The sequence below is a fragment of the Balearica regulorum genome, chromosome 1 (genome assembly GCF_011004875.1).
Source record: "Balearica regulorum gibbericeps isolate bBalReg1 chromosome 1, bBalReg1.pri, whole genome shotgun sequence".
NCBI classification, from domain to species: domain Eukaryota; kingdom Metazoa; phylum Chordata; class Aves; order Gruiformes; family Gruidae; genus Balearica; species Balearica regulorum.
The window spans coordinates 21,309,553-21,381,641 of record NC_046184.1 but is presented as its reverse complement, the minus strand read 5'-3'; the positions used below and the strand labels follow the sequence as shown (position 1 = coordinate 21,381,641).

The window sequence follows — 72,089 nt, the reverse complement described above, 5'->3', positions numbered from 1 at the left end:
ACCAGTCAGTTTTGGGCAACAGAAAGTCCTGATTTTCTCAGTTGCTGTCTTTTATAGTAAATCAGCTGCAAATAGATCAGCTTTTTAATACAAATATATATTCTCTGATACTATTTGAAATTATTAATACTCTGGGAGTATACATATCTTTTTTTGTAACAGATCTGCATCCAGTGTCAAAGTATTGATAGCCTTTGAATGGTCTTCTAGACTGCGATTACGAAAAGCAGTGCTATCTTGCCACTGTCACTTCCATTCAGTATATTAAAAAAAGAAATTAAAAAAAAAAAAAAAAAGGCAGAACAGTAAGAGTGCCTTTGTATTAAACCAGCTATCTATGTAGCTTGGACTTTTGATTCTCCCTGTCTTGTAAATGCTGCCATATTCCTAAATTCCTCAGTCAGGACAAAATTCCAATTATCTTCAATGAGGAATTCAAGATTGAGGTGCTAAGGGCAGATGATTGAGGAACAGTGCCTTTATTGTATCATTTATATATCTTGTATTTACTAATTGATTCTTCAATGACTGTTTTTAATTTATGATAGTACAATTATTTTTTCATAATTTTATTATATTTCCAGAGGAGAAAATAAACTTTAGAGAGGAAACATATTATTATTCTTCTGGTTTTAGAAAAAAACCTAATAGATAAATAGTCTGAGTTATGCAACACCAGCGAGAAAGAAGTTATTTTATCACTACTTGGAATAAATGGCCACTCAAAAGGGCACAGTCTGGAATGTTTTCTCGCAATTCTAGCTTGAGCGAGTAGGACAATGTTTGGCAGAGCTCAGCGGTCTTCATAACAAAATGTCTCTGCACAAATATTGCTCATTACAAATTAAAAACAGTAATGGAAAAGGCTACAAATATAAAGAAAGAAGACAAAGAAAATTGACTTTGAACAAAGTATTAGAGAAGAAAAATTGGTTTTTAAGCTTTTTAAAAAATGAATTCTAAACAGATGCTCTTATCACAAATTAATATGTAAAAATAAAATTCTATTTATTAATTTAGTAGAAGAAAATGCAACATAGTTAGACACAGGAAGAATAAAGATACCGATGCTATACTATAATCTCACAAATAATAAAAATCCTTATTATATTATCATCTCATATCAATATAAATAAGCAAAGACTATATCAGCAACAGTTGTCTATGGAAACATATTTCCATTTGGTTTCCAAAATAATTGCTAAATTTATTTCTACTAAGTATTTCTTTATATTAAAAAGTCACATGACAAAAAGTTCAGTGTTTCATTGCTTGTTTGTATGATTATATAATTAATAAAAATATATATTTGGGGTTCCTGTGGTTTTTCTTTCTAGTTGTAGACAAGATATTTTTCAAAATATATTGCTATTTAAAATGAGTTAAAAAATCCAAATGATCCAATTTTGATTTCTGATCTGATTTTGTGAATTTTGGCTCAGTATTTGCTACTCGCAAGGATTTAGAAAAATGATAGGGGTGAGATTTCTTATAAATGCATCACAGATCTTAGCACAAATCATGAGTTATTTTACTCAAAGTTCATTTTTCTTTATCTCTTAATCTCCTCCTTTAAAAGCATACAATGATCAATTAAGAAGCAAAGTAGTAAAAACTCCTCTCTTTTACCTCGCATCTCCCACGTCCCAACCTGGAGACCATGACCTCATTCCCTTCAGCGCTATCCGTCAGATCTGAATCGCAGGACAGGCCTCACAGTTCTGCTGCAAATAGAACCTCTGCATTAGTATCCATGACCTTCCTCTGCTGCCTATGAGGTCTTAGCCAGAGTCCACTGAAGTCTATAGCAAGCTCTCTACTAATTTTGACGGCCAGCAGACTGAGATTTCAGTTTCCTTTCCTCATGTATCTCTCAAAAGACTCTTCCCATGCACCTCTGGAAGTACCACTCTTGACTCAGCTGCTAACTACTCTCCAACTAAAACCTCTTTCCCCATCAATGCAACCATCCTGCCACTCTGAAGGATAAACCTGTGTTCTTGCTGCCCAAATCCATTAACAGCTTCAGAGCAAGACCCTTGATTTGTCAGACTTTCTGTACTACGAATTCGTTTTCCTGCTTCAGTTCTGGCAACGCAGCCTGTTTCTCCAGCCCCAGCTGCGACGTACTTACAAGGGAAGCTGTTAATTTAATAACTGAAAACTTGCTGACAACGCTCCACTCTTTCCAGCACTACTCGAGATCAGACTCACTCACACAAGCACCATAAAGAGGAATAAAACCAAGGCAGGAAGATGAGAATCCAAGTCTCTACAGCAGACAAGCCACCTTATCTCAGGAAGGTCTACTGCAATGTCATAGGCAATTACTGTAAAAAATGAGCAGCACACCTACTAACAAGGATTGCCTAGACATTTTAATGTGAGGAAAAGTTTCCATCTCCTTTTTCATGCCAGATGGGATCAAAATCACTGAACAATGGAGAAGTGCACTATCTTATGGCAGGTGTTGTCATAGCTCTGCAAGAGATGACAGATTTGGACAGGAAATCACAGAGAAATGTGTTTCTGACATTTGCAGGCACCACATATAAGACTCTGAATATGACCAGAAAATATGCCTTATTTTCAAGAGTTTTACCTGCCATGATTTTTTTTTATTATTATTTATTTAGAAAAATTGGAAATATTAGCTTGGGAAAGTACCTTAACTGACTGATTAAATCAGTAGCATGGTCTCTAAGCAAACAGGGCAGTCACATCTCCTGTGGCATACATGAGCTATAAGGAGTCCTCAAGGCACTGAGGAATTCCCACCACAGGAGCATGGTGCTGGGTTTCCACACCACCGCCTTCTCTCCCATGAGCTCTCCCCCAAGGCAGAGAGGAAGCCCGCTGGGGTTCCCTGCCTTCAGCACGGCCACGGAGCACTCGTGTTGTACAGCCTCATGTGTCAGTTTTGGCTCTGTGACATCTCAGATGTTTCTCACCCCTAGCAGTAGTCCAAAACTGGAAGTAACGTAATGACACCTTTCCCCACACGCACACGTTCTGTGATATGCCACTTTGACTTGCACTAAGATATATAACCCACAGCATCTGGATTTTACTCTTACGTCTTCTCAGCTTTTAGATATGCGTCTGTTACAGTAAACCATTTGCTTATCTAAAAGCTCTTCATCAGAAGCTCCCAGTCGGGAAAGACTTTGTTAGCTGTAACCCTGCACTATAAAACAACAATTAACCTATCTTCAGAGGAAATTATTTTTAGAATTTATTCCAGACATGTTTAGTCTGCTCGAAATATGTTTGCACTGTCTCTGTCTTCAAAAAACATGATGTAAATATTTATTGCAGATTCCTGATTGTAGGGTTTTCACTCTGATTGCAAGTGTGACATTTTAAATCATATCTTTACATCTTCTCATATTTAGGAAAGGGAATTAGTATCATTTCTTGGCATATTTATCTCTTTCAGACTGAACTAGTTAGAGGTGCACTTATAAATTGTAGAAATTTGCCATTAACATAATTTATTACAATAATCATGTGTGATATTACTCATATAAATCAAAAAGGAAACCAACATTGACTGTTTCCATTTCTAAGAATACTGTTCCTTTATTAATTAGTTTCATATAGCCATTGACTCTTTAATGAAGGTCAATGTGTATTTTTGCAAAAAATTGGTAATGTACAGATCATGTTAATAACAAACAATCAGCAAAAAATATCTTCCTGGATCAGCCTACCAATGTGGAGTAGTATGGGGACTGATCGCATTCTAATCACCTCACTCTTCAAGCCCTGTTGGGGCTGTAGAAGCCTTACATTGTCTTTGTAAACATGACATATCGAAATGGTGTATACCTATCCTCTGTGCGATGTGTACACACACATACGCATACTCCCTGGCCTCTGGGCATGGAATGCTATAAAAATGGAACCCAAAGTTCTTTGCATTAGTATAGGGAATCATAACCAAACTGATAAAAAATGTTCCTATCAAAACATTCCTCAGATTTCTTGCCCAGTTTCTGCTCACCCACCTACCTTCTTACTAGTAACTTGGAAGGTTCTCAAAAAGTAAAATTCAGCTGGCAAACCAAAGTGACTTGAAAAACTGCAAGCTCTCAACAATCTGGGCTTTGTTCCCAAGGTTTTTGTATAAGGTGCTCAGAAATTTATAAAGAAAGGATTCCGGTCTTCATGAGTTCCCAAGGACCCCGTATCTTGGGGAAGTAGGTGTTTTCCTGCCAAAGAAAGGATGCTGGGAACGTCACAATTGTTCCACACACCAAAAAAAAAAAAAAAAAAAAAAAAAAAAAAAAAAAAAAAAAAAAAAATTTTCTACTAAGGAATGATAAATTTTATTTATTGCTCTTAATTAAAAAATCCTATTTCCTTTCATCTGTTAAATGGCATGCAGAGTCATAGTGCCTGTCCCTTTTAGTTTATTAGAAGCTCCATCCAAAGTTTTTTGGGCTACACTCATATTGGTGGGCTCTGTGTATAACCTGTAACCTGTTAACACTGTCGTTCTGTGTCCACTAACCATGGCACATATGGAATATGATAAGACTATTAATTGATAAAGAAAGAATACGCAGAGCATTAACAGATACCATTGTGGGAAGTGCACGAAAATCCCGTAATCTAATGGATATGAGACTAAAGTAGTAGTCAGCAGGCTCATGCTTTCTTCTCAACCCTCTAATGAATACTCTGGGTGATCTTCAGCAAATCACTTCACTTCCTAGTGCCCTGTTTGCCCCCCACCATCTTTTGCCTGTCTTGCACATCAGGGGAAGGACTGTCTCCTGCTCCATGCGTGTGCTGTGCTGGCACAGGGGTTTCTGGGGCTCTGTCAGTAAAAGGTGTTAAATGGAATTTTCTTTTTTTCTTTACAGAACTTTGCTGTATTATTCACAAGTGAGAATGCCACAATACCTCCCAGCTGACTTTGCAGTAGTTAAACCTTTTAATAAGAACGCGCTTAGCCTCTAGTATAGCACCAGCACTGTAATAGCTGTGACCAGTGCACTGTTAAAAAATAAATAGGTTACTTCAGATTTCTTGAAAGGGACCAGAAAGATAACTTCAGTGGTAGAAGTCTTCTGTATGAAATCTTTATGTGAGCTAAAGCCCAGTCAGCTCCAGCAGACACCACCCCACAAACATTTCCCAGGCCCGACCTCTGTGGAGCCAGGGTAATTATCTCCACGTTCGTTCCCTTCTTGCGCCCTGCTGCCGCTGCCAACAAGGGGGTCAGTTACTGCGAGATGTTATGGTGGTTTCTGCAAGCGCAGACACTTGTCTGCGAGAAACAAGCGGTACACTATTGACACGGAGGGAAATGCCAAATTGCCTCAAATTGCTGTATACAGCCACACCCTTGTGTAAGCGTGGATTCATATTCAGAGCCTCTTAGATACAGTAGTGCTGGCTGCATGAAATACATTCTGTATTTAGTTCCTTCATGCTCAATGATGGCTTATTATGGATCAAATATTTCTCTTGCTTAGTAAGAATTAAACGTTAAGAAATCTGCTGCTGCTACTGAAAAAAAAAGGGATTTAATGTAATGTAAAAGTAGTATTTTTCACAAGCATATATAATTGTTGGTTAGAGAGCAGCTTCTGATTAGTATTCCAATCCCGCTTTAGCTTTTCACCCAAGTTTTTGGGAGTGTCATTAACCTACTATATAATTTGCTGCTTTGTTCATTCAGCTCAATCATTCAGTTTACTGTCTTATGGAATTTAGTCATTTTAGTATAACATTTTCCTGAGAAATGTAATTTTTTTAAAAAAAAAAAAAAGAAAAAAATACCAAACTGACAAGGCACGTGAAAATTTAGAAATGCATCAGGAGTAAATAAAAGACAAGCCTTATCCCTATTGTCAACTAATCAATTCTACACAGTAATCCACTGTTCTTACTACACTTCCAAATGGGGTCGGAACAGATGAGATAAATGAAACAATGAAACACTGAAACAATGGCAGAAACAGATTCTTCCAAAGGTATGAATATAGATGGAGAACAATGTAACTGAATTGATTCATTTATAATGAGTTTAGTTCTGCCTTTCTGATTCCACTAGAAACTAATACTTAAATTTTGGAACTACCATTGTTAAATAATGCATCGTTATCTTTCAGTTTTGTTAAGTGCATTTAAAGGAGAAAACTATGGAGGAGAAGACTATGAACTCACACTTCTCTATTTCCGCAGTGAAACTGCAGTGTAAGCATGAGTATAATCACTCCCATGTTTTCAGAATCACAGAACCACAGAAGGGAAGGGACCTCTGGAGGTCATCTGGTCCACCCCCCCGGATAAATAAGGCCACTTAGAACCCATTGCCCAGGACCATGTCCAGACAGCTTTTGAACTTCCCCAAGGACAGAGACTCCACAGCCTCTCTGGGTAACTTGTTCCAGTGCTCGGTCACTCTCACAGTAAAAAAGGATTTCCTGATGTTCAGATGGAGCCCCCCGTGTTTTCATTTGTGCCCATTGCCTCTTGTTCTGTCACCCAGGCCACCACTTTACACTCTCCCTTCGGGTATTTACATACTTGGATAGGATTCCCCAGAGAGCCTTCTCCAGGCTAAACAGTCCCAGGTTTCACAGCCTTTCCTCATACAAGAGATGTTCCAGTCCCACAATCATCCTTGTGGCCCTTCGTTGGACTATCTCCAGTATGTCCAGTATGTATTTAAAATTGCTATTTATTAATAAATAAGTGTACCAGTTATTACAAACCTTTAAATATTTTTGTCAAAATTTGATTAATAATTCACAATTTGTCCAAGCACTGTTCCAAACCTTCTCCTGAGTTCAGAGTTGTGAATTGTTCAGATGAGGTACAGTCAAAGTACAACCAATTATGTGCATCAAAGGTGTACAAGTCCTGAGAGTCCTGACCCTTCATTACCCCCATGAAGTATATTTAAGGTCAATGTTTTTCATTTAATATAAATTCACTAAAGGGTATGGAAATTCTTCGGCCATCATCCCCCCACAGCAACACCTGATATGACGTGAACTTCCTTTTCACATAGGAAAAAGAAAGTTCTGATCTCTGCCATCCCTCATGCCTCGGTTCTCTTTACATCATGACTGAATTTGCCCTTTTGTTTCCATTTGTTAGGCACTGGAACCTGCATGAGCAGATTCTCTAATAACATTGTTAGATATAGAACAATACAAAATCTGGCCTGGTCATACAGCAGAGGGAATAAAACAGTCAGATTTGACTTAATGATTTCAGGGAACTGTTTTCAAATGCACTGACAACAAATAATATCTTTCCCTTAAATTCAGTAGGCTCTGGATTAGGCATTGGGTGTTTAAGATTACTCATGGCACTTCAGTGTGGTCTTTATGTTGTTTAAATAGATTGAGAAACTCTTGAGACCCTGCTAGTCTTTAGCTTTGTTTATTCCTAGCTTAAATACTGTGCACACTAAAAGACAGCTTGATCCCTTCTCATGGCAGATGAGTCTGAATACTAGTCTTCTCTGAGTTAGACCAGGTGTTTCATGTAAAGTGAATCATTATCAGCATGCACTGTCAAACTTGCTTCCCATCTTCCTTTTAAATAGAGTGCAAGTCCACATAGTGAAAGACTACAAAACAGTATCAAATTTATCCATAAGGTCACGTACCCGTCATGTTACAGCCTTCCCATAATAAATAAACTTGTGCCTAAGAGTAGGCATTCATTTTTATAGTTGTCTGTATGTAATATTTCAGACTGCTGATATGGTGCTGCCTGCAGGTATTCCTACTGCAGACACGGAGTCAGCACAAAGCCTAATGGCATCAGGAGTCCATGATATCTGTAGGTATGCGTAAAATGGAGTGGGAGAAAAACATCGTGGTTGGGTTTGTGTTTTGGGGTGTTTTTAACCAAATAGTTGCTGTCAGGTCTTTTACCATTTCTGGCATATTTAAGGCACTTTCTTTACCTCTTTTTCCATTAGAATTTATATTGACAAAGTATCAAATGTTTGTGCTACTACTGATCAGTCATACAATGTGAATACTAAGTGAATAGACAAAGAGGCAATCCCTTTACGTACAGAGATTTTCTTCCCTGGTTTTTAAAGGATTTAAGTTATTTTCATTTGGGAAAAAGTTTTGAGTGGTTTGTTTGTTTGTTTGTTTTATATTGAGCTTTGTTTGCTCATCTCCAGAATCATACTTACTTGAGAATTTTAGTACCACTGTTTTCCACGTGTAGCATAGTTCCTTGTGCATGATCCAACTCCATTATGCAAGGGATGAGTTTAATTCCATGTGAAGGGCACTGAGATTCCTCAGCATATATGCTCAGTTCTTAGAGATATACAGAATAAATGTGCAGTGTTAGTTTAATAGCCGTTTTTTTAAAAAATCTAAAATTTTCATCAATTTCAATAAATATTTCATAGGTGCAATATTTGATCTTCTCTAAATGATTACAGGAATGTTGAAAATATAAATATAAATACTTCTAAAATTGGGTATTACACTAAAATAAAGAGAAATTTATAACAAGGAAAATAAAATATTTCCTTTTATCAATATGAATCATATTGATAATATATTTAAAAATATATAAGAAGACTTTCTGTTAATCATCATAGGGGAAAAAAACCATATTTTTTTATATAACCTTAAACAAAACAGCAATTGTATTCATTACTGCAAAACCAAAGAGGACAAAACATGTAATCCACTTAGTTTATGGCTGGTAGCAAACATTGGCTCAACGGCTCCATTCTCTTAATGGACGGGAGCAAACCACCCCCTCTGAAATTAAAAAATGCTGAGAATATCGGACCACACCAACATGAGAAGAATAAATTAAACATAAGTGATCCTCACACTCACCAAGTATGTGAATGATAACCATAAAGGAGAGGTAGAATTTTTCAGAACATTAAGAGACAGAGGAAACCATCCTTCAAAATCCATGCCTGAGAGGAAGCAGGAGAAAGGGGAGAAGAAAATTGTGGAATGCAGTAAACTACCACTAAACCAGGAAAAAGTCATAAGTACCAAAATGGCACGAGGGTGAAACTCTAAATGATACCTATGTACAGCAGGGATGTGATCAGTGGGTTTGTTGGGGTTTTTTTTTTGTACCAGTGTCTGGCGTTACGCTTTGCTGTTCCTTGCCTTCTCTCACAGCAGCCTGTTATGTTCCCCTCATCTCATTTGCTCATTAAAAAAAACAGGTAGTACTTAGTTTAATACTACATGTCAGTCACTGTTACTATAGATGTCACAAGTTGCCCAGAGAGGTTGTGGAGCTTGCAGATATTCAGAAGCTGTCTGGACATGGGCCTGGGCAACTGACTCTAAGTGACCCACCTTCAGCAGGGGGGTTGGACAAGATGACCTCCAAAGGTCCCTGTCAACCTCAACCTTTCTGTGATATCATGTTAGCACAGCAGTTTGCATGGTAAAAACGAAACTCTGTAACACCACAATTAAAGGAAATTAAGCTTTCCTACATGCTATGAAATGTACAGATTCAGGTTTCAGACTTCAGATGTTTTCACTAATTGTTTTAATCTTTCATTGCCCTATCTATGACAGAACATATCTACAGTCTCATAGTATTTCTTGTCATATTCTTTAAGTTAATATAATGCTTAAGATGATGCAGCAGTGACAGTTCAAGGACATGAAACCCTCTTTCTTTATATAAGGGTACACTGGAAACAGCAATGTGAGCTATTTAAACAAGACAGGATCATTAATTTTCACAGCCAGTTTGACTCAGATTCTAAAAAGCAGAGCTTCTCCTGGGAGCATGGAAGAAATCATGCTAAAAATCTTATTCCTGCTGAGGACAAGATTTGGGGCTAAAAAAGATGATATTTAGGCAAGATTCTTTTTCTGGGGAGAGGGTTAGTTTTATTTTAACACATCTCACTTGTCAAGTGTAGTTATGATAAGATTCTGGTCGCATATAAGCTCATTTCTGAAAGAAATCACCTGAAATCACCAACTCATATCAGAGTTGAAGGACTCTTCAGTGGCAGCACCTTGAATACTTCTTTCACAGTCTAGAAATAAAAGTCACTGTGGTCCTTTACTGACATAATGACCCATCTGGTATCTCTGTCTTGTAGGGTCACAGTTTGAACTGCACAGTCTGAATGTAAACAGGCAGCAAAATTAATCCAATATTTTCTTTACATTGCTGCATTTCACAGTGATATCTGAACAATGTGTTTGTTAGTCAACATGTTCTTCTGCCATCAAAATCAGCATAAGCTGTAATTAATTTCAATTGTGTAGTTCATTTCTTAGTGACACTATTTGCCACGGTGGATTTTGAATGATCTCTCTGCCTGTTTTATTCCTTTTTAACCCACCTAAATCTGATTTTTCTGGCCAGCTTGATAAAAATCTCAGTACCAACGGTATTTCTGGGCACCACAGTTAACTTTGAATGCTAAGATTTCCCCCTTCATTTTTAGGAATTATGACACAAAGCATAATGGCAAAAATCATAACAAATCACACAAGCTGCAAGTGAGGAAGGTGGCATTTGCTGTCTGCATAAGGGCTGTCCATTGAAATCCATGCACACAGGTCAGGAGAGATCTGAGCAGTTTGTTAGATACACCAAATAATACAGAACAGCTCAGATATGACGATAATAGAACAGGGAAAAAAATGAATAATGTTTTGAAACTTTTTGTCTAGCACTTCTGCAATTCTTCTTCCGAAGAATTTTCTGAGAAAGTATTGCTCAAAACAGTGACTGTTGTGATGCAGGCAGTACTATAAATTTCCTTTCCACCTTGCAATAAACTGCTGTCCTACGGGTGATAAATCTGCCTTTCAGTGATCCCACTCCTCTGAGAAAAGAGTGACCAAAGTAGCCAAAGTTCTTTGGCATCCCTGAAGCATGGAAAGAAGTACTAAAGGCAAATACGAAATGAACAGATGCATCTAATCAAAACCAGTAACTATTCCAGAGGTGAAGCATAATCACCAGCTGTGGGGTATGAGATACATACTTATAGGCCAAGTTTTAGAGAGACCTGGTAAAGAGACTTTCTGGATATACAACATGTCACAGGGATGCATGATCCATACTTGATTTTGTACCATCATCCTTCCTGAATGAAAAACAATGGAAGGAGAGTCAAAGAAAGACTCTGTCATAAGAATTCTCTTGTTGACCTCCTTATTTTTTTTGTTCCCACAACAATTTTGGTGGGAATAGGGCTTATTTCTTTGTGGGAATAGACTCTTTTTCCTCGAACTGCAGCTCTGGGTCCATGCAAACATTTCACAATACCAGTACCTCAAGACTTCCCCAATGCCAAACTGTCCAGAAAGATGAAATGAACAAAACCCAACAGCTTTGCTGAGAAGTATATTAACTTTTCTGCCCCAACCCTGGAAGGCAAGATGAGAAATTATATATACCTCCCATAAGAAATTCTATATTCCTCAATTATATGCCTGCATAACACGGATCATCAGCCTACAGAAGAGAGTCAGACTGCTCTCAAGGAGACATCTGCAGAGACTAAGAATGGGAAGAAAGAGGTTTTCTAGAGGCTGTTGAATTCAGTTTTGCACATGAAAGGAGGGAAGATTCACATGCAGATCTGGGAGATTTATGCCATCTGAGTGGCATTAAATTTCCTATTTAAGAAAATCTTTTCAGAATTAGCTTTTAAAAGCACTTCTCAAGCCAGTCTGAGTCAAAAGAAACACCCAAGATGGTATAGGAAACACTCCCACCAATTCAGCAATACCAACAGAGTGATCACATGGAAACTTATGTGGCCTGAGTTTTGTATTGTATTGCATTGTATTGTATTGTATTGTATTGTATTGCATTGTATTGCATTGCATTGTGTTGCATTGCATTGTATCGTACCATATCGTATTGCATTCAGATGTATTCTATTGTATTTATTTTTGCTTATAAAGAACAACCAACCCTGAAAGCTGTGGGAACTTTTTTTCAGAACTCTCCGTGGGTTTCTGTGAGATTCTGGACGTACATAATATGAACAGATCTCTCAATAATGACTAACTGTCACATTAAACCCATTGCCCTTGCCTCACATCTATTGCCCCTCTTGTCTATAATTAATAAGCAATTGAAGAATGAAAACCATGTAGTATTATTATTGTTGTTGTTTTTCACTTAAGGTCTGATCCTTCAAGCACCAAAATCCATGGCAAAACTTCCTGATTACAGTTGGTGCAGGATTTACACTAGCACTGCATTAGCAGAAAGGGCTTTGATTCATTTCAGTAATTAGTTCCACTTAGACAGAAGATTTATAATTCCTGCAATCATCTTTTACAAAGACAAGATGCCTTCATATTATTATGGCAGAGCAAATATCACCACAGGGTGACCAAAAAATCCCATAACCCAAGAAAATATCCCAGCAGTCATTCTACAAACCAATAATTATGTAAAGTTCAGGGAGCTGGTGATGTACAGTGTCTAAATCATTGCCAGAGTACAGAAAAATATATTTATATTCAGGTTGTATTTTAAATACAGAAGGATCTGTTTATAATCACGTCATAGACACTCTCGCATTCAAGCCTGTTCATTAGTTCCAGCCATGCATATGGACAGCCAGCTTGGAAAAAATAATTGTTATCTACAGATTATTTCAGACGTGTGTTTAAGTGAAGACTGTTTATACCAAATATACAAGGTCTGAGTGCAAACTACAACTCTAGGCCCACAAGCAGCTTCCCCATGAACATGTGCAGGCTGATGACTGTGTGCATTTAGAGACAATGAAAACCGGTAAGTTACTGTGCTGCTCCTGAACAGAGCTTCTGATAGCAGCTCTCACAGATGATAGTCTATTATAAATGTCAACCAATTATCCTCTTGCTTATCTAAGGTTCAATTTTTTTTTCTTTTTTTGTCCTCTGCAATTTGGTAAATAAGGCTAACTAATCTAACTTAGCTATCTACACAAGCAAAGCAAATATACAGAAACCTGTCTCTGGCTCTGGTGGCAGCCGGCAGAGCACGGCCAAGAGACCGGCAACCTCTCCCAGCCCCCCCAAGAAGATGGCTGCATGCAAACTGCCTGCTGCGAACAGTCTGGCTGGCCCATGCAAATTTCTGCCCTGCGCCCAGGAACGGCTTAGGAAAATGCTATTTAGCTCAAGCCAAAACCATGCTGGGGACTGTACTGGCAATTTAATGATGTAGAAAATTTGAGTTCTAGGGCCTGGGAAAATTCCCTGGGACTGTGTGTGGCTGTAGCCTCAGGCTTAGGGGCTTCCTTTTAGCCTTTTGCCCCAGTGGAAGAGCCAGGTAAAATCCTGGACACTGCGTGCTTTAAGAAAACATTGAGCTGTACGGCACTTAAGTTAGATTTAAATATCTGCTACAGCATGTAATGTCAAGAAATGAAGGAATGAAATTATCTTTACCGAACTGCCAAAACATAGCTGTTTATAAAGTTAGTTTAAAGTGATTGGCATTTTTCTCAGGGCTTCTGTATCACTTTTCAGAGGCGCTTCTTACCTCCATTACCTCTACAGGGAGAGAGTTTGGCATCCCTGCACCGCACGTCACCTGAACTGCTTGTTGCTGTCTTAAATAGGAACACCGCAGCAACAAGGCACTTTTTGCCTCAGGACTGCAAACGTTGATCAGAGTTGGCGATGCTACATAAACTGTGGCTTAGAAGACTCGTAGTCCAGCACACCACTCCCCAGCACTTGGCAAAACGTGCTAGCCTGCCAGTACCGGGCACTCTGCCCTTCCAGCAGGTACGGCAGGGATCCTTCCCAGGGCTGCCTCGGGACTGGACTCTTCAGGGTCTTTTTCTGAGAGTCCATCACGCTACAGATCCTTCCTACAACCTGTTACTCAGAGGAAGAGTTTAGCTTTCAGTTACACACCTACGACGGTGTAAACACAATGAGTCACGCACAGAGACAAAATAAATGTCACTCGTAGTCCTTGCTCAGAGTTACATTCCCTGCAAACCATCTCATGCTGTCAAATGACAAACCCACGTTAAATGTGTTGCACCTGATAATGCAAGCTTTCAAACAGTTTTCTAACTAATTTTGACTGTAAATGACTACAGAAAATAAACTTTGAAATAATTACATTTTTTGCAGTCCAGAGTAGTGCCTAATTATATTCCAAGGAAGTAGTAAACTCTTGTATCACTGATGAATGGCTGGCAACATCGTTTATTTTAATGGATATATATTACTTTGAACTAAGTCTTTGCCATCTGTTCTGCTCCATAATTAGGAATGTAAACCACACATATTTCACAATTACATCACTAAAACGTGTCATGTAAGTGACTTAAATGCATATGTATGTTCTCAGAACAATGTAACATGCATCTGTGATGTTTTTCTCATATTTCAGAAATAAATCGGGATGGACGGAAGCTACTTAGTCATTACACAGTAATTTTCTTGACTGTCAACATTGTTCAGAAATTTCAGGACAATATAGCAGGAAGGTTCTCCTGTATAGGCACTTTAAGTAAAGTAAAAATATATGTGTATAAAATGGGAATGCATCCAATAGAATCATTTTAATTTCAGTGTCTTTAAAAAATAAACTTATCAAAATGTAACTACATTTCTGTAACCATATGTTTCCTGCTGGTTAATGGACAGCTCTGAGATTTTACTCTGATCTCTTGGGATTTATCTGAATGGAGAAACTGAACTAATGACTTATGTAGCATTAGTAATATGTTATACCTTAATGCATGTAACAAATCCTGAGAAAAATAACATGTTTGACTTACTAGCACACTTATATTTCTAATAGTATTTACATACTCCTCTGCCCAGAAAAAAAAAAAAAAAAAAAAAAAAAAAAGAAAAAAAAAATAAAAGGTAATTTTCAATTTTTAAAATTTTTATTATGTTTTTATGTATTATGGCCTGATTCTGGTTTTGCTCATGTGGTATTTATGTTGTGATGTCATCAGTGGCGTTATCTTCATCCCCAGCAGAGGGTAATCGAACGTGGATTCTGCATTCAGCAAAAGTGTCATCAATTGGACAGTATCAGGGAAATCCTTATCCTCAGTTGAAGTTCATTTGGTAGGAGTTTGGAAACTCTTTCACAGTTAATTTGTTATGAGTTTTCAGTAAAAAGGCATAAAAAAAGTGGCAATTAGGTTGAAGAATAATTAGGTTGAAGCCCTACAGAGATGTATGGGGGTTTCTGTGAAAGTTATGGAAATAATTGTTTAATTATATTCCAACTTTCTAGTGCCATCTTGTCCTGAGTCTTGCGAAGCCAAGCTAAAAGCCCTTCTTCCTCCCATAAATCCTAAATGAGGGAAATGCTGTCATATGTGAAGTACCTTCCCAGTCCTGCTATACTCATGCTTCCATAAGTACTTCCATGGAAGCATACCATGTGCTCCAATATTGAGGATTATTTCAGGTATCGAGTTCCTACCTAACGCCGACGGAACGGTATTTGGGACATGTGGCAAAGTACACCACACAAGAACTACTGCACCATGGCCATTCCATGAGGGAAAACAGTGGGATAAGTCACACTTTCCACTTTTGCACACTGTGTGTTATCTGTATATTGGAAAGTACCTAGTTCAGATTGTACCAGAGACTTTGGATAATTCCAAGAGGAATTCTGTCTTATCGTCTCAGCTTGCATGCCATTAGTGGAAAGATTTGTACTGCAAAAGAGACTCCATGTGAGCATAGTCCCAGGTCAGGGAATCACAAGGCTCGAGATTGTATCACAGAGTAAAGAGGATGGTTTACTACATCTTCCCTCTGCTCTGCCTCTGGATCAACCAAGATCCCTGTGTGGGGAAACAATAACCCTGTAATAATGTATTGTAAAGAGTTGTTCTAAGGTAGTCAAATCAACTCAAATACAAAGCAATAAATATCTGAGGAAAAAAAAACCAAAAACAAACCCAAAGTTAATCTCCACTAGAGAACAGGAAAAAAGGGGACAACCAAAAAACAACCCACAATCCAGGTTTTCTAGTCAGTAATTTCCTTACCATTTGAAAGCCAGAAACATCTGCTGCTGCTCAAAGTGGCATATTGGATATGTTGATCATTTCTGACTTCAGCAATCATCCTCAGTGCACCCAAGAGTATTATCACCAAGCTCAGGGACATATGGGATAGTTTGGCTATTTAAAATGGGATTCGGGGGGCAGAAGAATTTTCACAAGTGGTACATTATTACTCTGAAGGCCTCAGATAAATCTCTGGCAGGTCATTTTTTATCTTTTTTAGATAGTGCATCTGCAACGCATACTATCTCTCCAGGTGTTGTGCTCTGACATTTTATAAACAGACCAACTGCTGATACAAAAGCAAGTATCTATTAGCAACCTGTTACATTGCAAAGCTAAGAGAGTGATCTTTGAAAACAAACAAAATAAAGGGATGATGTCAGGCAGCATCATGTATAGGATAGCCATCAGGAGGTCAAGAGATTCAGGTTCCTGGTTAGTCTGCGTCATTGGCTTGAAACAGTTGAAATCACTCAGACTTTACCTTTTGGTTCTATTTCTTTTTTCAGACGAGGGAGTGAAATTCATCTCATTTGGCAAAAGGCACAGCTGGAAAGTGGAAGGGCCCTTTCTTCATGTCATGTGTTAAGACTCATTCTGCTATTAGAGACGAAGACCCATAAGGTGGCCCCACGGGGTAAAGGCTATTATGCGTACCAGCACAGCTACGTTTTCAGGGTCACTTGGTGTGTGATTTCCTATATCCCAGAGTCTCCTAGGATTAAGTTCCTCCTTTTCTCTGTTGTGAAGACTAAACCATAAATTCCTGTGTTTAGCGACATTACGACCCAGGATGATTTTCCCTTTGGGAGCTTGTACAAGTATTTGCCAGCAACTTTAAATTACTAGCTGTGGGTTCCCCAAAAGCTAAAACCTGCTATTTGCATCTTTATGAAAGTCTCGATGACAAACTAACAGTATCTTTGGCAGAGAAAGCAGCTCATCTTGCTCACACCACCTGTATATTAGGGATGCATTTGAGCAGGGGGGACTGTCAGCCTTTAAATGACACTCAGTTGTCTCTGTGAAATCACCCAACCTCTACTTCCATTTCTCTAGAACTTTTGAGGGTTTAGGCCTGCTGAACAATTACAGTTGGCCATAGGAAGAGTAATCTAATTCTTCATGGAGCCAGATGAGACCATCTTTTGTTCCAGTCATTTTTCTTGACACCACCAAAGACGTAGAACAGAGGCTCTATTATTTGCATCACTCTGGCCCATTTTTAATACCTTTTGGTGTTCTAGCTACAAGAGCTGTACACCAGGTAGGCCCTACTGACTGCTGTGGTGTGTTATACACACACAGCAATAACAGTAATTGGGTGTTGCAATGGTTAACATGTGCTACTCACAAAGGGTTTAATACCTACTACAGCTTACCTCTTTAGTGTCGAGATTGAAAAAATTGCTCTGCTTTGGTTTGAAACTATATTCCATTTTTCAAGACTGTGTTTCTGCTTCTTGCTGAGACATTTCCTACAGAGCACTGTCAAAGGACATAATTTTTAAGCAGAATAAATATGCAGTAATTTATCAATTCATAGAAATGTTGTTGCTAAGAGATTATTGTAAATCACATGCACCTCATGCACATCTCAGCAGGGGACCCTGACAAGGTTCCAGGGCTGTTGCTGAAATACAGCACTCTAATTAAGAAAATGCTCAAGCTCTGAATATACCAGAGGTGATTTTGTTTGCTTTAAGCCATCTTCTTACATTACAAGAAAAATGTTGATTAAATGGGAAACACTTAACTTCAGGGTTAAGAAGAAAATTCTACCTCACTTGTTCAGAATGCTGGTCACAGTGACTCTGGAGAAAAGCCTCTTGGAGGTGATGGTAACATCAGTGAGCTGCAGATCACGCTTTCTCTTGTCAGTCAATGTTTAATCTTGGAGACTGGTTACAGAATACGGTAGTGAAAACCCTTATGTGCAAGTGGCTAGACTTGTCAATGCAGCCTTTTAAAACTTCCTTCCCAGTCTAACGATACTCTTTTCTAACACCAAAAGTCGTATTAAAACTCTGCTGGGAAACACAGGTACAGAGCACAAATTATCAAGTAGCATTCTTTGGTATCTGTTTCAAAGAGGACACCTAAACAAATCATTACACAGGTTCTTTCTGACCCATTAAATCCACACATTTTTATTTTTACACCCTCTCCCCCCATCCCATCTATGTGTTGCAGAATCACACATTAGTGCTTTAATTCACACCATCCTTTTTGAGTCCACCTCTCTAATACCAGCTCCCCACCTGTTCTGCTGTGCCTGAAACTGAATTGTCACAGTGGAGAACAGATGAACAGGAGCAGCTGTAATATAGCATGGATCATGATAAAAAGTAAGAAAAATGACAAGTGAGGCTGCAATCACATGTTCTGTGGTTCCAGTTGAACACATTAGGTCAAGAGCTAAAAGAAATTGCTTCCATACCTCTTTAGTGAATTCCATGGGTAAATTCTGGTAAATCCGCTCAGACCCCAGTGAAGGCTGTGGCAACCATAAATGCACCAGAATTGAAGTTCTTTCTCCACATGACTTCCTGCCTGCCTGATACCCATGAAAGAAGAGTGCCACTCAACACCCAGTACCAGGGATTTCTGGCAGAAGGATCTGATTTGTGCAACCTTGCAATATCACTTTATCCCTCACCCAGTGAGCTGTACATCCCACAGGTGCTACCATGGAACTATACTGTAGGGGTTGGAAAAATTCACATACATTTTATACGTAATACTCACTGCAGGTGACAAAGCTTTGACGAAACGATTGGTACCAACAGACAGCCTAGGACAGATGTCATTAATTATTCCATATTTCCACTTTCCAATCTGATCAACCATAATTTTGTGCAGACTTTAAGCTCAAATTGCTAATTAAAACACTGATTGTTCAACTGATTTACTGTATCTGTTACCAAAGCTGGTTAGGATTCCCCAGTCATTCATGAGAAAGTAACTAGGACATGTATTGATGGATGTGCAATTAATTTGCTATTTCTCTGTATCTTGACCTATGTGAAACCTCTGTAATTTTTAGACATGTATGTGGAAGCATCATTTAGGCCAGCCTGCTTGATTGTATCTACGCTACTGTGTGTCAATAGGCTATTTTCCTGTTGTGTCCTCTCCTCTGAGTTCCTACCAAATGTGTCGCCCGAATTGCTGAGTATACATGCGATCACAATAACATAAACTGATTTTCAGAGGGCTAGTGCTCAGGGGTTCCACAAATCTTATTTCAGCATGATAGAAGCTGGCCTTTGTACCAAATTATGGTACTCAGAATCATTGGTACCCAGAATTACCTGGAAACTTAAGTCTCATAACTGCAAGCAGAGAAAATGCTAATTTGTTCATATAGCTGCACATCAACTGTACAGGGGACAACAAAAATCTCATACATCATCAATCCTGCACTGGTCTTGTATTATCCTTCTTAACCTATTATTTACGTGGCAGAAAAGTCCAAAAACAGATGAATGTTATTTTTTTAAGCTTATTCTAGGATCATAACACATGAATATAAATGAAATCCAACATCTTGTATAAAATTTCAGCTTTTTATTGTATTCACACAAAAATGGAAGCTAAAAGACAGTTAGATTGATAAGCACTTAGTAGATGATTATCATGCTATACCTAGTTCTGCTGTGCCCAGTCACTATAGTTTGCAAGGGCTTTCAAATGGGAGAATTAATCCTGGGAAAAATGAAGAAGCAGGCGGCACTGGAGAGCACTCTTGTCAAGCTTGCAGATGACACCAAGTTGAGGGGAACAGTTGACATGCTTGACGGAAAGGCTGCCGTCCAGAGGGACCTAGACCTGCTGAAGGAACAAGCTGAGAGAAACTTTATGAATTCAACAAGGACAAATACAAATTCCAACGTATCAGAAGGAGGAGCCCTTTGCAGTGATGCAGGCTGAGGACCAACTGGCTGGGGAGCAGCTCTGTGGAAAGGGATCTTATTAGTAGACAGCAAGCTGAGCATGAGCCAGCAGTGTGACCTAGCAGGGGCAGGGGAGGGAAGGCAAAAAAAAAGGGAAAAAAAAAAAAAAAGCATAGCAGCAGTGTTCTGGGTTGTATTAACAGGAATGTAGCCAGTAAATTGAGGAAAGGGATTCTCCCACTCTACTCAGCACTCTTCACACCACGGTGAGAGTACTGTGCTCTGTTTTGGTCTCTCCAGTACAAGACAGACATTGATAAACTGCAGTGAGTTCAGTTGCATGACGTGAAGATGTTTGGGAGCTGAAGCACTTGCCCTGTGAGGAAAGGCTGAGGAAGCTGGGCTTGTCCAGTCTGGAGAAGAGATAGCTTTGGGGGGAGCTAATAGCAGCCTGCCAGTACCTACAAGAATGTTACTGAGAAGACAGAACCAGAGTCCTCACAATGGCACATGGTGGGAGGACAAGAAGCAATGAGCATCAATTAAAACAAGAGAGGTTCCAACCATATATAAGGAGAAACTGTTTCCCCATGAGGACAGGCTTCCCAGAGACGCCGTACAGGCTCTGTTGGTCCTTGGAGGTTTTCAGGACCCATCTGGATAAAGCCCTGAACTACCTGGTCTAACCTCAAGACAACCCTGCTTTGAGCAGGAGGTTGGACTACGGAACTCCTTAGGTCCCTTCCAACATGAACTACCCCATGATTAAACTCAGTTATTGAAAATGCTAATTCTGTTCTTTAGTTGTAATGGATGAAATAAATATCTTAGGATTGTTTTGCCTTTCCAATCAGATGAACATACCACAAATTTAAGACGTGGGCTTCCTCAGATACTCATACGTGTATCTTTGAAATTCCTTCCTTGAGAGTACTTTTACCAGCAACTGTTAAACATTCACATATTGATAATTGTAACATAGATAACAGACTAATAAAATAATTAAAGAGTAGACATAAAATATTTTCTTTTTTTCATTCACGGTATTTACTGGACAAGTTATGTTAAATCTTGCTTTAATGATTTTAGGCATTGCTCTCCAAACTGACTATCCTATTACCTTCTGAGAGATTAAAGTCTTTGAAAAAGACTTGGAAGAAGTAAATAAAAGTCACTGAATAAATCCAGTTCCAATAAAGAGTCAAGCTTCTTATCTTAAGTCTCTAATAACCATAGGTTTGACCAATGCTGCAGGATAGTGTCTTGGAGCAGGCAAACACTCTTTTCTGTTGATTTTTTGAACAGGACAGTCTTTGGCAGAGAGAGGAGACAGATATCTGGGGAAAACAGTTTAAACCATTACAACAGGATTCAACAGAGTACATCTGGTTGCTCCAAGAATGGTATCAACATAGAGAGAACAGCTTGTTCACAATTGAGACTCTTTAAAGCAGGACAACTATGGTAGCCATGGCTATCACATTTAAAGACAAACCTCTAATATGCTCAGGAATAGTTAAATAATGCTTCACTAGTCATTAATTATCACATATAACTAATAATAACATGTAGTGTGGAAAAAAACCAAAAACACAGCAACCAAAACTAGACTGACTGCTACACAGACTAGTTAGCTAAGACATTGCTAGCCCAATCTCTGGCAAAAGGATTCTAGTGAACCTTCTAAGTGTGGTCATTGCACGGTCTCTGTTTTCAAAGTATACATATAGCATCTTCTGGTACAAACATACGTATATATGGAAATAATTTCAAATATACAGGACTTTTGTCAAGACCTCTGTTCACCACTTTGACGTATCTGAAAGCCTGGATGTGTTTTAGATCGAGCCACTTATTAACAACAGGGTGAACTGAGGACAGACTATAGTCTCAAAGTGCCCCTGCACCTGCAGATTGAAGTCTCACTCTTAACTGATAATATTTTAATATTATCTGAATGCATGCATGCATGCATGTGTGTGATTTTTAGAACTAGTACCCAAATCTTCCTGCATAGTTAGAAGTTAAAGTGTCTTGTACTAGTCCAAATTCTGCCATTATTTTAAACTACAGCTTATTTCTCAGTTATACCTAAATCCTTTACAAGTGCAAAACCATTTGAAACACTTTCAACACCATCCCATGTCTGTCCTTCACAACACCGATCCAAAACAATGTCATAGCAATGAGGTAACCTGAATGTTCATAAAGCAATTTTAAAAAAACAAAACATAAACAGGAACATTTTCTGATTTAGAGGGTATTTCAGTTTTATGTGCATATTATTTGTGTAACCAATATTACTCCTAGAGTTGAACTGCCAAAAATAGGTAACAAATTTTCCCACTATAGATAAGACCTTAATATTTTTTTTTTATTTTCTCCATCAAACCATAGAACATTTCATCACTCATAGAATTCCAAGGAGATTATCAACAATTTCCAATATTTTCAGATGATTTTTTTATCATGAAGGAAAGTGTCCTAAGCTATATATCAATACTTAGTAATGGCTTTGAGTAGAAGCAGAGAATGCAGGAGTCCTCTGTGCCATATGGCCTTCAAAATCTATTATCAAGAGACTATTCTTGGGTCACCAAGTGTAGGTTCTTGTTATCTAACTTTATATAACTTTTCTCTTAATGATCAAGCTCATCTTAACAGTAGTTGGGTTTTCTGCTCCCCCAGAAGACTGCCTCAGAGCATCATTTCTTTCTTGAAAACTTTCAAATTCACAGTCTAAACTGATTTATGACTAACTTTTACCTTGGGCCATCACCACCCTTTTTCCTTTCCCACCTACTGGTAATTAGTCCCTTGATATATTCATAAGAAACATTCCAGCCTCCCTTAGATCTTCTTTGGCTAGCTTACATTTGATGTGCTCCTGCAGTTTTTCCTACAGTAGCTCTTCATTTCCTCACTTACTCAACAGGCTTTGTTTGAACCTTACTGAAGGAACAACTGTAGCATGAAGTCATTCCATGTTAGGCACCGAGAGCAGCAGAAAGGCTTTATAAATATTTTCAATCAGTGGTCACATTTCCATGAAAAACAAAAAGTCAGCCAATTGCAATCACCTGGAAAAAAAACAAAAACAAAACCAAAACAACCCAGCTTCTTGACTTCTGGTACCCATAAAAGTAGTTTCCATGATGCAACTCAATTACTGTTCTTGATTGGGAAGAATCAGCATAAAGCAGAGGGCAGTATTTGCACTAGATTTCATGTTCTTGCACTTTCTTTTTCCTAAAAACATTCTTTAAAATTTGCTATTGCAGGATGACATTACAATGACTTCCGAGGTTCAGCAAACTTTTAACAATTATCTGGGCTATAAAAAACCAGTATGAACACCTTTAGAAACAAAAATGCTGCTAATGTAAAGGACCGTTTTCTTTCAAAGGCATTGATGAAGAATACACAATCTCCTTTTCCAGTCAATTTTCCTAGAGTGGGACTCTTTTTCCCTCGTTCTAGCTGTGTAAAGGTTAAGATTTTGGTCTAAGGTAGTTAGGTAACCAGACTGCTCCTACAGTCAGTGCAGAGATACGCATCTTAACAGGGCAGTTCAGTAGGTGTATAAAATATGTGCCCTCGGCTTTCCCTAGACTTAATGCAAAAAACACAGACACATTCAAAGGTCTATCACGGATGAGATTAATTTCATTTTCTTTCTTCCATCACCTTCTATGATGTATAGTAAACTGGACCGGATCATGATCTGAACAGCAGTAGCAGTTGTTCCAAAATAGTAACCAGAGAAGCATGAGTGTAACTCCAGCACAATTCAGATCATCATTTGGCCCCCGGTGTTGAGTAACTCCCATACTTTCAAAATGAAACAGTTTGCAAACCACCGAAACTGCAAGCCAAAACTTGCTAGGTTGGCTTGTCATCAGAAGAGCTGTTGTGGGAAAGTGCTTAGGGAATATAAATCCGCCAATCTATCCTTTTACTTGTAGTAAATCGCATCTCTGTCGGTGGCCCTAATATTAATTTTGTTGCAGTAATGCAAATGAAAAGGATATTCTTGCATAAAAAAATGAATTCCACTAAAGCGCCTCAATTTTTCTCAGGCTATATACTGAAAGATGCCTGTTTCTATTACAAATCTACAGTTCTTGTAGAAGTCATTTTCTTCACTGAGAAATCCTTTTATGGCAGGGTAGTAAACTGTGCAGAAATCCTACACAGCATAGTTAGCATATTTAATTTATTATAATTGCACCAAGGGCTTTTGGACAATTCTTCTCCTGTATCTTGGCAGTATACAGACTGTGCTCTGTTGCTTTAACATTTGAGTTTTGCAACACTCCACATCTATTTGTTGTATACCCTAGAGTCAGCTTAAAATGTGTGAAGCTTTCATCAAAGTTGGCTTCAATTTCTGGTTTAAGTTCTATTTTAGATAAAGCTTTACTTCCTTTTTTAAAATTTATATATATATATATTTGTGCCTTAGGGGATTTTTTGTAAGCGCTGATGCTAATGAATAATCTGTGTAATTAGAAAATATGTCTTCATTTCTGGAAAATTACTAAATCCCCCACTCCTCCTCCTCCATTAAAAGATGAACTGTTTAGAAATGAAACATTATTTACCAACACAATTAAACTGCATGTAGCAATCTCAATTAGTATACTTTACAAACAGAAAATAGGTTTGACTCTTCTTTGATTGGCTATCCAGAATTCATTAACATATTTGGCATCCACTAAAGGTAAAATTTAGAACACAACAATAATCCATCAAAATATTAACCCAAAAATAAAAAAAAAATAACGATATTCAAACCACAATTCACTAAACAAAGTTTACAAATTACTGACTGTTTCCTTTCAGGTCACCTTGCAGGTCATCCCAATGCAATGTCTGATGAAGTTTCTCTCCTTACAATTAATCAAATCAAAGCAGTAGCAGTATACACAATAAATCAACTTGTTTTAAACATGTAACATACATGCATGGTATAATAAGAGATTTAAATGAGGAGGTAGTAATATAAAACTATCTGAGAGTCAGTCTGAGGGCATTCATTCCTACAGATGACAATGAAGAAGGAATACGGTTTTCTGTTCTAAAATCCTCTTAAATTTTGTGGAGTCCGAGGACCTGAGTCAACGGTGCAATGACTTAATGAAACCAGGAGGGTCCTGATTCTGATTTGTGCTTTCAAAGAACAGTTGAGTGACTTAAAAAGGGGAACAGAGAGGACAACTGTTACACAAACACAATTTAAAAGAATATACTATAAAATTATACAAAATCAGATTATTTAGATTAAATGAAGAGTAAATGAAAGAAACTTAACTCATTTAAAACTAGAGCTAGATAGACCTACAGAAAGAAAAAACTGTAGTTCCTCTTGATACTGATCGAGAAGGTCCCTTTCCCATATTGTGCTTTAACACTGAGAAGAAAATATCATTAAAATGCAAATACTGAGAAAAAGAGGAGATGATATGGACAGAAACTGCTCACACCCAGTAGTTTACTGAGAACCTGCTGAAGTGGAAAGATTGTTCAAGCATTAATACATACAGAAAGGGATCTCTCTTTTACAGGAAAAAAAATATCAACAAAACCTCCATTCTGAAAAATACCATGGGGAGAAGGACAAGGTGGAAGAGGGAACAGTTCACAAACCCTGTGAAACCAAAAGTACAGTTCACGAGGTTCACAAAACCTCAAAACAACACAAGGTTTGCCCATCCCTTACTATTAGTCATCTATGAGAAATGTTCCCCTGACCTTTGATGAATCCTCTCCCTTGCACAGTTGTTCCTTCTGCTTTTGGATATGGTGCTCTCTGCTAGAGTGCTACACACACTGACTTTGAGGAATCTTTGTTCTAAGTCTGAGACTGAACCTACCAGCCTACATCTGGCAAAAGAACAGGTGACTTCACTACTGAGGAGAGATGGAAAAGTTTGTCATAGAGGAGACAGACGACATTCCCTGTGTGTTACACTGGAACACAACCAAATCCTGCAGTAAACGAATTGCCAGCAGCCACCACTGAAACATGGGACATGATTTTACTTAATTTTTTTTTAGGTTTACTACTGAGTTTTGTTCTCCAAAAAGGTAAGAAATCTATTTCAGTAGCAGGAAGCACACTGACAGTATTCCCAAGGAGACTGACAATTTACCTTCATTTTCATCCACCCCCCTCCCCTTCTTCCCTGCTATTTGTGAAAATCTAGAAATGCTATAATAGACAAGGTCCAAGCAAAACAAATTTGTATGGGCTCATGACCCAGCTTCATATACAGAAGTAGTTAACAGGGTTGATTTTCCTTTTCACCCATAACTTTCAGGAACTAACCCTTGGCTGCAGCTACCATTCTACACTAAAGACAGTAGAGTTGCATCACCCTACAGGGAGTACTGGGATAGAAGGAAACAGATTGCTTCCTGGAGCTCTACATTTGCATTGGAGACATTGGGTGTGATTTGCGACACCCTTAGCATAAAGCACTATTTCCTTCCAGCATGAGCAACCACTTCGGGTAGCCTGTCTGGGGGGAGATGAAGGTATGCTTACACTTACTGTCTGCATATGCTTTTGAAATACTTTCAGGAGATCAAACCCACACATTCTTAAACATAGCAGTTGCAATCCTGTAGTCGCACAGGCTAACTACATAGGAAGTTTGGAATGGAGTGAAAGAGGACAATGTATTTCCAATTAACTAAGGAACGCATTAGTATAAGAATTTTCTTTCAACATTATATTTCCTTCTAAAGAGAGAGATTTTTGCAGTCGTGATACAATGCTTACCATTTTCCCTCCAAAGGCTTGCTCTTAAAAGTAATAGAAAGCAACTTGATACCAGACTTCATTAGTGTTAACTTAGAAACTCTCTGAGAAAGGGTGGAGTCACATACTATTTGAACAACAAAGCAAACTGTAAGCTATGATAAATAAATGCCTGAAAGAAACACCCTGACCCACCTTTGTCTGATTCAAATGAAAAATACCAGTTTCACCCAAACCACAAATGCACACATGCACACACATACACACAGCACTGCAATTTCTAAATTCCATGTTTGATGACTGAAGCGTTTTGAACAGGTGAATTAGTGCATCAATCAAAAACACTGCCCTTTTAATGAGGACTCACAATATTTACAAAATGCATTTCTTTAATGGCTTTTATTTGCTAAAAATTTCAAAAGCTTCAAAAAATAAGTTTCGGAAATTACCATCTCTATTTGTTCTTAAAATCCTACGTAAACGTTTTGTTTTGCTTTGACTGTATTGTTCGCTACAGTGCTTACTGCTTCCCTTCATATAGTGTCTTCCTCAGTTCATTCCTTGCCTTATTAATAGATTCTTTGTTCCTTTGCTCTTTCTGTAATCAATGAAGAGCATCTACCCTAGCTCTTCATTGTACTCCCTGTTTTCACTGTCCTTTTCATTTTTGCGTGCTTTATGTGTCCCTCTACAAATGGAAAGGCCAAATATTTTTCTTCACACTTCAACAAATTTCTTGAACTTCTCCCACTTCCCACTGCCCATGGCCAGAAAACTGAAAAAGTATCTCCATACTGAACAAGCTGCAAAGTCACAGAGTAGCTGCTGTCTTCCTGCAGCCATATAAACCATAAGAACAGCCATAACAGGTAAAAACAAAGATCTCTTTAAGCCTCGTGTCCAATTCCCAACAGTGGCTATTAGCAGATGCCTAGGGGAGAGCATATGAACAGGGCAAACAGAGTATATAACTTCTATACATTCTCCCAGCCTCCAGCAATCTGTGACTCAGAGACACGATCGTGTCTTCTATCTCCAAAGAGACCAAAAAAGGCGTAGGGAGATGAAGAATAGCATACGACTCAGAGGACTTGCTGCTAAGTGAAACTAACTTGAAAGGAGGAAAGAAAATGAATCTATAAATTGGTCAAAATATTAAAAGTAGCTCTAAAGAAGTTCGCTTAGGTACTGGATGCAGTCTAGCCACAGAGGATAGCAGGTCTAAACCTACTTTGTAATCTAGTTGTACAAAGCAACAGGCTGCCACTTCCAGATTTACATACATAACTACCCCAATGCTCACTGTGGCTTACTACACACAGTCTGTCCCCATTCCCCCAGCGAGGCGACAGCAGCGCAGGAGATCGGGTTTGTATGTTCAGCGGTTCTTTCTGCCTCTCTCTGCTTATTGGTTACTATCGACACAGTAGAACATATAGGCTTCTGCACAATTACAAAGCCTGGGAACCAAACGTTGCAGTGTTGTTGGAATGTGACGTTTGGACAAACAGATGTCTTCCTACTAATTTATGGGATCTGAATTAGCTGTTTGAGTTGTTCTCTCACAGAAGAGAGAACTAAAAGCTGTTCTATGGTGAAGGATGGGGTACACTACCTTTCTGATTCCATAGAAAATATTTCCATATTCCTCCAAATTCCTTCACATTTGATAATCTAGAGGAAATACTTTGTGACACAATACGTATTTGAAGCCTTGAGACATTTCCATGCGGGGCACCTTTTAGTATGGCTACTGACCAAGCACTTGTTGAGGCAGCTGCAATAAATAAAGGAGTGCAACACCTAAATTGGCTAGCACGTACTTCTGAGTCCCAGACCTGTATAACACTCCTCATATCAGCAATGGGTCAAGTCACTAAAGAATTTATTTCTCAGAAGAAAAGATTTGATGGATGGGAAATGTTTAGAACTACTGGAGGGAGGAATGGGAGAGACAAATGGGTAGGAAAGAGCTAAAGGAAACAGTGGCTGCTTTTGTGACTCAAGGGATTTCAGCAAAGGGTGAAAAGATGCATTTCTGAGATCATCTCCCAGTTAGACAAGACATGAGTGTCAGCACAAAGGTGAAAGTTAAAATATACAGCCAACAATGGAGGGATGGACCACAGTATGCTTTGACTTAAATAATCTCTTGCTGCCACTAACAACACGCAAAAATGTGGCTCTACAGCAGCCTAAGTAAATCTAATTACTGACTCTTGCAGTGCTGCCTTTACCTTGCTGTTCCTGATCTGCTTTGGTGCTTGACAGACCAGGTATGTGTAAGTGCACCAAGTTTGGTTATTTCTTTGCTAGCCTAGTTCTATAATGACAGAGGGGATAAATCAGCCACGGTTCTACTGGGCACCAACATCAATGCAAGAAGCAGTGGGAGCATACAACTGAATGGTGTAGGTAGAAGGTGGCAAGAAGAGGAAAAGAGCACCTCCTTCCACAGTAGCTCAATCAAGCCCAGTCAGGCGTACTGAGACACATTGGGAAAATAAGTATTTTTATAGGAAAACTGACGGTCCATGTTCAAGGAAAGATCTACAGTTCCAGCAAGGGTGTTAGTTTTGAAGACAGAAGAATACTTAAGAGAAAGATGGATGAAAAAAAAAAATCTCACCCATCCTAGCACTTCAGGTACTTTAACTGTACATCCCATAGCAGTGATACTATGAACTCCCAACTTTCCTGACTGCCTCATCACCTAGCTCCAAGAAGCTCCTGGCAATTTCCCAGAGCACAAGACCTACAGAGTAATCCACACACAGCCTAGACATCTTAGGGTGCAACTGGAGAGCTCAAGCCAGGCAACATCCAGAAGTCTGTGCACTACTATGTCTTCAGACCATGTCCATGCTCTTTGGCCTTTATGCATTCCCTATCTCTTCAAAACTTCACAGCATCTGAAAGACACACAACCTTCTTTTTCATAATATAGTACATTGGGTCAAGGGACACTTCCAGTAAACCTGCAAGCAGGACTATCCTGCAAGGTTTTAGTACACTATTTCTCTCTTGTCCTTCCCCTTTCAAACAAAAGAAAAATGAGTAAGATTATCACTTTGCCAGAGTCAATGAGTCTTAGAACAAGGCAAAAACTTTTGGGAAAGGCAACCCTACCTTGGATACAAAATCTTTTAGAAAAGACTTTTTGCTCCTGGCAATACATAATCACATCTGCGGGAAGAATGGATGTTATCACCAAAATAAAGACGAAACAATGTTCAACTGTTCCACTCTCAGATATCTCCAGAGGTTAGAGGGGAGGGATCCTCTTTGCTGATGCAGCTGCTGGTGCAGCTCTTCACCATTGGTATAGAGCAGGCACACCAGAACCATCAGAATCAATTTAACAAAATTTTACATTTGCAATACAGAGTCCTGAAGTAGTAGGTATAGTCTGTAGTGGACGCTTGGTCGATCAGAATATAGTACTCATCCTGTTAGGGTATGAAGATGTACTGAAGGTACACATAGCGGACTTTGAATACCAGACAGATTTCTCCCATCTTGTTTTTGTATGAAAGAAGTAGTAAGCAATATTTTGCCTGTTTCTGCACATTAAATGGTAAAATGTATACAGTGTATACACAAGTGTATCAGACATTCCTTGTGAGATGAGATTTCTAGCTTCATAAATGATGAAAGCTGTTTTGCTCTTGGACTTGGTATGGCACTCATTGTTACTAACACTATTATGATGGCATTTAGAAGCTTGAAGTTAAGAACAGACTCATTACAGTGACAACTAGTCTAAGAGGAAAGCTTTTCCATTCACTTCTAATGCATCCTATGATTCCTTATCACGCTCTTAAAGCACATCATGCCAGTTTGTATGATGTTACGCAGCAGATCTCAATGTGTTATGACATTCTGTTATCTGCAATGTGTAATCCTGAAATCAGAGCAGGCAATGAATTGCATTTATTCTTTAGATAATCCTTTCACTGATTATTATTTCCCTTCAAAATGCAAAGTTCAGCAAGATGGATAATCATGGACCCACACAAAAAAAAAAAAAAACATGGGAAAAAAAAAAATATGTGACCAATACAATATAACTCGAAGAATGAAATTAGAAATGAAACCAAGTACAAGATATCTGACTATACTATTTAAGCCTATTTTTCAGAAATATGACCCTCAAGGCTGATAAGTCTTTGTTCTGTTACCTCTATGTCTTGGGTATAAAGGGGTGAAAAAAGGGCCCATTTGCCCCACCAAAGTATGCAATGGGAATCATAAAAAGTGACAGGACAGTAAGACCGCAACTGCATAGACGTGTCCGCAATGGTCTTATTTAAATCTCTCTTATGGCAATGTAAATCCTTTTGAATTGCGTAGAGAAAATCCAGGACATGAGAAATTATAAGTGGGCCTGAAATCCACGTGAAGCACTATGGGAACAACACAAAAGTGTCCAATAAATATGACAACAAAGGGCGGTAGACGTAACATCTTGTCTTTTGTGAATTGTTAGAGGTGGGCTGGCAGAATGGATATCACTATACTTTGCTTCTTTTTATTTGCAAAGAAATTAAAGAAACCATAACTATATTATATTTTTATAACTTAAGACTTCTTATTCTTATGGAAGGTCTCAGCTAAAACGGTTCAGCTTGAGATCACTTTATCTCAATGATCTGACCTAAAACTTGTAGCAGACACATCAACAAATGCAATCTTTGTCCCAAGGCAGTGCCTTCTGGGAGTAAGGCACAGAACTGAAGGAATAACAAACATTAGATTTTAATCTGGTGCCTCAAGTCTGTAAGTGTCTTCTGACAGGTACTTTTTTACACACCTAAAAATGGATGTCAACATTCACATCATTGATTCACATCTTCTGCTTCACCAGAAATTTCATGTTCTATGAAGCAGTATGAAAACCAGTTGTATGGCAAGCAATAAAACATTGACTCATTCTCTTCTTTTCGACTACAGATTAGCAATAATGAGGGTTTAGATTTAAACTACAGAGACACTACCTTCCGCCCATGTATTTCACACATTTTCAAAATGTAGGAATTTATTACTAGGTTTCTCATATTTGTACTTTTTTAAGTATTAGTAATATAGATATACCCAATTTCCGTGCAGGCAGATGGCAAAGAACAGTAATTAAATATGGAATCAAGAAACGTAAACCAGAAGTTAAGGAAACCAGGTAACAAGGAAAATTAAAATTATAGGCAGAAAAATGTCATGTTCAATGGGAGTAAGGACAACAATTGTTTTTTAATAAAATCAGGAGCAAAAGAAACCCTAGTTCTTGTCAATGTTGCTACAAGAAGTGGCAAGAATATCAATTACATCAGAAAAGGCAGATGACAAAATTGTTAATCATGCAGGAAAAGGCAGAGGTGTTCAGCATGTTTCTGTTCTGCATTTGGAACAAATCTAAGCATGTCTTTGTACCATAAAATAATGGTGAAATATTTCCTTTTCCAAGATTAGCTAAGGATGATGTTAAAGAGAAGCAATTAAAAATAAACACTGCAAAACAAGAAGGTCTGGGTAACTTTCTCCCAAGAATTCTAAAATAATTAGGAGTCATCTGGACCCTTGAGAATTTCCACAACATATTTTTAAGACTCAGACTGGCTTTTCATCTTGCCTTTGGAATTTTCTTTGCCAATGCTTTGAAGAGAGAAATATTATGATCCAAGGCAAAGTAATGGTACAGCCACAACAGGACCACCAATTATCCAATATCAATTCCGTTTGTATTTATATGGCCTAAACTCATGTAAGGGCAGCATACAATTGTGCACATTCCTGTTGGTTGCCACTCTGGAAGCATGGCAGATACCTCATTGAAGCATTATGGAAAGATGACTGCATATATCTTGAGCAATTTACTCGAAAGGATGTACTTCACTGCTAGCTTACCCAACTAAAACAATATATTGGCACTTCTGGATCAAGCAAGAATAACAAGAGTGAAGGACACAGAGGTTCCCCATGTGAGGAGATAACCCAAACTCTACATAGTAACAGAGGCCTGCAGGTTCTTAGAGAAAGTGCCGGATAAGCTCAGCCTCTGACCTTAGTTGGTACTGTCAACACAGGCTTTCTCACATGTATTTTAAATATAGATTCTGAACTACTAAATATTGTCAGGCTCAGTGTCGCAACCAAAGTCTGCAGAAGCAGAATACTGTTGGCTGCCCCTGCTATTTGTAGAAGCAAAGACAGCGGTGCTTGTCATCAGTTTCCTTCTCAGGTGTCATCCAGAAAGAAGTCCTGGGCATCATTCTCCAGCCTAAGCAGTGCTGGATACTCTTTTGGCTTTTCTACTCACTTTCTTGCAGTCCAAGCCACTCTCTTTTTCAGTTTTCAGCTCGATCAACCTAGCAATTATCTATAGCTTCTACTTCAGTACCAGCTAAAACACATTTTTAGCAGTGCGTTCAATGCTGCTACCAGCTCTCTCCATACGTTATTTTCTGTATCACTGTCTTAAATGCAGATAACTTTGTTCCTTTTCACCTCACATGAAATATACATTTTATATCCTAGTATAAGAGTATCCTTTTATACAATAAATACAGAAATGACCTCTGGACCAGGATTTAGAGTCCAGTACTCCTCCGTCACACAACATGACCCTAACCAGGAGAGACACACTCAGAATGCCTCAATTGTGGTTTCATTTGGAATTTAAATTGTCAAGGCTCACAAATAATTCACACTGCCTACCCTCAAGAATCACTTTACTATTGAACAGACCTAAGATCAATACAAGTTACTAGAGAACTCCATTTTGGTGTCCATGGAATCTTGTGCTCAAAACTACACACTCCTCGTCTCAGAGGGTGGATGCACTCAGAGTACCATTAGCCTAGTAACTGGAAGACCTTTCTAGAAAGCTACAGCTGTGCCTCTTCTTAATGCCCAGAGTCTAGAACACAGTTCTTCCCTTCTTTTGTAAGGCCCTAACCACTGGGGTATTTTAGTACCTTCACCACAGAATGATGTTTCATTCCCGAGCAGATGTTGTAGCCCTCTGCCAAACTGAATTAGGTGCCTCTTCAGACATTCCCTTCTGCATGATGAACATCCACACTAGTACTGAGGGATGGTCAAAAGCGACTGTCAAAATAACTCAAGTAATACATGCTCTTCTTCTTCAACCCCAGGGTGGGCAGCCAGGATGAAAGCTGTACACCTCACGCTTTGCATTTGGAAAGCAGAATCTTTGGTCTGTGGCACAACCACTTCTTTCTTGTCTCAGATTAATTCATTGCTGCTAACAGATAGTGAAAATGATATGGAAAGGTGGAAAAGATGTAATTAGGAACAGGGAATAGTTAGTCTATAGTGGCAGCTTTTAGCAGGACATAATCACAGTCTCTAACACTCTGCAGGAAGGGAAGGGCCGAAGGACAGACTTTTCAGGTGAATATCACTGCTGGAAGTCCAGTAGAGCTAACTATTACTAGGACTTGAGTGTAAGGACCTATACTGGCTCACTGACATAAACAGACTTGAGAATGACCTCAAGATACATCCTTACTTTCTGTGTAGACAAAAGCATGAGTTAGGTAGTTACGACTGTCCCACATGCTATGTACACACACCAGTCTGGTTAAGATTCTGGTTGTGCATTCATGGAACATCTGAAAATCTACAGTAAATCAGGAACGCACATAACATCTTACAGGAACACAGGTACTAAACTACTAGATGCCTGAATAATTTCAGAAAACAGCATATCTGAGCGCTTCCGCATAGGAAGATGACAAAGCAGATGACACTAGATGACAAAGGACCTGCACAACAGCCATACCATTCTTCAGCAGCAGTAGGAGGCCAAACAGGATACCCTTGCCATCTAAAATGGCATCTTTTTACATTCTTGAATTACTTCCTAACCGTGCATAAGTACTAACAGAGTACCACCACCTCAAAATCAGACCTTTTGTAAGGCTCTCCATATAAATTCAAAGCCAGAAATTCTCACATCTGCTCTCAAATACATCTACATGGGAAAGGAATAACAGATAACATGGCTAAAATATTCAAAATCACCTTAGGGTCTTGTGCATCCAGCTTTTGCTGTCCAATTTTGTAACCTTTTCCTGGTTTTCTGTGGACATATTTTTAGATCAGGCATAAGAGACTGACCAGCTTGAAATATGAATACAATCATCCTTTCAGAAAGCATAATAGTTACATTGTAGCATATTATTAGATTTTAACGTTTAGGAAGCAATTAAAAAAAAAAAACCCTTCGGTAAGATACTGATTAACATAACATAACATAAACTACGATAACCTTTACGAAGTTCATGGAAACAACAGAAAAGCAAAAATTATGATCATACAGTTAGTATACTACTGCTGATACACAGTAAAGTGTTCTTTGATCACACAGTCATATGCGGTTTATGGTACATAGCTTAGTTATCTATGAATAAAACATTGAGCAAGGACAGTCACTATGCTTTTAATTATAGTATAAATGTTGGACTGTATTCAGCTGAACCTTGATCAAAGATCGTTTAATAATACTCATTCCTTCCCATCCTTTTTTTTTTTAAATTAATAGTACATTAACAAACCAGGTATCAACTTTCTGTATATGCTAAATGGAATTGTTTTTCTCATAGACTTGATCTGACTTTGAAAAATAAAAAGTGCGGCCTATGGTGACAAGAGTAATTATATTTACAGAAAAATGTACTCGATATATAACCTTCTCCTCCATGTGAACTTCTGTTGTCAATTACATACATTAGCACGGTATTGAGGAGCCTTTGTACAAAGGCACACACACCAATTCAGCTTGCTAATGATACCGCCTGTCTCTGATACTAATGAAAGAAGCAGTGACTAGTGACAGTTCTGCACGTGCAGGACTGAAGTTTTCAGTGGTTAATAATTACATTCTTTTAGCTTAGCAAAGATCAGGAACACGCATTCAAAGTAATCTGGTGGTTCCCTCCTGTATGCGGTTCAAAGGACAGATCTTATTTCTGTGATTGCAGTAACTTTACAGTCGCTTTCTCATTTCACAGTGGTTGAGAAGCTGAAGTGGAGAAAGTGGAGATGGAGGCACACAGGAAGTGATGGTAAGGTAGAAGGAAAGGTTTGAATGCTTTTACACTGTTCAATTTTGGCTCATGAAGCCTTAACTAGGAACTTACGTAGCCATAAAATTTGTTGAAAACTTAAACTGCTGTTCCAAAGTGGATCCATCTATTGCATGGATGTGAACTTATGCTATCATGTCCATATCACAGCTATGATATTATTTTAAAAATTCTTGATTTAACTCCCCCCCCCAGCAACTGTCCTTTCAGTCTTTTTTAAATGATTCTTCTTGCTTTTAAAATCAGAAATATATCTCTAAGTAGAGTAGAAATTAGTAGCATAGGACCATATAAACATAAAACATTTTGTTTCACAATGTTGCTACTGTAAGTTTGACTTTAAATTTAGTGTCAAGATTCAAGACAGACCAAGTGAAGAGCTGACAGCTCTGTATATTAAGTCTCTTTTTGCAAGTCTTCAGTGATTTTATTACTTATTATTAGCATTTTTATTATTATCATCATAATCACTGAAAACCAATGAAACTTTTCTATCTCTTCTCAAGTATAGAAAAGTTTAATTGGTCACTGCCACTGACTTTTGGAATGAATTTATTATTAACAAATTACTGAATTATTTTACTAGGAGCACAGCAATGTGCCTTTTGGATCAGGTCACAAATCCAATGGAAAGATCTAAATTTCATAGCTCTGATGGTCACAACTCAGATAAGGCTTTCATATATTTATCCTTCACATTTCAAATTTTCATACAAAATTTTGAAAAGGGAAGGTACAACAGAATCCAGTTCCATCTGCATTCTAACATTTATTTAAAACTCAAAGGCAGGCACACAATATACTTTTTGCTTCATCCCTCTAAATTCATGATTTCTACATGAAATCTCAGGAGGTCATCTGTTCAAGTGTTTTTCTAATTTTAACTGTAAGATTATGTATTGATCTACTTTTGCAAGTTGCTATTTTTACCAAGTAATAAAAAAAGTAAACCTTGACTTTTTTTTTTATTACTTCTCTTCCCCCTTGCCCCCAGTTTTGTTTGGCTGCATGTGGGCAAACACAAAATTCATAGAACACTTTGTGATGTCTACTATTTCCACTGGTCTATTATAGGTTGAAAATACTCATTGAGTCTATCCTATTGAACAAAACATTGGGATCAATTTTTGACATCATTGCAGTGGTTTAAGTATAACACTACTGAAACAAACAGAATTAAACCAGCCCAATACAGGAGTTACTAAGAATTGGCCTCATTACACAAACTATTCCAGCACTTCGGCTCACTCTACAAAGACCCAGAGCAGGCAGAGGTGGACCACCTCCTCCTTACTCACATTCCTCATACATTGATTTGCCAATGTCAGTATCAACTCATTCTACAAGACAGAAAGTTGGTTTCCACCTTGAAACTTGAGACTTAACAGCCTTTCTATTATTTTTATCCTCCAATTATAACTCTGAATATTCTTATTATCCCTAAAAATACAATACTCTTTTTAATCTTGTTACATTCTTGGCCTTTGTGACTTGGCAGTGAGTCCACGGTCTAATTACAAGTTTTGTAAGTAGAGGTAATTACAGGTTTGGGTTTTTTTATCAGTTTTGAATGTTACCTTTTAATTTTCCTTGATGTTCCTGTGCTCATGTTAGATGACAGAGAACACGGTCATCTAATCTACTGTACCTAGACCATTATTTTACTGCATCTTCTTTCTTAATCTTCTCTCTAAAGTGAAAAAATCCCTAATCTTTCAAAAGAGGTTTTTTTTCATATCCTCAGTCATTCCTGTTACCCTTCCTTGATCCCACTTTAGTTCTCAAATACATTTTTTGAAATGGGGAAAACAGCAGCTGAAATTGTGCAATCTCTCTACTGAACACAATGTGCCACCTGCATAACAGTGGAAGATGAGGTCCTGAGAACTCAGTTCTGTGGAGACATATGCTCTTTGAATTGTAAATATTAATGCTGCAGAGACTTTCCAGTCTGACTTCCCGTGACACAATGTCATGGTATCTAATACAAATTCTGCACCAAATCTGGAAGTTCTTTTTACACGTGAGCCTTATTTTAAATCCAGTTTCAATATAAGGTCTTCAATTAACAGAGGACCACATCCACAGTTATCCTCTGTTACATGCTTTACTTTATTTCTGTAGTTGGTTGTTTTCCTTCAGTTCCCAGACTGGAAAACTCTTCCTGTGTGAGACTTAAAGAGCTCTCAAATACCGGGGCGGGGGGGTGGGGGGGTGGGTGTAGTAGATACTTCTAGACTGTGATGGTAAGAGGTTCCTTCTTAACCTTCTCCCAGATAATCAAAATAGATTGAGCTATTAAAGCTTCATGTTTCAAGACAGTAGTCCTAGACTTTGTATTCTCCTTGAAAGCCTTTCCAGTTTTTCAACCTTAACAGTACTCCAGTATTGGTCTCACTAATGCTGTATCAAAGGGGTTACATTCTTTGTCTACTCTTAAATTAATACTCAGTGTTCGCCCCCTTAGCTTACAAGTGTCTTCACCAGACAGCTGGTTATTTCTGCAACCGTTCCATAGCCCTGTCCATCATTACCACATTCCTCCATAATCTTTCATATGCAAAGGCTATTTCTCATTTCTATTACTTATGTTACTTTTACCATGGAAAAGCCCCCATCACAGATCACATACTTCTACTGTTCTACACACTAAATAAAAAGACGGTCTTTAACTCAGAGGTATCTTTGGATTGCTCCCCTCTTCTTCTACCCCTCCAGCGTGAGCTAAATACATTTCACCAAGAACAAAGTGTACAGAAGGGCAGATTAATCTTGACATTAAATACAACCTATTAACTATATGTTCGTGATTTCATCTGCCTTTCTCCATGAATGCTGACATATATCCTATCAGCTCACTAGTAACAGAAGTTTAAGATATTTCTCAGAGATTCAGAGTATACTAAAATATGCATGATCTTTAAAAGTCTGGTCATATTTTGTATGCTGATTTACTCATCACTTATTTCTACCAAGTCCAAAGTCCTTATTGTCTCAAAGGACCATTGGTTCTGTAACAAGCTAATAATGTTTCTTTTCATAAAGTCCTTGTTCCAAACAGCTAATCAGACTACTGACAACATATGTCCATATATATTGTAAATAGCCTGATCTGAAAACCAGTAACTGAAGTTATATTAGCCAGATTAAACTTCTAGCAAAGTTCCCAATGGCAGATAGTAAACAGATAATCTCTGCTGATACGTATGTGTCATCAATGATAACACGTAAGTACAACCAAAACTGTTTGTCTAGGAGGGGAAGCAGGAGATTAAACAACACATATATACTACCTAGACAGGATGCAAGAAAAATCCTGTTTATTAATGTTGAAATGTGAACTAAAACAAAAGTTTAATCTCTTAGCAGTAGGAGTCCTGTTTGACTGAATTCACTCAGTAGTTTGAGTAATAAAGGAGAAAGAATTTACCATATCTGGAAATGTCAGGTCTATTACTGATGGACTTGTCAACATCTTTCTCTAATCACTTATAATTCTAACAACGTGTTCTTTAAATGCAAAGAAATAAAGAGGTTGTGGCTTCAGAAGACACACTAGTCAAAGGAAAGCAGTGAAGTTGCAGACAAAGTGCCCTGACAACCTGTCTACAAGACCTGGCAGAGTCAGACATATCTGTTATCCCTCCTAATTTGCACGCAAACAGGCAGGTATAGCAGGGGCCTGCTTTAGCAGCACAGTGAATACATGACTGAGCTCAACAACAAAAAGGAAGCATATGGGAGGTGGAAGAATACAGCAGCATTGCCCAGGCATGCAGGGATGGAATTAGTGGGCCAATGCTTGCGTGCAGTTAAAATTGATGAAGGACGTTAAGGGTCATGACACTTTTGCAGCAAAATGGGAGACTGAGTAAAATCTAGGCCTGCTGCTGAATGCAGCAGGTGACCTTGTGACACAGCACACTGGTACTCAACGTTGTCTTTGTCTCAGTTTCTACTGGCAAGGTCTGCTCTCAGGTCTCCCAGAGCTCCATGTCAAGTAGCAAGGATCAATTTAGGGTCTATTTAAACAAGCTGGAAATGTAATACAAGTCTGTGGGGTTGGACAGGACATATCTGAGAGTACTAAAACTGCCAGCAAATGTCACTGGAAGGGCACTCTCTGTCCCTTGTGAAAGGTCACGGTGATCAGACAAGGTTTCTGACAACTATAAAAACGTTATGCCTGTCTAAGAAAATTGCAGGAAGGAAGATCTGGGTGATGACCAACCTTCTCTCAGTCGCTGGGAAAATTATGGAGCAAGTACTCACGGAAACCGTTGCCATTCACACAATGAGAAGAATGTTATTGGGAACAGCCATCTTGAGTTTCCCAAGGGCAAACTGTTTTTTGCCACTCTCATCACCTTCTACAACTACATTACAGGCTCTCTGGGTGAGGTTAGAGTTGTAGGTATTGTTCTCCTTGTTTTTAGCGAGGCCTTTGATAGAGTTTCCTAGTGTCCTTGCATTCAAACTGGGGAGATATAGGTGGACTACAAGGTGGGTTAAAAACTGACCAGATCGTTGGCCTCAAAGTGTAGCTAATAACTATTAACTAAGTCCAATTAGCAGGTGATTCCAAGTGGTATTCCTTGGGATCAATACAAGGGCTGATATTATTTAATGTTTTCATCCATGACCTGCATGATGAGACCCTTAGGAAGTACAAGGTAACAACAAACCAAGGGAGGGGCTGTTGGTGTACTGGAGGGTATAGCTGCCATGCAGGGAGACCTCATCAAGCTGAATGAGTGTGTAACAGATACATCTCTTTTGAAGCTCCAGAAAGACAAATACCAGGTCCTGCATCTGAGACAGGATATACTTAGGAGTGCAGGCTGGGACTAACGGTTCTACAAGAGAGGACCCAGTGGACCACAAACCGAACAAAGTCAGCAGTGTGTCCTTGCGGTAACGAAGACTAACCACATCTTGGACTGTATTAGCAAGATCATAGCCAGCAGGTCAAGGGACATGATTATTGCCCTCTATTCAGCACATATAAAGTCACTGTGTTCAGTTTGTTCTCTCACCAAATAAAACAGAGACGGAAGAGAGTCAAGTGAAGGGTCATTAAGACGGCTAGGACCTTTGGCATACAAGGAGGTTCAGAGACCTGAGAATACCAATATTCTTGCCAACTTTAATGGACTTAAACTGCTAGAGCGTTCTTAGCAGCACTCCTTATGGTCATGTTATGCAAACAGATGCATTTTGGAGTCCCATCCAAAAGACCTACAATGGCTACAGGCACACATTACGGCACATTAATGCCACCAGTGCAGCACCTGATGATGTGCCACAGCAACTTTGAACTGGGTTCCATACAGACATTAGAAGGTAGCCTGAAAGTGGTACTGTATCTGTGCTGCAAGCAGAAACTCTCATGGATCTTCCATATTTCTGTGCCTGACAAACGCCTGCTCAGGGACTGCTGCACAGAAAAAATGATTTGTACATCAAAGAACAAACTGGCATCCTACCCATGAATGATTTTCCATTTATAGTTGCAAAGCCACTGCTAAAGAGGCCAAAACTAGTTTATAAAATATTTCTGCAGCTATAATTGTTTAGGACCACTGAACTGCATGTTCCAAGCCAGATCAAAAGGAGCACCACAAACCCATGAAAGACTTATGTGTAAAGACAGGGTAAATTCCATGTCTGGGATCCATCTGTAATTCTGTCAAACCAAGAGTCCTTGTAGCTGTATACAAATTAAACGTCTGTCTGCCAAAATTAAGTGAACAAAGAACAAATACCCCCTTATCACTTTTTTACAGTAACTACCTTGTTTTATTTAATGTTAAATATAAAATACCCCTCCTTTTACACTTTTGTGAAAATACAAACCAGATCGGGAGTTATACCAATACCAGACATTAATCATGGTCTTTTTTCAATTACCATTTTGCTTCAAATGTAGATGTGTAAAGGTATGCTATATTCTTTGGACTCAAAAGTATTACAGCTGAAGAAGACACAGCTTAAACTCAACAGGATTTTGAGGAAACTGTTATTTTCTTGAACAGGTTCAAGGCACGTATATCACTCATTTACCATAGATTGACAACACAAAGATGGATTTAAAAGCTTGCAAATGCAGTTGGAATGAAAAGGCCTGATGTTTTTACATTTGCAGACTAGTGATACATGCATGATTTTTCATGCTTAGCCATGTAAAGAAACAGGAATTAATAACTACTTGGAGTGTTAATTCCCTAAATAATTAGCACTTATGCATATTAATATTTCGTGCCAGTTTTCCCTCTTTAAAAATATATGCTATTTCAAAAAACAGAGATCTCATTTTGGAAGTGAGAAACACTTCCTCTCCATTTAAAACAATATTCGTAACAAGCCACTGACAAGGATTATAGCAAAAGACAGATACAGCTGAATTCTTTAAAATAAACCTGGAACATTTATTGCAAGATCATGAAATCTTCCTACTGTTTGTACTTGTTTACATTTCAGCAGCAATAAACGTAAGTATAGCATGCATATGCCATTATTTGGAGAAACTGGTAAGTCCAAATCATTAGCTTTACAAAAAAAAAAAACAAAAAAAAATCTGTAAACATGAAACCTTCCTGAATTCTGCAGCTGCTCAATAAATCGAATGGTTTAGTTCGGTTCCCTGCAAATACCACAGTCTGTGGTGAGAGGTAGTAACTTTTATAGCTCAACTGATCTATCTTCAAAAAACACATTCTGGGACATGAAGGGTTGAAACTGCGCCTGAAAACTTGACCTTTACATCAGCTGGTCTAATCTAATAAAAGATATTACCTCTCCCTAGAAGCCCTTGCTTTGTTTATGGGCATGAGTGCCTGAGATTACAGCACTACTATTATCAGACAATGCCAACTGCAAGGCTCTCCCAGTGCCCAGGGTGGGAAGGACTGCCAGCTCTTCAGTGACTGACCAAAAATAACCTCACGTTAGGGATCCCCGTGCAGCACCGGTATCTCCAACTTCACTGTTTTCAGCAGAGGGGAGGCCGAGACGCTCCCGTTACGCCACCCGGGACGGCGGTGGTGTAACAGGGGCGGCAGTGCCGGGATGCGGAGGTGCTGGCCGCTTTCGGTCTGTCTGCAAACGTCGTGGTATTCCCCGGCCGAGCTTCAGCCTTGCGCGTCCCGCACGCCATTTCTCCGCTTACACGCACCTAGGCAGTACTCTAAGTAGCTGCTGGAACACTTATTAAGATATTGTTACCCACCCAGCACAGCACTAATTAATTTCTGCATCAGTGGCCCACAGCTTTTGCTGGACAGCCACTCGGCCGGATCCCCTGAATGCCCTCGGGCCTTCCTCCCCGCGCCGGGCTCTCCCAGCCCTCTCGCTCTCCCCTCAGGCGAGGACGGTGCCGGGGTCCTCAGGGCCGCAGCGCCCCAAGAGCCGTTAACCGCCTCCCCGGCACCGCTCCGGGCGCAGCGGGGGACGCCTGATGGAAGAGGGTGCCTCGCGGAAAGCCGCGGTGAAAGGCCCGTCGGAAGCGGGCACTCAAAAGCCGCCCTGCAGCCGGCCGGGCAGGGGGAGGCCGCCCCCGGCCCGCGCCCCGCCGCCGCCGCGCCCCGATTCCTTTTGATGCAGCGCCCCCTGCGGGGCGAGGGGGCGGCCCGCGCTGCCGGGCGGCTGAGGCGCCGCGGACGCGAGAGCGGCAGGGCCGGGACGGCGAGCGGCTTCGTGTCCTTCCCCGGCGCGGCGCCTGAGCGGGGCGGGGGAGGGGAGGGAAGCGCTCAGCTCCTCCGAGGCGCGCCGCAGGGGCACCGGTGCCCGCCGTCGCGCCGCATCGGTCCCGCGGGGCTTCCCCGCAGGGGATCTGACTGAGGCAGGCGCGGAGGGTGGCCGGCCGGCCGGCGTCCCCCCGCGCTGGCACGCCGCCGGGCTGCGCCGAGGCGACAGGGGCAGCGGATGGGGGAGGAGAAATAGCCGCGGAGGGCGGGGGGAGCGCGCCACGCGTTACTTCGGCGAGCACCGGCTTTCTGAATAAGCGGGCTTTGACACGCCCGCGCCGCCGACTGCCCCGCACCGCAGGCCGAGTCCGCCGAAGCCGCGGCTCGGCGTGCCCCGGCGATGGCGGCAGTGGCGGTGGCGGCGCCCCGCCCCCGCGCGGCCCCAGGCGCAGCGGCCCGGCCGGCCCGGCCCGAGCGGCCCCGCGCGGAGCGGAGCGCCCTTCCCGCAGCCGCGGGGCGGGGCCGGGGCCGGGTCGGCGCTCCGCGGCATTCCCGCCCTGCCGCCTGGCCCAGCTCCGCCGCATGCAAATGAGGCCCCTCCTCATTGGCCGCTCCGGTAGCCCTTTGAAAAGGCGCCCCTCGATTGGCCGCGCGGAAATGTTAACGCAAACAGGAGAATCTCCAACCCCCCGGTTTTTTTTTTTTTTCCACCGCTAATGTGTGATGTGTGCCTCAGACAGTCTGTAACTCTGCGCGCCGCTTACTACAACTAAGTAGTTCCCTAGCCCCCTGCCCTCCCTCTCCCTCCTCCCCCTCCCCCCCCGCCCGGCCGCACCGTGGGGCGGGACGGCAGGCTGCAGTCCCAACCGCCGCACCGCGGGCGCCCCGGCGCGGAGGGGAGGGGGCGGCGGGGAGAGGTGTTTCCCCCTCCCCCGCGGAGGGATATCCTCGGCGCGCTCTACGCGCTCTGCCCGCACCAAAATATTGGGAGTTAAGAGGCGGCTCGGCGGCGCCGCCGGCTCAGAAGCGCGCGGGCAGGCACGGCGGCGCGCGGCTCCTGCGCCCGCCACGGCTCCACTGCGGCGCCCAGCCCGCTCCCCGCCGCGGCGGCCCCCGCAGGGGCGGGTTTCACGCGCGGCCACCGCAGCCCCCCGGACCCGCCTGCCTCCGCCAACGGCTCCAGTTCTGCCTGCGCGTTCCAGCGCCCTGAGCGGCTCTCGCCGGTTAGAAGAGGGAGAGCGGGAGCGGCGCCCTCACCGACTGCCTTTCGCCCGAGGACTTGGTGCGACAGCCGCGTGGATCTGTGCCGGCGGGGACCCCCGAGGACTCCGTCGGTGCCCGCTCCCGACCGAGAAGAAGGTCTCGGCGGCCCGCCGCCTCCAGCCGGCTCCGGAGAGAGGAGAGCCGCGCCGCGCCGACGAGCGCTCAGCCGGGAGGACGCCGGCGGTGCTGCCGCGGGGGACTCGCCGTACCCCCCCCTCAGAAGATGTTGCTCTCCAAGTTCGGCTCGCTGGCTCACATTTGCAGCCCCACCAGCATGGACCACTTGCCGGTGAAGATCCTCCAGCCAGGTACGGCGGGACGGCGCCGGGGCTGGGGTGTCCCCCTGCGAACGCAGCGCGCCGGGCGGGGCGCGGACCGGCTCCCTGCTAGCCCGGGGTGAGGGGGACGGCGCCCCGCAGCCCCGAAACTTAGGGGTGCGCTACTTTTCCTTTTTTTTTTTAACGTTGGAAGAAGACAATTTACTTAAAAAAAAAAAAAGAAAAAGCCTTGGTCAGAACTAGGGCAGCGTACACAATACGCGTTCTCCAGGCACTTCATTTTGGGGCTGTTATTATTTTTCTATTTTTTTATTTATTTTTTTGTTTTAATTTTCGGCGAAGCGCGGCTGCGGACACTAACGCGGTGTGTTTCCCTCTCGTTTCCCCAGTGAAAGTGGAGAAGGAGCCGTTCGATAAAGTCTACCAAGTGGGCTCCGTGCTGGGCAGCGGGGGCTTCGGCACCGTCTACGCGGGGAGCAGGATCGCCGACGGCTTGCCGGTGAGGCGCGGGGTGGCCGCACGGCGCTTCCCGGGCGGGGGCGGCGGGCGGGCGGGCGGCAGAGCGGCGCGGCGCGGAAGGCTGCGGGCGCGGCCCGGCCCTCGGCGGCGGGGCGCAGGCTGCGCTGTGCCCGCCCCGCCGCTCACGGCGCCTCCTTTCCTTCCCGCTCCGCAGGTCGCCGTGAAGCATGTGGTGAAGGAGAGGGTGACCGAGTGGGGCACGATTGTAAGTACCCGGGGGTGGTTGGTGCGCTCCGGGGACGCTGCGCGGCAGCGGGGCTCCGCCGCGGCGGGGCTATTGTGTGGGCGGCGGGGCCCGCCCCGCTGGCGCGGCCTCTGCGTCGGGGGGGGGAATTTGGCGGGGGTTCGCCGCCGCAGCGCCGCGCCCGCCCCTCGGACTGCGGCAGCGGTGGAGGGGGCCCGCCGGCCGCGCCCTCCTCCCCGCCTTCCCCTCCCTCCCCTCAGCGCGGGGGCGCCCCGGGCCGCGCCGGCCCCCCCCCCCCCCCCCGCGCTGACCGGCGCCCCTCTCTCTGCCCAGAGCGGCGTCATGGTGCCCCTGGAGATCGTCCTCCTGAAGAAGGTGGGCTCTGGCTTCAGAGGGGTCATCAAGCTGCTGGACTGGTACGAGCGGCCCGACGGCTACCTGATCATCATGGAGCGGCCCGAGCTGGTGAAGGACCTCTTCGACTTCATCACGGAGAAGGGCGCCCTGGACGAGGAGACGGCCCGCGGGTTCTTCCGGCAGGTGCTGGAGGCGGTGCGCCACTGCTACGGCTGCGGCGTGGTGCACCGGGACATCAAGGACGAGAACCTGCTGGTTGACCTCAGGACAGGCGAGCTGAAGCTGATCGACTTCGGCTCGGGGGCCCTCCTCAAGGACACGGTCTATACCGATTTCGATGGTACGTGCCCTCCCCGCGCCTGGGGCGGCCCGGCTGCGCCGGTTCGGCCAGACCCCCGCACCCCTCCCGGGGTGATGCCCTCCCTGTAGCTGCCGCTTACCCCGTTTCTGGCGTCGGGCAGTAACGAGCGATGCCTCTGACGCGGGGGTTCATGTCAGGTCCATCGGTAATGGAAACCTTTGGACCCGAAGCAGCTTAGGGGGGTGTTCAGTTGCGTAGGAAAGAAGCGATTCCAGGCAGTGACGCAGCAGTTTATATTTCCCTGTCTTGGAAAAAAGCGGGTTTTTTTCCTAGAGGGCGATCTGTTTACATGGAGGCTTCGCTAGTGTCGGATGTTTCCATGTGTGGATATGCAGGTTTTTTTATATGCGGCGCTTTTCTTAACTCGAAGCGGTAGCTCCCCGCCCCCTTTCCGCCGCTGTCCTGGAAATCCCGCATTGCAGATTTTAAAGCGATGGGGGTAAATACACTCTCTCGAAATGACTTGAGGTTCGGGGCCGGGCTTGGGCGCTTTAGAGAGGGGAAAGGCGCAGATAATGGTGCGTGTGACAGGAGGGAGCATCTCCCCCTGCCCTTCGCGTGTGACGGATGTATCGGGGGAGCCTCTCCCTGCCCCCCGCTGCCGCACTCACATCTGTTTGTTGTGAAACCCGAAGCCCCGCCGCACGTGACCCCCGGCATCACGAATTCCCGGTTTTGTTTGGTATCCAGGGAGCCCGCGGGCAACCGGGGGCGGGTTGCGAGAAGCTGCCGCAGAGAAGCCCGGGGGAAAGCGGGGGGGGGGGGGGGGGGGACTTAAAAACATGGAAATCGTAAGCGGCCCTATTTTGTTTACTGCCTGGCGGAATTGGATAAAGCAGATTAGCCCGGTGTAAGACGGGCAGACCTGAGTTTCACCTTCTTGCCGCCCTCCCGTCTCCTCCCCGCCAGCCCCCTTTGTCCTTTTGTGTCTATTTTTGGTGTGATGCTGCAGACGCCACGTGGTCAGTGAAAGGGAGCTTGCCTGGGTAAACAGTCAGCTGATGGGGCTGTGTTATTCCTTGCAACAAAATAGCACAACGCAATGGGCCAAGTCTGTTGATGGTGTAACCCCGCTGATGACCTGAAATTACACCGCTAATTGCTTTGGCCCATAACAATTTAAAGCTGCCTTTTTTTTTAAAAAACTCCCAAATGACAAGTTTATGAATTTAAATTAGCCCTGCTAAAAGGAGCTGAACAATGGAGAAACACCCTAAACCTTAATTTTTCTTTTTTTTTTTTTTTTTCCCTGCTTTTAGGAACAAGAGTATACAGCCCTCCAGAGTGGATCAGATACCACAGATACCATGGGAGGTCAGCAACAGTCTGGTCTCTGGGAGTTCTGCTGTATGATATGGTTTGTGGAGACATCCCTTTTGAGCAAGATGAAGAAATCCTGAGGGGCCGATTATACTTCAGGAGAAGAATTTCACCTGGTGAGTTGTATAGGGGGTCAAATGGGGGTGCTTTTTTTTTTTGCCTTTTTTCTTATTTTAAGTTACCTACATTTGAGCTTATATGGGCGGATTTTTTTATTCAGGACTGTCTTTTTACTTTCCTAGTCTAAAACTGGTTTTGTTTTTGTGGTTTTTTTTATTCGTTACAGAATGTCAACAGCTGATCAAATGGTGCCTTTCACTGAGGCCTTCAGACAGACCAACACTTGAGCAAATTTTTGACCATCAATGGATGCACAAATCTGAAGTAGTAAAGTCTGAGGACTGTGACATAAGGCTACGGACCCTTGATACTGATGTATCTAGCACAAGTTCAAGTAATGAGAGTCTGTGAATTACTAAGGACCTCGCACTGGGAGGGGAGCTACAAGCAGAAAGACCACAGTGCTGCTGCCAATACGTAGGAGGGGCTAGAAAAATGCATTCATTATTCTGTAGTTGAATCTTTGTCTGAGGGACTTGATTTTATTTTCCCCCTTTGCTGGTTTCTGCTTTGGAATGAGAGATTTCCTTTGGAAACGCTGATGTTTGGGAGTTGCAGGCCAGTACTTAGTCAAAGACTGACCTTATTAAGAAAGCAGTGACCTCTTGAATACATGGTAAACTTTTTTGCTCTCATAGAGCCTGGACTAGATTTTATTTGCTTTTGAGTGCCTTTTTGAAAGCTGCTTCAGTGGGACTTTCTTTTTTGAGCTGTGTATGTCCAAAGAAGATCCAGTTCATTATAGGAATTTGCTCCCTTTAGACTCAGTGCTGGAGGAAGCAGCTCCTATGATGCATTGGAGAACATGTTCGGTGATTGAATGAAGTAGTCCCATCCACTGGTGATGGAATACTTGAACACAGACATTTCACTCCTGCCCCCCCCGGCCCTTTCCAAATCCAACCCACCTCTGCTGCTCAAAATATTTCCTATAGCCTGCACAGAAATATGAACAGGTATATCAGCTTTTTTTATCAGAAACATTTATTCATGTTTCCTTTTATCATCTCTACCACTGGGCATGAGAAGCCCCTTTCTCAACTCCCCCCGGCCTTTTGTCACCCTGCGAGTCTTAAAGTATGTATGGGCATGTTGAATGCACAATCAATGCAATATTCAAGGACTTTACTTTTTTTTCCATACCTGTATAATGTGTTTATGTAAACTTGGTTTTTCCCATGTACTATACAGTTATTTATTGTTTGGAGTTTAGAAAGACCTCCCACAGGTTTCAGCTGTGGCTATTTATTTGGTTAATTTATTTGGTTAGAGTTATTCAACACTGTGCTTTCCCCTCCTTCTCCCCATGGGAATTCTAGTGGATTACCCATGGCACTTTTTTTCTGCATTCCTGTCAACTTTTGTTTAAAAAAAAAAAAAAACCCAAAAAAAGACTTTTCTGACCTTATCAATTTTTGTTGGAAGATGGAAAATTGTTGTACAAAGTCTAATTTAAGGGAAATAGAATGACTTTTTAAAGTTAGTCAGTATGCCTTTTGTCTGGTATTACTGTACCAGAAATGTAAAGTAATGCTGTTTGGAAGGGTTTTAAATTATTGACATTGTACAGTCTCCGTGCATTGGCTCTGGAAGGTAGAGTGGCAGAGTCATAAACCTTAATTTATTTTAATAGCTGTGTTTCTGTGATCTGGTTGCATTTATGCAGCTTGGATTTGGATTTTTTTTTCTTCTGTTTAACAGTGTGAAATGTATGGAGATCATATTTTTTATACAGGTATTTCAATTAAACTTTTTTTGTATATAAGTTCTGTGTTTGTGTGTTCACTTCTATCTTCACCGTTACTCTTGATGCCAGCTGGGAAACATATTCTGGTACCTTCCCTACCTTGTAAAGGCCTACAGGAGCTGACCCAGAGTTAATAGGCGTTAATATGTCTATGCTATTAAGCACCAACCATTTTTGGAAGAATTAAGCAATCCCTCATCTTGGCTGTATCTACTTCTGGATCACTGTATTTGATGTTGAACTGGAGAAGGTGTACAATACAAGACATAGAAGGGAATTGACCAGTAATTGTGGGAGTTTTAACTCTGTAAACACTGAGTAACTGAAATACCACTGTGCTCAGTGTACAGGATTTTTGTAGTTGCTGGTGGTTACTGTTTTCACAGTTGACATGTTTACTTTCCATTACATTTAGTTTCCTTCCTCCTGGGGGTGGAAGGGGATTTCCTGTGCCCTTACAGGAAGGGGACGGCATTCTTCGAGAGCGGGGCAACTGTTTTCCTTCTGCTGTCTTAAGTTACCAAAAAATACTGGGGTGTCACTTCGTAAAGGAGTGGGGAACATATGCCATTCTCATCCATAGCAAAGGGCAAGAGAAGTGTCCTCAGCACTTGGTGTACTGGGAGTAAAGTCCTGCAGATTACTGAGTTCATCCTAGTTTCTCTGCAGCTAGAGACTGACCTGACTTGGTCTTTTTGCGGGGGTGGTAGTGATTACTAGGTTTAACTACCACAAAGGGATCTAAAAGGTACATTTAAGGATGCGTTTAGTCGTTAAAGGTGTTTTGTAGTAGTCAGAGTAAAGGGCTAGGCTTAGAATCTGTTGGGTTTGTGTTATTTCTCTTTGTGGGGATCTTTCTGCCAGCTCATCTACTATTATTTTGGTTCCCTGTGGGGAATATCTCACTTGCTGACATCACATCAAGCTCGTGATGCTAACAAGTTTAGACTCAAAATGCCACTGAATACCCGGAGGTAAAGCAGAAGGGGAAAGACCATTTTTGTGGTGTACAGTTTTCTGATGACGTAGGGGAAGGTGCTTAGCTTTTTCTCGGCCATAAAAAGGAAGTTCAGATGACTCTTGTCAGGGGAAAAACAAACACACACACAGTTGTGTCCATCAATTTGTCCGCTTTCTGCTTTTGTTCCTTTTTCATTTTAGACTTGTTTCTCCAGTTTTTATTCAAAATATGTACATATGCTAAACCTAGTGCCTGGGAAACACATATACATGAAAATGCATATTGTTGGAACTCTATTCACAGAAATAAAAGATTTTACAGTTAAAATTACTTAGGAAAATCACACAATCATCTCCTTAGAGAAGAATGCTTAAAAGTGAAGATTGGGAGTTTTAATTGATTATCTCTTTTGCTTAAGAGAAGACACTCAGATAAGCTACAGGAGAGATGATCCCAGCGCCTAGCGCAGTTCTTTAGGGAAGCACGTTTCTAACCACAAGTAGTCCCTGGAGAAATTCCAGTAGCTGATGATAATTAACATCTTCCACTCCAGTGGCTTCGCATGCTCGCAGCTGTTGAGAGGGGTGGTAGCGAGGCCGTACGGGTGAAGCTTCAAAGGGAAATTCTAAAAATACGTTTGTAAAGCTATTGTTGATTGCTGAACTAGGGACTTTCAACACTTCCACAGGAGCGTACGTTACTTTCCTTAGCTTCATAGAGAAATGCTGTTGAAGCGGTCTGTTTTGCAACATAAAAACTAGGTTTTTCACCTTTTGCTACTGAGGCAAAATGCATTAAAAGGATAAAGGTCAAAAGGACACGGGCGCGAGTGCTGACTCCCCTCTGGGATTAGCTCAACATAAAAGGTACACTTTCAGTACTGCACAGGCAGCTTTAGTTGTGAAACTCCCCTGTACACTAATAGAAGCCACGTGGCTGAAACACCATATACCGAAAGTAATGATTTGTAAAAATAGCTTTTCATTACAGTTGAAAGTTGGAAAATGATGTGTTAATATAGTTCCATTAGCTGAGTGTTACTGTCAAAATGAGCAAGTTGGTGACAGCTCTTGGTTTCTCCTGAGCTTCTATCTGGTATTTTAATATCATTAAATGTTACTTCTCTGGGATCCTCCTCTTCACGCTGTCTCCACATTAGGGGAGAACAAGCTTGGTTTTCAACAGCACAAAAGTAGAATTCAGCAGATCATTCAAAATACTACAGTTTAAATCACAGCCTGTTTTAACCTTGACAAATTGATTTAGCAATGATCATACCTATGCACATATGTATGCTACTGCCTTCATAACAGGTATTTCAAATATATATGTATACACACTGAATATATATATACACACACACTGAAAGATCTTTAACAATCTAGTATTTTGTGTAATTCATATCCCTAATAAAACTCATTCTCCTTCATGCATAAGCGTACATTCACTTCTCTTTTTTTTTTTTCTTTTAGTTAACTAAGGTTATATTTACTGAAGCAGATGAACAAGAGCCCTTTGAGCAAAACTATCAGAAGGATGTTAGAAAGATTGACGAGGGTGTGTTCTCGCCAAACACTTATGGTTCTCTTTCAGTGGTTTACTGACCTCTGTTGGTGAAATTAAAGTATATGTTCCGAAAATAATGATGCATAAATTGGGAAGAGAGATTTTAAAACACTGCTGACTGATATTTTTAGATATAGAAAAGTATGGCTAATACTTAAATATCCCACAATGTTTGAAAGGCTACCATTACAAAAAAAAGGGGAAAAAAAGAAGATACTACAAATATGAAAATAGCTTTTCAATAAAAATGGGAGAAGGGAGTATGAATTCAAATGGTTGTCAACTCTACATCTAAGTCACAGAGGTAACCTGCCTGGTGAGCCCCCAGTCACTTACATGACTCTTGGCATGAGCATTTACGAGCATATTAGCCCTCATTCTTCCACTTCATTTCAGCCACGATGAGAAGCACTTGTCTTCTGGCGTACAGATGGGCAATAATTCTCAGCAGCATAACTAGATAACATAACAGAACATTGTGGCCCTATCAGCTTATTAATAGTGGATTTTTTTTCTACTAACAGCAGTGATGTGACTCTTGGTAGCAGAAGTCAAGATGGTGGCATTTTAATTTCATTGCAATGCACAGGTTTTCTGATATTGCACTGAAGTTTGCTATGCTTATAAATTTGCAATTGCTTAGTTTCATGGTTATCTGTGATTTAAAAATTTAATATGTTTTTGCCTAAGGGGTTCCTTCAGGTAGCTGATACACAAGAAACATGTTAAGCCTTGGTTACATTGCAGAGCTGCTGAACAAAATGATAAGGAGGCCACAAACCCAAGCACTAGAAATAAATTTAAATTTGTATTTAGACAGGATTCCTAATTAATTTCAAGGAATGTTTGTCTCAAAACTGGTGCGTTCATGTGGATCAACAAGAAATATGGGCATAGGGACCCGCCAGTCTTTGTTTTTGCTGAAGAGAGAAGCTAGAGAACCCCAGAACTGGGATCTAACTCAAGGCAAAATGAGGAGCAGTAATATAAATCCATGAAATTCTTGCAGAGATTTTCTTAGCTCACAATCCCACTCCTTCTGTTCCAGTAAATTTAAAAGGTATTCAATCTTCTGTGTACTTTGCTGCTCAACATCTTACTATTACTTGTAATATGGCCTGGCACACTCAAGTTTTAAGAAACATTATGTGGTTTCCAAATTTCTGTTAAAATGTACATATTTATATCTCAGACACTAGGATTTCCTTTTCCTTAAAAAATGCCATGAAGGAAATGACTTGCCTATGGAAGCGTGATGCTTACATAACAATATAAATGCAATATAGGTCTCAGATTAGCCGTGTTTAAGCTCTAATTAATATGGTCTTAGTAAGAATGTTATCTATTATAGTTAATACTCTACTAATTGACTACACAAACCATTATGTAAAAAGCTGCTTATACTAGTCCAGTAAGAGAATTAGTGAGACGCATACTTTAACTTGCACTCTTTCTCAGGTAAGTCTGTGTTAAACCTTGAAATTACAATTAAGTCATCGGCAACAGAGCATCTTGTGGTTCACTGTGCTTCTTTGCTTACTGTTAATGACTCAGCAGTCACTTTTACTCTCCAATCAGGAGCAATGAAAGATTACAGAAAATTATACCGAAAACTGAAGGGTATTTTGCTCCAGTAAAAAAGTTTTGCTTGCAACACCTATTTTGGTAATTTAGAATGGCCTGGTTTCAGGACCGAAGTTTGTGTCTCCACTTTTGCAGTTCCCCTGTTTTAGGACAGAAAAGCATAAGCATCAAATAACAGTCTATTCCGGTTAAAATATATAAATATGCTAACAAGCATATTGTACGGTTACAGGTTAGAGTGGGGGTCCTCTAGATGGTTTTATTGTTGCCAAAAGTTTCCAAACCCAATAGCACCACGAAAAGGAACAGTCTCTTTCAAGATCCTCCTGTGGGAAGACATCCATTAACTGGGGGGGAAATGCTCTCATGTTCAGACTCCATGCAATGGGGTTTTTTCCTGCTTTTTTTTTGTTTGTTTGTTTGTTTGTTTTGTTTGTTTGTTTGGGGGTTTTTGTTTGTTTTTAAATAGCAAAAGCCTTACAACACACAGATTTACATCAGCATAGAAAAGCATAACAAATCTCAGCTTTCCAGAGGTAACTTGTCTGTTGTCCAAGCAGGTTAATAGATAGCAAACACAATCCACAGGAAGGCAGATGAAGTTTTGGGAAGGTAGAGCTTTATTTCTGTGAGGATAGCTGAACACCAGAGTGAACTGACTGTGGAGTAAATCAAATCATTATTTTTAGAAACAAGCTTTTTTCATACAGCAATGAAAAATTACAGCTGATTTAAAAATACTTTGGATTTCATCAGCCTAATGTTTATTAGTTAACAAAAAGAGATTTCAGTCCACAACATTCATTCTGCTTGTTAAACCAATATAAAATTTTGCTACTGGCAAAACACTTTTTAATGCAGATTTGACCTAATCAATAGAAGTAGTGACAGACTTTCTCATGATGGTGAGGCTATGAGGCTACTGACCTTTTCTCAAAGCCAGCATCAGCTAAACCTGTCCTCCCTCACACCATCCCTTCCTTTTACTGGTGCATTGATACTCAAATCAATCAACTGATCTCTTTCATAACAACGCAGCGTAAGTGAGGGAATATGCACAACCACTTGGGACTGGGGTGTGGAGGAAGAGAGATGTTACTGCTGTAGAAAGAATATGTGTAATAATAAACTTAATTTTCTCTAGTCTGTACCATCAAACATACCCCCTAGTTTCTATTTTATAACTTCTGCAACAAAGAATTTCCAAGGAATGTTGACAAATCCTGTTATTTCTAACCTTGCATGCAAATTATTTTAGGTGGCTTTTGGTTTTATTCAAATCAGGTGCTGAGAACTTGCTTGAAAGGTATGCAGTACCTCACCTCCTGATGAAGTGGAAGAACTCGGATCACTCAGAATCTTACAAAGATCAGAACTTAATTCATGAATATTTTTACACATCTCAACAGTATGCCCTACTTTTTAACCAGCTTCACAGGTACATGTGCAAATGAGAAAATACACGAAACATTTCAGAATAGCTAATAAATAATGACACTTTACAGCTATGCATGAAGAAAAAAAAAGTTGCAGTGAGAAAAAATAGCGCAAATGAGTTGAGAGATCATAATTGCGTTTATTGTTTTATCTCAAGATCTATGATTTCCCTATATCTCTGTCATTTTGAGTCTCTTCAGCAGGCATGAGCTCCATTGTCATCTGTAGGATATCTCTACCGATACTCATAATTTAATATATGGTATTCCAATATACTTAAGAGAAAACTTCAGCAATTGATATTAGAAATCTTGGTCAGTCCCTGTGAAAACCATGAATTTTGAGTGCATTTTAAAGATTCCCCAGTCTAGTGCTTGTTGTGGTGATCCACTCAAGTAGCTCTAGTAGCTGAGTATCACCATTTCCCTGACAAATCCTAGCCAAAGTGCTCTTGGTGGCATAAGACCCAATTCTGCAGTTCTTGTCCAAAAATTCCAATCATTTCAAGGGGAACGTGTCCTGTGTAATGACTACAGGATTGTCTCTTAGCTTGTGACAAAGGAAGGGCTGCCCTAGAGAGAAAATGAAGAAGAAACTGAAGCTGTAAAGAAAACCCTCTACTGCAATGCTGAAAAGCAGTGGAGAGAGGAGAAAAGGAGCCCTTCGGTCTGTCAGAAGTCAGAGTTGCACCTCTGTGAGATAACAAACCAGTTATTTGGAAAGCAAGGGCAAGGTAACTTGAAAGAAAAGCAGAACATAGAAATTGTCTCAAAACCTGGGGCCTGGGTGGTATTTTTGTTAATACCACAAAGAGCAGTTACTCACTAGAAGTCTTTTTTCCCATGTAACTGCCTGTTAGTGTGAGAAAGTGTTCATAACAACGTTGATAATAATTGATACATCTTTTTTCCTCTTCCTCTGCTGAACAGACTTTTCATGTCACAGACCAAGGGCACGATCGGACTCCTGTTATGATTTGTGACAAACCCCTGTTGATATAGGTGATGAGGTGAACATGTGTGAGTCATGCTTGCCGAGCAAATGCTTTCATATTCTCTACTAAGTGACGTTCCTATTAATTAATATTATTTTTAAAACGAACATCCACAATGGCAAAAACTGCACTGGTGCCAGTGGTCTTTTTCACCTACATAGCTTTCACAGTACTTTAGAAACTTCATTGACTGATTGTGAACATACATACGATAGCAACCCTTTACCAACCTCTTACTGCCACCTTATAGAAAAGCTGTCTCAATTCCAGAGCAAAGTAATACAGTTGACAGCACTGAACATTTATCCAAGTTATTAAGAAGCTTCCTTTTATTTTCTAGAACTCTAAAAAAGAATAAATTTATTTATTATACTTACTCTTATTATATAGTTAATTATAATTATTAATTATTGCATGTTGTGTAATATAAAATACAAAATAAAAACAAAACTCTAGGAAATAAGTCTCTGCACTTTATTCTAATCCATATTTATTAGGTCTCTGCTATTCCAGCTCCCAGTAAAATCTACTGGAGAAGAGTTAAAAAATTAAACAGAAATTTAGATCCCAATGAATCTCTGTCACGGATGAATTCATTATTTAATTACATTTTCTTACCTTTGGCTGTAGGTAGTGATCCAAAAATACCTGAAATTATTTGCTGTTTCTGACTGATTTTTGGTTCCACTGGAAAACTCTGAATTTGTTTAATGGGAATTTTGAATGACACAAGTTCATATATTTCACTATATAGTTTACTAATATTTCAGACTGCTGTAGTAAGTCTTCTGCAATGAACAGGTTAGTTCAGCTGAAGCTCACTGACAAATAAACATCATAAATAGAGATTATCAAGGCAATATTAGAAAATCTTAAAGAATCCCTGGACAAACACAAGATTATCAGAGGTGCACATGAAGTTTTCTCTCAGCTCTTGCAGATGGCCAGTACAAAGCTTATGCGGCACTGGAGACAAACGGTAATGGAAGATGCTTCAAATAGCATAGTGATAAGACATGAAATGGCTTGGTACTGATTTCCTGCAGGGAAAGATCAGCCTTTGCTTTGCACAGAGGGCATGTTCTAGAGTACTGCACTCGCGGCTGCTAAAATTCAAGTTTATTGATTGCCAATTGGCTTAGACCTGGAGAAAAACACAAACTTTTGTGTTCAGTCGGTCATGAAATATCTAGATTAACATTTACAAAGCTGTTAAGTAGCTCAAGTTAATTGGCAATGAACTCAGAGCAGCAAAAAATCCAGATTCACAGACTTCAGCTAAGGGATTGCCTACTCAAGCTTAGTGCCACATAAACTTTCCCAGGTACATTTTCAAACTAGCACCTCTTTGAGGACAATGGATAATAAAAAGTAGTTCCTTTTCTCCTTTTTTATTAGTTGTATGCAAAGCCTGTTTGGGGACCTTTATTGGAGTACCTGTTATACCAACGTAGCTGGAACGGCCTCAGCAAGGCTAGATGAAACCTCGGTCTGGGTGGGTAGGGGAGCGCCTGCTGCAGCAAGCAGCTCCTCGGAGCAGGGCGACAGCACTCCCTGCCCCTCTACTCACATCCCTCACTTACACCACTGCTGGATGGTTCTCCTCGTGCATTTTCCCCTGTAGATTTGCCCTTAGAAGCTGGTTTGCTTATTTAAAGAGCAATTTGCAGCATGAAAGAATCATGTAAACATATGCTTTGAACCTACCATAGTAGTGGCTACTGTAAATAAGTAAATGCCATTAAAAAGTGTCATAAACTGAAGAAAAGTCACAGTGGCATCTTGTTCTGAATACAGCTGCTCAGTGCTTACTTAAAACTATGGAGTAGCTACTTGAGACAGATTTTCCCCATACACACTTTTCAGTCTAACCAGCTTAAAAACTGGCTGGGGTATGTTGTACAAATTTTGACCACAAGCTGGCCTGCATATGCCACTGTAATTTATACAGTTGATTACCTTCCACTTTCTCAAGGATATTAACTGGCATGAACCTTCATTTTTTTTCATTTCCAGTAATTAATTCCCTGTAGAGAGTGACTGAAAACACTAAACAAAAGCATTTAATCAGAAATTATTAGAGATGGCTTGTCAGCCGTCTGTTAATCACCATTCATTTTTGTACAAGGAGTGAAAATTTTATTAAACCTTATACTTAATTAAAACATATTGTTTCCGTAGCAGATTGGAAAGTACTGTCATCTGTTTAGACTTGTATCCTAAGATTCATTAAGAATTCATGTTTCCTGCAACATGCAGGCATTTAGAAATTCATTCTGTTGGGATCTGAACGGAGGTACAAAGGGTGAGGGTTGTAGCACAGTCAAGTATTCTTTTATTGAAGGCCTTCCAAAACCCCACCATAATGCAGACTGACAACACAGAGAAGGAATACTAATGAAATTGAATGAGCTTAAAACTAGAAAGTGAAGAATAGTGAGGGGAAAAAAAATTGCTTCATGGATTTTGGGTTTCATTGTGGTAGTCTGTTTTTGTGAATGGTGTGGGCACTAGAATTCTGTATTATCATTCCTGCTTGAATCTTTTCTCTTTAAAAATGCTATTTTGTGTATATTTGCCATTTGTAGGGAAGTGACTACAGCAGCTTGCTCAAAGCTAATGAAACCAGATTGCTCTGGTGTAACATTCCTCTAAAGAGTCAGGAGGAAAAATGCAGAAAAATGACAATGACTGATTACTGTTTATTATTACAGCGAGGTGCAAAGACTTGCAAAACACTGCCTGTTTTCAATGGCTCCTTACAAATATCAGCGTCCTGCTGCATCATCATTATGTAGGAACATGTAAGAGGTGTGTATCTCATTACTTTTTTCTGAGCAGAATGTCATATGGGCCCCAAGTTCTTGCCAGAGTATGATAGATGCTGCTGTATCTGTCAAGACAACTGAGCTGCAGTCAGCCATTTAACCAAAGCCGAGATTAAGAGTTGGCTTGTTAGACCGATCAATGATAAGGGAATCTCATCACAATCTTGTTGTGTGTTGTAGGATCTCATTATTATTTAGCTTGCCAAGTTTTGCTCTGTCCCTGCCTGTTCCTTGGCCCAGGGTTCACCTTTGGCTACATGGATTTCTTGACTCTTCACTACTCTCTTTGCCATTTTTACACCATGCCCTTTAGTTTGGTGTACCTCTTGGCTTTCTTGGTTTCTGTCTCTTGCCTCCAGCCCTGACACCTAGGATTAGCTAACAGCTTTCACATCCCAGGTGTATTGCTGCTGTGATGACATTAAAGGGATTGCACTCTGAACATATGGTCAGATCCAGCAGTAACGAGTGCAGTACTTCACCGAGACACAGATGCAGATGTGGGTAAAAGGCGTTAATGCTTTATGTTATTACTATTTATCATTAGCAATCATTGATTAAGTAATATGACTGATCCCAAGCAATAAGCGCAGCTTTGCTCTTAAGCGCTTGCAGTCCAGGAAGACAAACAGCAGGCAGAGTGTAAGGGGAAAGGGACGAATATATTTTTTAAAACAAATACCACCTATTTCCACTGGCCCTCTGCCTAGCCATTATTAACTCGCAATAGTTTGTAGGCATCCAAGCTGAATCTTCCTGCTGTTACTGGAAAATTTTTCTTGGCTCAGATATGAAAATAATTTCCTTTCAAACTCAACACTCTGTTGTTACAACATCCACTCTGATAATCTAATGGTCAAATGTGATGATTGTCCGCTGGAGCACCTCACAGGGACATCATTGTTGTGTGACGGTGACCTTACGTCTGGGAACAGCCTTGCCTTGGGCTTCCCAAATCTGTCTCTTACAAGGCCATATGACAGACATGTGTAAGGCTCCATGCCAGTCACACTTGTTTAAAAACTCCTTGACACAGTCATGACACTTGTGACTCCCTGTGCTGCTGTGACATATGACCCTTACACCACAAATATTCTTCTGTATTATGCAAGGGTGTCACTACAGAAGCAGGATTATGTGAGGTCATGGCTAGAGTCTGATCCTGCCTCATCCCCAGATGTACAAGCAGAAAACAGTTGAGTGGATTAATATGTAAGTAGCTTTTAGAGGCAAGTGCCCCCTCGTTCTGACATTGCTAGGTGAACAGAGGGATTGGTGTTGCTAGATGGCCCCAATCTGTTCAATAACCGTCTATATCAGATTATAACACAGGATAACCTTGGACAAGAGCAGCCAATGGAACCAGCCCACCTTTGCCATGTATGCAGGAACCTTATTTTTACATGTTAGGCATGTACAAAGTACTCTATTTTTATTCCTTGACAGCTACAAGACTTAGTCATAGTTGGTAGCTCATCTCATCTCCACTTCATCAACCAAAAAAAAATCTGGTCAGAGAAACTGTATCATTTCTAACAGGAAACTGTACAAGCTGCAGTTTATCTGCTAAAACAGAAGATACACAGAAACAGAGGAATTAGGTGTGTAAGGTAGGCCTTTCTTTCAAACTACATAATGGACTGCCCTGGCAGAATGGAGTTGCTGGAGGAAATTTTTCACTGCCTAACTTAATGTTCCTAGCTTCATTACATTAGTATCATATGTAGCAAAATCTCTAGTCTACCATGCCTATAAAGCCTACATATTCCCATTGGAACTAATTGTTGATTATTCATGCAAATGTCTTCTAAAACCTACTACTTTTAAGGCATATGAATTCTGTGTACTTTTCCCCTATATCTGCACTGCTTAAAAAGAAAATCAAGCCATACCACATTGTCGGGTTCCTCCTCTGACTCCTTACCCATTGCTATTGTCCCTGTTACCAATTATGTCTTCACTTTGCCAGCAGTTGGGTTGCCAAGCTGGAGAGAGAGAGAGGATTTCATCTTGGGTCTCACTTATCTTGACTTTAGAAATTAATGCTGTCATCAAAGGAAATGTTAACATATTGAAAGCAAACTTGGCTTTCAGAAAAATCAGTGAGCTGGAGGCAGGTGGTTACATCTCTTTAGGTTGGAATCAGTTAAGTCCAGGGAACGTGGGAATGACTGTTGTATATGGCACAAGCACATCAGAGCAAGAGTCTTCCCAGACCTGCCTTGGACTATCTCCAGGGGACTTGGGAAGGCCTATGAAATGAACTGTTAGAAAAATACCGTGTGGGTAGATACAGAAGCAAAGGCAAAGGCACAGATCTGCCTTAACTGTGTTAGATTCATGAGCTTTTGGGGGCTGGGGGGAGACCTGAGATTTGACTGGAACCTTTCTTCCCTGTCACATTTAGAAAGAAAGATTATGTATCTGGCTCCCATTGTTCTGCCAAGGAAAGGAAAGACCTACCAACAACAGAAAACCTCAGAAGGTGAGTGAGAATCACATGATTTCATGCTACAGGTGATCAAGTAGTAAACACAGGGTGGGGAACATTGATGGGGTGACAATGCACAAAGATGATGTCTTGGAAAATTCCTTTCATCACAGGTTTAAGGATCAGTACTGCAAAGATTTTAAGCACTAATAACACATAATGTCACTATCTAAAGTTCTGTCTAGACTTGGAGACAGTTTGTCCTAGATTAGACAGGTTTCAGGGAGATTAGATAAAGTCCCTCGATTTTTTTTTCTTCTTTTCCTTGTGATATTAATAAAATGAGGCTCATTAGCATATAATTAATTCAGTAAGCTCCTGTTCAGGTGCTAATGTGCAGACACATGGAAAAGAAGTGTTTGGTCCTTAACACCACCACCAAAGCTGTAATTTTTCCTCAAAAGGATTTACTACCTGTTAAACTGTTAAACCCAAAGATTAGTAAAAGATCTCTTTATCTTGAATACTCAATGGCAAATGATTTTGTTAACATAGATTTCATTTACATCGTTGGATCTTGAGCCTTTCCAGACCGTTAAGATAAACAAGGCTCCAACACGTGAAAATGAGAGGGAGGAGGTTTCAGTAACTCACTCTTCTCTCCAGCATGGTGAGGAGTCATACCAATTTTAAGGCAATCAAAGTACTTATGTACTGCTGCAGAGAATCTTAGCCAGTCTGGAAGAAATCAAGGCTTAAAAAGAACTTTTCCAGTAGGTGTTAAGTGCTCCAATCTTCTCAGCAGGAGTTTCTCACGAAAGAAAACATCCCTTGGAGATGAGCACCGGGAGGAAACAATGAAGCTCTGAGAGGTGTAAACGGCTCCATTCACCTTGGTGGGTCCTCATGCTCCCTGCCTGGGGCCAGGGCCTTGCTTAATCTGTGATCCCGTCAAGCCTCCTGTTAGCAGCTAGCCCAGTGAGGCTTGGTGGTTGTTTACATCATATTCCTATGTAACAGATGACATTACCATGGTAACAGAGAGAAGGACTCAGGCAATTTTAGTGCACCAGAGACCCCAGTTGCTACAGCATCAGTTTCCAACCCCAGAGAACACCCAAGGGGCAGTGGAAAGGTGCAGTCCTCCCTTTCCCTCCTCCCTCCCCGTCCCCACCTGCCTACTCCTGAAGAGAGAGGTAAAAGCCACGGAACCCTCTGAGATCAGACAGGGAGAAGGGAGAGGACTTTGGATGCCCTCAGTGGCAAAGGGATCCATCAGATCTTGTTTCCAGTAAGAGAAAAGGGATTCAAGAAGTCTGAGCCCAGTTTCCTTGGGGAAGTATGCAGACAGTCCAAGAGACAGTTGGAGAGGAAACCTTTATTGCCCTTGGTTTCATGAGGGAGGACAGATATCTCGTCTCCCCACTCCTGCTTCATTCCTAGCATGCATTTGCCCTTGGTTTCATGAGGGAGGACAGATATCTCGTCTCCCCACTCCTGCTTCATTCCTAGCATGCATTTGCCCTTGAAGGTATGTCCCAGTTTTCCCTTTTCCATGCCATACTCCCCTTGTCCTGTCTCATGCCTTTCTCTCCCAAACTACTCTCTCCACTTGGGGGAATCTGGGATAACTCTACCCAAATATCCTTTCTCTCTCAGCCTCTGTTGTCCAGCAAACATGTCTACATCTAGTTCCTTTTTTCAAAGTAGTTTGAGTACTATTTGAGCTGTATTTTTTGACTGTGTTTAAACAGTTGGCAAGCTGTTATGGTGTTTGCCAAAAGCATAATACTAGCAGTGGAGGGGCTGATTTGAACAAGATACTCTCACAGTTTCTCCCCTTCTCATCACATTGACATGACTTGAGTGGTTTCAGTCAGTGCCAACTGCATAGCCTACCATCCTGCGTAAGTGTTACAAAAGCAAGAAAGTCATGTTTTCCCCAGCCACTCAATGAATATGTGGTACTGGGTTCATTATTTAGGTTCTCATTAAGATACTGTCATTAGGTTATCTTCTTTTAATAGTATTTCCACTGTCTATGGTAGCTGACGGATCAATTGATTGAGGAACAACTATATGGATGAATGCTCCAGTCGGTGCATAGCACTAAAGGGGGCTAGAGGAGGAAGTGATCTTCCTTCCTCCTGGAGATAGGAGCTCATCACAGAAAGTTCAGAAAGCCTTTTCTATAATTTATGGTCAAACCATGCTTTGTCCATCCTGGGGCTGCCTGTTGACTACCACCACGCAGTTTCATGGCTACAGTCATAGGAACGATTATTTTTACCACTGTGTCTGCCTGAAATTACAGAGTGGTTGAAGTGCCATTGGTGGCTACTAGCTTGTCTGCAAAATTGGTGGGGCCACAGATAACACCATGAAGAAGTGATGATTTTTAAATGTTCAGTGTTTTAATCTGATGCATACTTGCAGCTAACTGCATCTCAGGATGTGCCCCTTCCGCTGGCAAAGACCAAGCACAGAGAAACTATATGTTTGGAGAGTCTGAAAGCTTGTTTACAGGAATGTTATCTATATATCTTGGCACTGTTGTGCCATTAGAATAAGAGCAATGATATCAGTTCTTACCCTTGGTTCCACACTGATTGTGGCAATCCTAATACAGTGTTTCCAAATTATATGAATTGCCATTAATTTAATACCCTAAATTTATATTAATGGTTTTATACAGCTTATTTTCCCCATTTCTATTATGAAAGCATTCATTCAAAGCTTGAGGTTTTGTCTTGCTCAATCATGTGTATAACATGTGTTGGCCTATTTTTCTTATTCATTTCAAAAGCCACATGCCACATTTTTAGCTAAAATGTATTGGAAAAGCAATGTCCTTTGGCCTCTTCTTTATACTGTAACACTTGCTACTGTTGCTGCCTTTACATACTTAAAGTTATTGTAGAAATCTGGAAAGGAAAGATGTCATCTCCTTCTGACTCCCAGTCAATAGAAATCTGTTCTGTATTATTAAAAAAAAAAAAAAAAGGTTGGGGATATATTCTTGCAGCCCTTTCACCTGCATTTGCAGTAGATCTCCGAATGTCAAGGTCACACATTTATTTTAGACTTTTTAGCTGTTAGCCAAATAGCCACAGTGGAATTTGAACATTAGATACTCGAAGCCAGGAAAATGACCAATGATTACACGCTATTAAATGTTGTAAAGAAAGAAAGGAAGAAAATAAATCCCTGCATATCTGTCCAGTACTTATAGAAATTTCATTAAAAAAATTCAATTAGTTCCGTGCACATGTCACATGGAACACATCAGTTTCACTGCTTCAAGTACAATTAGGCTGAGAGACCGCAGAGCATTTAGCGAAGAAGCAAGGTCAGGGCTCCGGAGCGGCATTGCCACACGCAGCTCTCGTTAGGGAGGTGACTCCCATCTCCCCGCAAGAGCTTTGTCTAGACAGTGACAGTGCGTAAGCACCCGCCACTAAATGAGACTTCAATAGCTAAGTCTAGTCATGTTTTTGATCTGCAAGACAATTAAAAATATATGAATTCCCAGAATCTTAGGTGTGTGAGGTTGCTTTTTTTTTTTTTTTCCTCCTGAAGTGTCACATTAAAAAAATAATTAATAATGTATTTTGCTGTTAGTATCTTTGTACGGAATTGCTTTTCCTAGCATTAATTTAGGTTTTTCTCCAAGACAAGATGCATTTTGAATAATCCATAATTCTGCCCTAAAGCAAACAGAGATTTATACCAGAAACAACAAATAATATTTTTAGAGGTAAATTAAATCACATGCCATTCTTCTTGTGTAAAACTCTTTATTTAAAACGCACCCTGCTCATTTCAGCAGAGAGTATGAGATATAATTAAGTCCAAACACTTTATTTTTATTTATGTAACAGTAGAATTACTATAGAGAGACAGACACAAAATCTGTTTAGAAGAAAAAAGACATTTAAAAAAAAAAAGTAGGTTAACCATCTAACCTACTTATTACTTACACTCCTAACATTAAGACTTGGCAAACCTAATACAAGGCCACTTTTTATATGTGTAAGGCAAATGTTTCAGAGGAACACAGATGACCTTTCTAAAACAACAATATCTTTTTAATGTGTACATATTAAAAAGGCATGTGTGCAATATACGTTTCCTCATCCCTGCATGTTTCCTCACTTGGCCTCATAATTTTGTGATGTAAATACTACTGACCTGTGGTGCCAGCCCAGATAGTCTGACCTTTAGTAAAGATTTTGCTTGATCCTAGCTTAATTACCCTTCACCTTAGCAAAAGACGCTATATGAAGGTGAATTATAAAACACAAATGAAACATACATTTTTGTTATCAACTATTCCTTCATAAGGCACATTAAAATGGCTTAAGAAAGCTTATTTTTTTTTTTTTTTTAATGTGAGAAATACCAGTTCCTCATTCCATTTTCCTTGATGACAGTCATTGTCAAAGTCCTTGGAAGGCCAAAATTGTGAAGTTCCATGAAACCTACAAGTGGCCCGTGAGTGGAAAAGAAAAATCACACGGGAGGCAAACAACTTCTTTGAGAATAAATAGTAACATTATGGTGGCATTTATCAGGCAGGAGTAAAGACAGTGTTTTGTTTGCTTTGCCACATGTCTGCATTAAGGCAAGACTTTATGGCTTCTATTAGCACATATTTTGCTGGATGCACATATAACAATGGCTATCATAAGAGTAACTGACAGTTTAAAATAAAAAAGCCAGATGCTGTTAAAGGTGACTTGCAAGAGATTGTTAAAAATAAGCTTGTCTTTGCCTCTTATTTAATACGTACAAAAAGTGCATAGGAGGATTCTTAAAGGTTTTTATTCCCACTTTTAACAGGTTCAGAATAAACAAAAGAATATAACATAAGTCAAAAGAAGGTAATTTAAAAAACAGCATAAAAATACAATATACTACAATACGCATGATGTATCTACATGTTTTTGTTAAAAGAGAAAGTGGAAAATGATTAACTATTTCATTCGACATGTGGTTTTAGACAGACTCCAAGACAAAGATAATTTCTTCCTTGCAATTCCTAGGTATAAACCTCATTCTTGGGTAAACCCGCCAAGTACCACGTACTCACAGAGTTGTGATGACTAACGGTCTACAGTACTCCAGCCCTCAAAGTGATTGCCACAGCAAACCACCACATTTCATGCACCAATTTCTTTGACATACCCACTAGGAGAACAACCATTTTTTATTCCTAACATCTTGAAGCTCAGTGGGCAGAGAAAGCATACTGCTTTGAAATGTGTCTCCAAGGTAATATGGAGGTAACTTTTATTTTGAGTAATTAAGTTAGGAAAAATACTGTAACTTTTCTTTCCCTTTCCCCATAGCATCATTATGGTTCATCGTGTGATCTTTCCAAACCTGATGATACTCAAAGGCTGGACATTTTCTGCTATGCTTAGCTGAACCACCTTAATCTTCTTTTTTTCCCAAAGCACAATGTTTGATGGAAAGCATAGATTATTGTTATCTGTAAGAAGAAACTGATGTTATGCTGATTTTCAAAATACAATTATAAATACTTACTTTTTTAAAATGAGCTACTTGTGAGAGTCTCACCAGTCATAGTGCTTACTATGTTCTTACTGCATCTTCAGGCTTGAATGAAGCACCATCTAGTGAGGGAGGTCTATGATGCAAATAACTCCCCTGTTGCCTCCCTGATATTTCTGCACGAAGGGAGAAGACAGTTACTTTTCTGTAGTCTGAACAGCTTCCCTGGGTAACTAGGGATTGTGCAGGAAAAGAAAGTTGAAATGAAAGATATAGGAGATGTGCTCTAATTAACATTACCCTTACAGCTCAGTCATCTAGCCAATATTTGTGCTTATAGTACTCAAAGATAAAATTTTCTGGGATTGACATCAAGCTTACCTTTCTTCAGAAATGGAAAAGCTCACCTGGTTAACTGTCAGTCAAAAGCAGAAATAAAATGTTTGCCCAGATTTTGTATGGCTTTACTCCTGCATCCAAAATAACATATGCAAACTTGTTTGTACTAGTGTTTCATACTCAGACTTAATTTCAATCAGACATATAGATGAGAGTATATCAAAATGTATGTGCAAGTGCTAGTATATGCAAAGCCTTTGTCAACAAAAAAGCTGAAGTTTCAGACCCAATATAGCCAGTAGGTAGAGCAGAAAAATTATCCAAATAACAAACTAACCATTCAATATTAGACATTTGCAGAGTTATGTTACTTTTGCTTCTTGTTCTATTTGCATGGACACCTGTGATTTAAAAAAAAAAAAAAGTCAAATTTCTAAAAATTTTTTGTTTGGGGTATTTAATTTATAATTGCAATAAAATCCTCCTTGTGACATGATTGTCATTATCTCTAAAAGCAGAACTTGGTCTATTAGTCACATATAGCTTCAGTCCAAGCCACTAATGTTCCCTTTTTTTAGCTGTTGTCAAGTAACAATGCCCACAGCTTAATATTACTGCCTACCTGCCTTTTCATTATATATAGCAACAAAATATTTAATTGCATCTATCCCTCAAAAATATGATCAATAGTTCTAAATGTAGTCTGTTACTTGGTTCAGAAGAGCAGCTCTTTTTCCAAATAAAATCATCCAAAAATGGTCACTGGTACTTGACATAAACCATGCAGTCACCATAAATTTGACTCCTTGACCCAATGTAATAGCAAGATGAAATCAGAGTGATGGTTGCTTCTAGTATATTTGCTTCTGTTTACTTGTACCATATCATTTAGTCTCCTCATTATTACCTTTGTGCCTAATTTTCATACTCCCTCTTATCAATATTCTCAGGAGGCTTGCATGCTGTTCTGCTGAACAGTTAGGGTTTTTCCAGGGACTAGAGAAGAATGCCACTGTTCCCTTTATCCCACAGCTACCCCTATGTACAGGTGCTGGGTGTCTGACCTATCAGTGGACAACAATGTCTAAGGTGCTACTACCTGATTTTCTTAGGAATGCCAAGTTTTGAATACTCCCACCTCTCCAGTCACTATTTGGCCTTCTAGCCATTTTTGTGACCATTTTTGTGACCCCAGTGTAACGAAAAATTAAACCTTCAAAGCTAGGAACAGGCCATAAATCAGCAGATGGACATGGTAAATCCACTGTGACCTGAACTGGAGCTGTTTTTTTCAGGTGAAAATAGCCTTATATTGAATGAAGGTAGGTAGCCATACCCAGAACCTGGATTGTTTAAGGGATAAGATGAAGAATCTTACAACTGTCTAAAAGATAATGTGACCATTCTAGCATTAGGTTGATAAGGAGTTGAATCTCATCCGTATGGACACGGAGATTTCCAGCTCTCCTACTTCACGTACAAACAGGAGGAACATTGTGTTATCCTCTACTTTCGCCAGATGAAAGCAATTCAGATCTATTACTGTCAGAAACTCTATTCCACAACTTCATTGAGGTCAGGGTCAGCTCAGCCTTCTAAGCCCTGAAGTTTGGGTTTCTACTGATGTGAAAGGTTTGCCCACTTCTGCTGGGTCTCGGTAAATTAGTAGGCTAGAAGGAAATAAATAACAAATGATGCTTTTTAATGACTTTGTGTTTTTACTTGCTTGCAATGTGACTGCTCAAAGATTAAGTTTGTTGATTCCTGCCATACGGTGATACCTCTTTTTTCATTACCTGGCCCCATTTGCTATTAACTTGTTTCTGTTCTTCTTTGGTCCAGGTCTCAGGCTTCTATGAGCCACACAGCTTCTTGTCCACGTATGTTCATCCATATTGTTTTATCTAATGCAATAGCTTCAGCAGATTCAGTAAACAGGTTTTGTTAGCAACCTAATTATCACTGGGCCAAAATCCAAGGCCGCAGTCTCACACACATCCTTCTCTTCTGCCAGTTCTGTAAATACAAACCATTATCCAAAGGAGCTGCTGAACTTTAGGTGCAGATTTCAAGAGCATCGAGTTTGGAAGGTGTTCTTCATTTCTGTCCTTTTAGGATTTCAGCAAGCACAGATCTTTTTCTCGGGAGTACACCACTTCGAGCTGGATCCAAGTGTACATTTCTGGGGAAAGGATAGGTGCTCTGGACTGTGTTCAGACAGAGAAGGCAGAAAGAGACCATCATGCAGGTGAGATTTATCCACCTGAGATTTAAGTTAGCTTTTCACAATGATGTCCCTTATGACCTTGCTATCTAAATGAGGTTTACTGCCTTAGTATCATCTTTTTGTCACCTGATACTTGTACACAGCAGAGATGGGATCTTGCAGACACTAAGTAACAAGAACCATATGATAAGGTTGAAAAAGTGTGTATTTCTGATAAGCGGCACAGAAGTTGCTAGTTAGATTACTGCCAGCCAGATACACATTCCATCACCATACTGCAGCTGTTCAGCTGGTAGATGGATAACTTCTCTCTGTTGGCTTCATGAGCCAGAAAGGAATGAGCAGTTCGCCAGATCCTAGTAACAATAACAAGCTATTTACCTGCATAGGAAAAAGCTAGAAATGCATGTACTTCCCTTTCTGCATCCACAGAAGAGCTGTAGAAAATTAGAGGGTCATACATTTGACCTGGTGAGCTACAGCTGAGGGAGGCTAAGTGGCCCTGGTGGTATGCAAGGCATGCAGAATTGCAGAGAAAAATCTTTTCTTACTGATGTATTACTTCAACAAGTCTCCAAGCACAGTACGGGGCTATGTATGCTCTGAAAAACCCAGATATGCATGATATAAGTCCTATAAGTGCCAAGTCATCCTATTTGTACAAAGCCAGCAATGACTTATGAATTATGTGATCTATGGGTAGTATGGTGTGAAAAATTCTTTATGACCCTGAACTCTCAAAAACCAGATCCAGCTATAGATCTTCCAAATCCATATAGACTGTCTACAAACTGCTAACAGAGGGGGCTTAGTCAACACCCTCTTTTCTATGGTCAACGGCAGATGTCCAGTGGTTGCTTGCTTTGTTAGATGTGCAGGAAACTCAGCATTGGCTTCGTGATGGTCATCTGTTTTTCTTAAATACTTGACCCACTGATGAATATAACTAATCTGATGAATAATCTTTTTCCTATAGTTTTGGAAGTTCCCTCCTGTCTCAGACCAAGAACTGGTAGGGAATGGTAACTACATCTCCAAGTCTTGCTTGATATCGTCATAATCACATCACAGAAAATTGTGTCTAGCCAGCATTTATATTTTTATTCATAATGAACAGCCAGACACCATCAAGCAGATCAGCGCAGACACCTAGATGTGACCTGAGGAAAGAAAGATGATTCATATAGCTTCAATATCTACTGTTTGATCTGCTATTGACATCTGGACTTATGCTTCCTGGATTTTCCCTACGTCCATCTAGCAAGCAGAACCACCTACCCCAAATCATTCTCATGCCATGATGAAAAAAGTTACTAACCAGTGATTAGTCCTTAAAACTCAGAGACACGTATTCCATGATATACTTGGGGACAACAGTCTATGCTGTTCATTGCATAAAACAGCATAAATGGTACATAATGAGACTTATCTCTAATGCTTGGAAGAATCTGTGTCTATATCTTGGACATTACAAATTCTATATATCTCACAGATTACTCATAGCCTCAAACAACAAAATAATTTGTAAATAAAATGCCCCCCCCTTTTTTTTTTCAATAAGCACAGAAGGAAGCAAGTATGTTTCGTCCTTGAGGCAGCAGAGTATTTTTTCCCTATATTTTCTGTGTTTTCTGTATTTATTACTGTTTTGATCCACCCATCTCTGACTGAACTGCCACAAAATATTTTTTCTCCCTGTGTGGAGGATCATAACAAGAGCCTTCAATTAATACCAAGCTTCAATCCAAGCCAAAGCCAGTGACATGTGAAACTCTGCATTCTTTGTAGTCTTGAATGTCCAGTAGAGATTTAAATTCATGGCAGCAGGCTGTAATGCTGAAGTAAAAGAAACACAGTTTAGTTGGGCTCTGGTCCTACTTACTTTTGAAAAGCTCTGTATGTTCTTTACAGAAAAATGCATATTCTCTTTTAGAAAGAGTGAAGAACAGAGTTTTCAAGCCCAAGATCCTTGGTGCCACTAAAGAATAAGACTTTTATATTTTGTGTCTGTAGTTCCCACTCCTATAGTTGAGCAGGAAATGAAGCAGCTCTGACACTTATACAGTACTCATCAAAAGCACAGGAAACCCGTGTAACCACATACTCAGAGTACAAATGAGAATGAACAGAAAATATTTTCAATGGTGATACAGAGCTGCAAATTAGATTCAGCTTCAGAATTTAATCAAGGAATACATAGTGGTATATCAACATAGTCAGCACAATTTCTTCATGAAGTAATACCAGGTGAAAGTATTGAGAACATAATGCAAGAAATAAAGTATCCAAACTGTAAACTCTTTGAGAGAGATGACAAAAAGTGAATGAGCAGGTTTCTGAGTAACATCTTCAAGATGCTACTTACAACTTACGACAAGCACAGCCTAAGTCAGTGTTTAGTATTCCTTGAGCTGTCTCAGCTGGGGTGTATCCTTTAAGTAATATACAAAGCCACAAGGTTCTAGGTATATTAGCCTTCCAGGTGGGAGCAACTAGTCAGATGGTACCTGATCTCATGTTGAAAGAAACTGCAGTACAGGAGTATTGCACACCTCATAGCTGCGATGAAGCTAGTGGACTA

At 40.5% G+C, this 72,089-nt stretch overlaps 1 protein-coding gene and 1 long non-coding RNA gene across 2 annotated transcripts; one reads left to right on the top strand and one right to left on the bottom strand.

The window, feature by feature from the left end:
• Nucleotides 1–23,565: 23,565 nt before the first annotated feature.
• On the bottom strand, nt 23,566–43,927 carry LOC142599954 (uncharacterized). The gene is made up of 2 exons (XR_012833461.1): nt 42,820–43,927; nt 23,566–25,111 (listed from the first exon to the last, which is right to left on the bottom strand). It is a non-coding gene; the product is annotated as an uncharacterized LOC142599954 (long non-coding RNA).
• A 366-nt stretch (nt 43,928–44,293) lies between these two features.
• PIM3 (Pim-3 proto-oncogene, serine/threonine kinase) lies at nt 44,294–49,642 on the top strand. Its single transcript, XM_075742636.1, has 6 exons — nt 44,294–45,046; nt 45,406–45,515; nt 45,690–45,740; nt 46,053–46,416; nt 47,697–47,873; nt 48,044–49,642. Exons 1-6 carry the CDS (start codon nt 44,962–44,964, stop codon nt 48,226–48,228), a joined length of 972 nt encoding a protein of 323 aa, XP_075598751.1. The 5' UTR covers nt 44,294–44,961; the 3' UTR covers nt 48,229–49,642.
• The last annotated feature ends 22,447 nt before the right edge of the window (nt 49,643–72,089 follow it).

Coding starts and splice junctions, on each gene's coding strand:
- PIM3 (XM_075742636.1), top strand. CDS start 44,962: ATGTTGCTCTCCAAGTTCGGCTCGCTGGCTCACATTTGCAGCCCCACC. Junction 46,417..47,696: donor GGTCTATACCGATTTCGATG/GTACGTGCCCTC, acceptor CCCTGCTTTTAG/GAACAAGAGTATACAGCCCT. Junction 47,874..48,043: donor CAGGAGAAGAATTTCACCTG/GTGAGTTGTATA, acceptor TATTCGTTACAG/AATGTCAACAGCTGATCAAA.